We start from the raw sequence: 72,089 nt of genomic DNA on the forward strand, positions 1-72,089 counted from the left end.
AAGGGGACCCTCTTACACTGTGTGGGAATGCAAGCTGGTCACACTCTTAAACAGTATGGAGGCCCTCAAGACAGCGTCCATGAGCCAACAATGCACTACTAGGTATTCATCTCTAAGATACAAATGTACTGATCCAAAGGGGCACCTGCACCCCAATGTCCGCAATAGCCAAACTGTGGAAGGAGCTGAGATGCCCTTCAACAGATGAATGGATAAAGAAGATGTGGTTCATATACACAATGGAATATTACTCAGCCATCAGAAAGGATGAATGCCTACCATTTGCATCAACATGGATGGAACTGGAAGGGATTATTCTAAATGAAATAAGTCAATCAGAGAAAGACAATTATCATATTGTTTCACTCATATGTGAAATATAAGGAATAGCGCAGAGGACAATAGGGGTATGGGGGGCACTGAATGGGAAGAAATCAGAGAGGGAGACAAACCATAGAGACTCTGGGAAACGAACTGAGAGTGAGGAAAGGGAGGTGGGGGAAGGGGTAACTGGGTGATGGGCATTAAAGAGGGCACATGATATGACTAACGGTGGGTATTATACTGAACTAATGAATCACTGAACATTATATCAAAAGCCAATGATGTACTATACCTCGGCTAAAAATAAAATAAAATAAAATTAAATTAAATTAAATTAAATTAAATTAAAATGGATGTTTCTCAAAAGATGGCCAATAAGACAGGAAAGGGTGCTCAACAGTATTATTTTCAGGAACATCCAGGACCTTTCTAAAACAAAAACATACACACAAACCAGTATTCCCTAGATGGATGACATCCTTATTTCTGAGGACAACTTGGAGAACAGACGAGATCCAAGTAAAGTGATGGAATTCCTGACACTCAGAGGATGGACAATTGACCTAAGCTAGGGCTGAGGATCTCAAACTACAGTACAGTTTGTAGTCATCATTCGGTCCTCTAAAGGCAGACAACTACCACACCCCTTTCTACACCACACAGGTTGTTTCCCAACCCCTACCATAAAGGAAGAAGATCAGAAACAGATAGGACTGGTAGGAAAGAGCAAAAATCACATGTGGAAATTATCCTGAAACACACTGATCACATAACTAGTGTAAGGAAGTGTAGGGAACTGACATGGATGCAGACCCAAGAGGTACTTCTTTGGGAAATGCTGTCTGAAATCGTCACATGCTGGTACCAGCTAATGAGGGCTCTGAGCATACCCTAGAATGCCTATACTCACAAGGGTTTGCGACATGGTCTCTGAGGACTGAAACTCTTCAAGACCTCAAAGTTTACCAGATTGACCGCTTGACTAAGAGATTCCCATGTTCTGAGAACAGATACCAACTAATTGGAGGCTCACCTGGGCTCTCTCAGAGGCCCTACAAAAGGCTGGACCATTCACTGAAAATCAATAGAAGGAAGGAAGGAAGGAAGGAAGGAAGGAAAGAAAGAAAGAAAGAAAGAAAGAAAGAAAGAAAGAAAGAAAGAAAGAAGAAAGAAAGAAAGAAAGAAAGAAAGAAAGAAAGAAAGAAAGAGAGAAAGAAGAAAAGAGAAGAAAGAAAAGACATCAATGATACAAAAACTCCAAAGGCTATTCTGGAGTGGGAAAAGCAGATTCCGGATGAACAAAGCAGAACCACTCCTTACCTTAAGTCCTACTACAGAAATGATACTTTTCTGAGTAGGACAGAGAGACAGAGAGTCAGTCCTACGCATCCAATGAGGGTCAGCACAATATGCAAAACAAATAGCTAGAAAACTGGTGATTGCTGAATCTGTTCAAGAAAACCAGAATGAGGTGTATCTATTCTCAGACTCATGGCAGTAACTAGTGACACAAAACTGTGGTTGGAAATAGGTCAGAAAAATGACTGCCCAGTAGAAAATAAGAACATAGGAGTTAAGAACATATGGCAAAAATTAGCGCTGGCTGGGGCGCCTGGGTGGCTCAGTCGTTAAGCGTCTGCCTTCGGCTCAGGACATGATCCCAGAGTTCTGGGATTGAGCCGCTGATGGGCTCCCCTCCTCTGCTGAGCCTGCTTCTTCCTCTCCCACTCCCCCCTGCTTGTGTTTCCTCTCTCGCTGGCTGTCTCTCTTTCTGTCAAATAAATAAAATCTTTAAAAAAAATTAGCCCTGGCTGACATTTCCATCTTCGTCCATGCATGTTTCTGTACATCAGAAGAATAACTCTAAATAACCAAATTAAACACCAGGCAGAGAACCTCATTAGGAAAATAGTGAGGCCAAATACCTAAAAACTCATTTAAAAACCAATGATTTTTGGCAGAAGAGGAAAACAATCAAAATGGAACATCCATGAAATGAAGGATAGGAATATGAAACCGAACACATAGATATGGCAATCAATACATCATTGCATGGGCACATCACCAAGAGGTCATGCTGGCATAACAGAGAACATAGAGGAAGCAAAATGTATACTGTTACCAAATGACTCACTGAGAGAGAGAGAATGCCATATTGCCAAAGTTAAAACCAAGAGATCTTAATGAATACCCACATAAAGTCAAAGCTGACAGACTTCTTCCAAAATATACAAACTGAATATAACCAACCCTTGTCTGTATCAAAGAATAAACTATACCCATGTACCATTGTAAACACATGGTCAAAAATAGTGTTCTCCTATTCTTGCCAGAAAAATGCTTTAAACACTATTATCCAAGCATTAGAAATCTGATTCATTGTATGGTATCCAATCATTATAAATCAGATCAGGCACCCGCTTCACAGGAAAGCAAAACAACAGTAGGCTAAGGAACGAAGGCATAATGTGGAACTTCCACTCTACTCTACAACCCAACTACCACTGGGTCAATTGAAAGGTCGAGTAGCTTGAGAAATCAAGGAATCAATCCCATTGAGGTCATGTCCTATGCTGTCTGCTGTGGCCACAGGGCCTTCTTGCTGCTCCTGCATACACCTGGTATGGTCTCGCCCCGGGGCCTTTGCACATGCTTCCCCTTCTATTTAGAGGGCTCTTGATGTGATATCACTGACCTTCTTTAGATCTTGTCTCAAGTATCACTCTCCTAGTGAAGTACCACCTGGCCCCTATGTGAATAGCAAACACCACCCCCACCTCCCCTTCAGCATCCCCAGCCCTGTCTCCTGCTTTATATTTCCATAGCACTTATTATAGTCTCCACTCCATCTCAGCAGGGAAGAAACTGAGGCATAAACTGATGGCTTCACCACCAACTCCCCCCAATTTCCTGGTCCAAATCCCCAGGGGAAAAGGTGGCCCGGGGGCTCCTGCACAGCTGGGATGCCCAGGACAAGGGGTCCACCCACCTCTTGCACCCTGAACACCATCAGGAAAGGGAGCCATACGAGGAATCCACCTGCACATGAAACCTGAAACCAGGGAGCTTCCTCGATGACAGGTGAGCACACATGCTTCCTCCCCTTCCCTGAGGTGCTCACCCAAGAAAGCTGAGCAGAGATGCTTCCCAGGGTCCAAATCTCCCTCTGGCCAAGGTGCTGGGAAACAGACATCTGATCCGGCCACCCTGCCAGGCTCGGACCCTCTCAGTGAGTCCTAAGACCCAAGGACTTCTTTGCACTCCAGCTCAATCCCTGTCACAGAGAAGAAAACTCCAGCCTCACAAACGTGCTCATCATTAGCTCTGGAATTCCCTGGGTTGTGTCTACACTGGCCCACACAGGGGTCCCGTGCAGACCACACCGCAAATGCCCTAGGGTTGCAAGCCACTTTCAAGCTGCCCTTAGAAAGGAAGAAACTGGCCCAATTAGGCAGACCAGCCAAGTGACTCGATGTGCTGCAAACTCAGACAACATCCTCCCTGAACACCAAGGCTTCCGAGTCCAAGCATCCAACCTTCGCTCACTGGGCACTGAGCACCATGTCAGCATGAACACTGCTCTTTGATTCACTGGCCTCCCAGTCCTTCCAATCAGAAACCCAGCTCCAGACATCACTCTATTTTCCCTTCAGAGAGAGAAGTCAACTGATGGAATAAAACACTCCCTGTGCACAGCACACTTCTATCCACATAGAATTCCTTGGTCTTTCTCATCCGGGCAGCCCTACAAAACCCACACCAGTGAGAGACACCACAAGTTCAATCATCACGTATATATTTGACCTTGTGTTGTTCCTTTCAGTATTTTTACCTCGAAGTCAATGTCTCTATTGCTTTGTTAAAATAATAATAATAAATAATAATGATGATGATAATAAATAATAATAATGATAATGATGATGACATGGTCACCTAAGGGTCTGGATCTCCATAGCCAGACAACATGGCTCTGGTCTAGATAAGGATAAAGACACAACCTCAGCCCATGAAGCAAACCCCACATCCTCAGGGATGCCAACATGCCTCATGGGTGAAGAGTTCCTTTGCTACATGGAATTGTCTGAGTCCAAAGGATACAGGCAACTGCCAGCATTCATTTTCTTCATCAGTTCCCCAGCTCAAGTCGCAAGTGACTCACCAGGTCAAGCTTCCAGAGCCCAGGATGGGCCTCCAGGTAAGGGCCCCTCCCCTTGGGAAAGCTAACAGGAGGCTCCATTTCCTTTGGGAGCACAATGTGGCACTCCCTGAGATCCTAGAGAACCTACACTCCTTCTCCCTTTCTCCCTCTCACAAAGGCCACCAAACCCTGTGACAGCTCTGAGGCTGTTTAACAAATAATTTCTCATATCGGAATGTGGCTCGCAGAAGAGAAAAACATGAACACCCACAAAGGATTCCTTTAATATTTCAGAAGACTTTTCCCATTGTTCAATTAAACCAGAAAATAAAAACGCACAGACATCCACTAGCAGGTCTGATTCACTTCACTGATGGAAAGTAGAGCAGGAAATAAAAGAGTGACAGATGTTCTGAGGACCCACCATGTCCATCACCTCAGGTTTGAAACTTCTCACGCATGCAAGGAAGGAAGCAGCACCAAACATCTCAGCCTGGCAACTCTGACAGTCTGAATTGGAGTGACAGGGACAGACGATGAAGCTGTGTGTGTTTGGTGAGGCTGGTTGCCCTGAAGAAGGGGCTCGGCCAGCTCTCCACCTGTGCCTCACCTGTCCTCAGCCAGGAACCTGCTAACAGCCCTCACCTGTCACAACAGTCACACGGGAGACTCACAGCCACCGCTGGAACCCGTCCTGCCCACACCCTGCTACAGAATGCACTCAGCTCTCCTCTGGGACCCCTGTCACCTCTACCCAGACCTGGAACTCCCATCTGCTGCAAAGCTCCAGGATTCCCCTCTTCTTCCAAAATTACACTGGCCCAAGGCTTTCCTGAGAAAGGGAGAAGGCTACCTAATGAATGGTTCACACCTTCTTTCCCTTTCTTTCATATTTATCTCCACTTACCTTCCTACCTGTGCAAACTGTTAAGTGATGTATACATGGAACATGAACGTGTTCTGAGATCTCAATCTTTCATTGCAGCCTTCTCAGGCCTCCTTATGCAATAAAATGCCATATCCCTAGGACAGGGAGTTTTAAATTATTATTACAGAATTTTACACCCCAAATCACCTCGTTTTTAGTTGTTCTTCACTAGGCAGAACAGTTTCTGTGTAAAAAGACTTTCCATAGATACGACCTTCCATCAATTTTTTTTCTTTTTTTAAAATTTTTTATTATGTTATGTTAGTCACCATACACTACATCCTTAGTTTTTGATGTAGTGTTCCATGATTCATTGTTTGTGTAGAACACCCAAGGCTCCATGCAATACATGCCCTCCTTAATACCCATCACCGGCCTATCCCAATCCCCCACCCCTCCCCTCTGAAGCCCTCAGTTTGTTTCCCAGAGTCCATAGTCTTTTGTGGTTCATTACCCCTTCTGTTTACCCCACCCTTCATTCTTCCCTTCCTTCTCCTACTGATCTCCCTGCTATTTCTTATGTTCCATAAATGAGTGAAACTGTATGATCATTGCCTTTCTCTGCTTGACTTATGTCACCTTCCAGTAATCTCATAAGGAGGAAACAGAAACTCTGTGGGATAACCTGACTCACCCAGCGTCGGGCAAGCAGTTCCAGAACTCAGCCCAGGGCTCCTGTCGCCAAGCTCCTTGAAGCCACCAGCATGCCTCTATCCAGAGGAATTCCCAGAGACTCTCCTTCTGACTCCACCACCAAAGAAACGACAGAGAGAATATGGCACCTCAAAATATCGAGAGGATACATCTAGTAAAGCTAGATAGTCAAGCTTAACTTTTAAACAGGAAAAGGCTGCTTTGAATAATTTTGAATTTTCCCTCGACCCTCATTGTAATTCTTGGGATGAAAAGACTAATCAGTAATGAAACATCACCTTTGACAAATGACAAGACATCATCCATATCTGTATCTGACGACAAAAAGCCATCTAACCCTAAATGGTGGCCACTCACCCATATCGTAGGCCCAACTGAATAAACACTGTTAGATGTATATCTTAAAAATACACAAAGAGTAAATCTAACCTTCCCTTTCTAATGAAAGAGTGTTTCTAGGAAACAGCTGTTCAAAATACATTCATAAGCAGTCAATGAACAGAGAAAATGGGATCCCCTGCAAAGTGCTCCAAGCTCAGAAACTAAGTACCTCCTTCACCAAATCCAGAACGCTGACAACTATTACTTAAGAATTTCTTCATGCCTCAACTAGACAAAAGAGAAAAGCCCAGGAGATAGTGGGTTAATGAGAGGTGTTACCTCCAGTCCTGACGTGGATATGACATTTCTCCAAATGGACCTGCCGCTTTCTCTGAATGCTGGTGTCCTGTGTCAAGCTGCCTCACTGACTCAGATGCAGACGTTCAAAACCTTGACGGGGAACTGCTCAAGGTCCATTACCTGCACTGTGTCGGGGGACAGGGGCACCGCACTGAAGTTGGGGACCGTGCAGTCCTTACTCTCGCTCTTGCTGGGGAACACGGGAAACCCTGGAATATCTGCGACCCATCCCACAAAAGCTCTGCTGAGCGGGTGCCCTGGAGTTCCTGGGTCTGGGGCTTATGGCCAGTTGACGGAGACTAGGCAGAAGAGACTTTCAAGGGAAAAAGTAAACTCACCTGAGTTTCCACAATGAACTCCCTCCACATGCCCTTCCAGAACCCCACCTCTCACAAGGGGTGCCCCTCCTCCCAGACCCCCCCCCAATACGGGCACATAGCATGCACTCACTCAGCCAGGAACTCCACAGGTCCACTCTCTCAGAGCTCTCCTTCCTTAGCTCCCGGTCTGTGTCCTAGGGCTGCTCCGGGTCCACCCACAGAGACGTAGCTCCACCCCCATGGGGTGATTGGTTGGGGAGTATGGTGCTTCCAACTCCTTGAATGCCAGGCAACCGGCCCCATGACTCACAACTCTGGGAGTGCAGGGGGTCCAGGAGGCGCCTCCTTGGCTCAGCGCTCTGCGCAGGCATTACTGGGATTACGAGCAGGGCCCCAAACACATACACACACACACACACATACACGGCCCCTTCTGCGGACCCCTCTAGGTGCAGACCACCCTCAGAGCCCTGCCCCTTCCCTTCTGCACCATCCCTCCCTGCAGGGGTTTGCCTGGTTCCTGGCAAGGTCAGCTGCTCTCAGACTGTTCCAGCATTGGGCTTTAGGAAACGCAATGCTTTCATGCATGTCCAAGGCAATTTTAAGCCCCAAAAGGAATGCCCCAAGCGGGAATAGCTTCACTTTCTTGTCTCACCCATGGAATGGATAGTGCTTCTCAGACCTTCAAAGCATCCTTCTAGGATGAGCCCATTTGTGCTGGAATCAATATACACATGCTTGGTTCTGCAGGGAAGGGGCCAGGAGGAACAGCCGGCCTTCTGTGCTGTCGCGGTTGTGAACCAGGAATTTATTTTTCACTTGAAAAGAAAATATAGTGTTATTGTCGACACTAAATGAAGGAACGTTTTAAAACATTTTAGAGAGAAAGGAAGAGAGTTTTATTCAAACCCTAGTCAGGACAGCAGCCTGGGAGACACAATCTTCACAAAGAAGGGATTGCTTCAGGTAAGGAACATTTAGGGCAGGGTTATATATTCATTCTGTTTTGTGTTACATACAGTTACACATCATGATGAGGAAGAAGACTCCAGAAAGTGACAGACTTTTTCTTATGTTTTCAGTATGTACAAGTCAGTGTGACTTTAATCTTATGGGAGCCAGAGAGGTTCTTTTGTGTTCTCATCTTGATGTTGGCAAAGGCATTTTTTGGTTCTCTTTTTCTTTTTGAAGCAGATGGACAATATGTGAAGGGGGCAGAAATAGGGCCCATGCTTTGAGGGTTTGCCCGGTCATTTGGAGCTGGGTAAAATGTTAAAGGAGAGCTTCCCTGGGAGGCCAAGATCAGGCCTCACAGATGGTATGACATAAAAATTACTCTTATCCTTATCATCACTACCAAATGGAGGAACTTGAGATGAAAGCACCTTTCCCATAGTACAGAGACATCAAAGGACCCCTACAGAAGGTTACCTGCTCCATGGTCAACACAGGTAACAGAGGCGTTCATGGTCTCTGGACTCCTCCCCTTGTCCTGCCCAAATCTCTGAAGCATAGAGATCATTTACAGTCAGAATTTTAGACATCTTAGAGATGTCTGGCACCATTCCCTTGGACTACAGAATACAACAGAATAGCTCACTGTCACAACACGAAAGTGCCCCTGGATACACTAAGTTCTTTCTCTGCAACTTTGGCCTCATGGAAATCATAATCCTAACATAGAAACACTATGATGGTTGGGAAGTAAATAATCAGAGGTAAGGGAATATTTTAGCAATCTTTAGAGGCATTGTCTCACTCTGTAGAAGAGGCTAACTGCTTTGTGCTATTTCGACCTTACAGGACCTCTACAGAGCAGAGCCTCCATCAATTAAAAAAGGATAGTTCTTTCAGTCACTTTAATATCAGAAAAATAGTATAGTATCTCTATTCCTAGGGATCTTTAAGGCTCTTACTCAAAGGTCCTCCACTGAGATAATTATCTTCATGATCATGGTGGACAGAGGTGAAAAGGGCAGCTGAATTCGTTCCAGTTGGCCACACAACAAGAAAATCCTAATACTTCCTAGGTTTCCAGATTGACAAGATGAGAGGGAAGAGCGAAATGGTACACTGTATGGAAGAACAAGGGATTTGGAGTCGGTTTGGAGATCCCACTTAGGTTTCTGACACTAAAATCCTCTGTAATTCATACCATCTCTGAGTCCTTGTCTATCCATCTAGAAAATGGGACTCATTCTATCTACACCCTAGTTTAGAAGTTTAAGAGGGAGAATGCTACACAGAGCCAGTATGGAGTCTCCCAAAAGCAAGTGCTCAGGAAGCCTTAATTACCATTGGGTCTATTTCTTTTCCAGAGAAAAGAACACATGTTGAAACCATTTTTTGAAAAGATGACTCACAAGATGATTTTCAAACCTTAAGGAAGGTCAAGAAGCTGCTATTGTGTCGTAATTCTCTCAGAAATCATGTTGTTAGACTGGTGGGGACAATCACCATCATCTCACAGTGGGGAGCTTCCCATCTCCATATGGCTATGTTGACTCGCCACCAGAAAGGACAGCTGAGGGGGACCACAGGCCAAGGCTGCCAGGTGTGGCTGGGACATGCAGAACTCTGATAGGAGGCTTAACTCCTGTCTACGTTAGGATAGGCAGTGCCCTTCAGAGACAAAGGGCCATTGTGTGTGAGCCCTGATGTAGAAAAGGTGGCAAATATCCATTACGAGTCCCTCTTTGACCCTTAGGATATGCAGCAAAGTTACATTGAATTTTTAAATATGGAGGGACTTCCTAGGTCTTCTTTTCATGAGGACTAGGGCTCTATTCCTTGGTACCCTAAGAATAGAATCTATTTAATTTCAGGATTTTAAAATGTAGACATGATTTATGGCCCAACATATCATCTGTTTGGGTAAATAGTCTGTGACCACTGGAAAATAATGTATTCTGCGCTTATTATGGAATGTTCCATAGATGTCAATTAGGTCACGTTTGTTACCAATGTTTTGTCTGCTTTTTCTATCAGATATTGAGAAAGGCACATTAAAATTTCCAAACAGTGAGACCCTATTCAGCATTGCATTGGAGAATCTACCCAGTGTTATACGGCAAGAGAAACCAAAAGTGTAAGAATGGAGGGGATAATTGTGACTACTCGCAGATAGGATTGTGTACATAGAAAATCCAAAAGAGTCTATAAATACCCTCTTAGAATGAAACATGGAATTGAGAAATTTGAGATGGATTGTAGCTTCACATTCGACAGTTTCTGGAAGAAAATGTAGAACATGTCGATCTTAGGGTAGGCCACAGATTGTACTAACCACTTAAAAGAATTCAGTGGGGGGTGCCTGGATGGCTCAGCTGTTAAGCATCTGCCTTTGGCTCTGGTCATGATCCCAGGGTCCTGCGATGGAGCCCTGCATTGGGCTTCCTGCTCAGTGGGAAGCCTGCTTCTCCCTCTCACACTCCCCTTAAATATGTGACATCTCTCCCTATCTTTTGACCACTAGGAAAATGAAAAGGTGAGCCATAGACTGGGAGGTAAAGATTTGCAATACACACACTGACAAAGACTTATCAATAAATAATTGCTACTCATGAACCATAAAAAGACCATCTAATTAAAAACGAGTATTTCACAAAAGATTTACTGATGGCCAGAAAGCACAGGAAAGGGTGCTCCACAGTATGATTTTCAGGAACCTCCAGGCCTTTCCTAAAACAAAAACATGCATAAGCCAATTTTCCCTAGATGGATGACATCCTTATTTCTGAAGACAACATGGAGAACAGACGAGCATCCAAGTCAAGTGATGGAATTCCTGACGCTCAAAGGATGGATAATTGACCTAAGTTAGGGCCGAGGATCTCAAACTACAGTACAATTTCTAGGCATCATTAGGTCCTCTGAAGGCAGACAACTACCACACCCCTTCCTACACCACACAGGTTGCTTCCCAACCCCTACCATAAAGGAAGAAGATCAGAAATAGATAGGACTGGTAGGAAAGAACAGAAATCACATGTGGGGATTATCCTGAAACCCACTGATCACATAACTAGTGTAAGGAAGTGTAGGGAACTGACATGGACACAGACCCAAGAGGTACTTCTTAGAGAAATGCTGTCTGAAATCATCACATGCTGGCACCAGCTAATGAGGGCTCTGAGCATACCCTAGAATGCCTATACTCACAAGGGTTTGTGACATGGTCTCCGAGGACTGAAACTCTTCAAGACCTCAAAGTTTACCAGATTGATTGTTGGATTAAGAGATTCCTGAGTTCTGAGAACAGATACCAACTACTTGAAAGGCTCACCTGGGTTCTCTCAGAGGCCCTACAAAAAGCTGAACCATTACCTGAAAATCAATCTCACACACACACGCACACACAACCTGTCGTTGGTCTAATTCATCAATTACTTAAACATTCAGGACTCTTCCTACCTTTTCTTTTTCTAATTGATATTTGTACTAACAAATATCAACTACACAGCCTGCTGCTGGAATAAAACCAAAGCCTATAATAACTACCCAGGGTTCACGGTGGTAAAAATAACTTATTACATAGACTTTTTTTTTTGTAATGAGTAGAAAACAATGCACAAGAATTCCAAATGCTTGATGTAGACACTCAGCACCCACCACAGAGGTGGAGCTAAATGCACAAAACATCTGACATTTCCTCCTCAACACTGTCAAGGTCACTGAAACAAGGCACATCTCAGAAACTGTCAGAGCCAAGAATAGCCTGAAGAAACGTGATGACCACCTGTCATGTGCTGCCCCACATGGGACCCTGGAGCAGCAAAGGCAGAACACAGGGAAACCGACACAATCTGAACTTCAGTTAGTAATAAGTTATCAGTCTTGGTTCATTAACTGTGATGGTTCTGGAAAAAATAGAAACAGAATAGAGATTCAAAGTCCAATAAGAGTGGGGCGCCTGGGTGGCTCAACAGGTTAAGCCTCGGACTCTTGATCTCAGCTAAGGCCTTGATCTGAGGGCCCTGAGTTTAAGCCCTGCGTTGCCAATTTTACTTCAAATAACATTTTTAAAAATTCTAAAAATCAAATAAGAGAACACTGGAAGCCTAGAGGAAATGGGTAATTTCTAATTAGTAAACAAAATGGACCCTGATAGAAGGAAAATAGAAACAGACCAAGGAGCATGAAGAGGTCACGGTAAGGCTTAGAAATGCCCCATTGGAAAACTCCCCAGAAACAGATGGGCTCATAGTAAACACCTGAGTGTTCTGATGATCCTATCAAAGGCTGATGTATTTACAGAGCTCATCGAATGGAGGATTCCAGTGAAATGTGCTGCCAATTCAACCATGACTTTCTGAACAAAAGAAAAAAAATGGTTGATGAGTTTCCTTCCATTCCAAAAAGAAAAGTTAATTTTTAAACAATTCAGGTTTGGTGTAAATAATCTAATGAAACATAAATCACGTTGCCGTTTTTAACACACCTACTTCTCCATGTGCATCCAACTGTCAACATGGAATGGAGAGGACCTCGCATTGGGCCCAGGGTGGCCAGGCCACCAGCCCCATGCGCACCTGCTCCAGCCCCATGCACACTTACAGCCAGATGTTCTCGGTGCTTCTCCTCTCCGAGGAGCAGAATCTGTGAAAAGCACTATGACGTGCCATCTTATGAAGGGCCAAAGCCCCGATGAAGGGACACTTGTGTAAGATACGTCCTGCTGAAATGCTACAGGAGAAAGCAAAAATAAACCTGTGAGAAAGTCGGACACCTAGGGTTCTATGCTCACCTCGGATGACACATCTCTGGGGAACCTGACATGGATCTCCCTCCTGCAGCCTGAGGACTGTCTCTCTACTTTGTTCGCACAACCCCAAATGGTCTGGAAGCCGCGGGCATCCCCACCACCCACCCACAGTTTAGCTATGGCCAGTTCACCCACTCAGGAAAGGTCTGGGGAATCTCTGAAATTTAGAGCTCTGCATACCTAGTGTCATCATTTGGAAATTCCAACTGAAATGCAGCCCACCACTCCTGTCCCTTGGCAGGAAAAGGGAAAGATGACAAAAAGCAAACTAGAAGGTAAATGTACACAAGTCAGTGGATATCAGGACGATGCTGTGAAAGTTTTTGTTCCCCCCAAATTCATGTGTTAGAATCCTCATGAAAATGGGATGGTGTTAGAACGGGTGATTGGGTTATAAGGGTGAGGTCTCCTTGTAAATGAGACCCCAGTGCCTTCCCTCCAAGTGAGGATGAAACAAGCAGTCTGCCACCAGAGTCTCCCTCATCTCAGACGTGCACCCTCCAGAACTGTGAGAAATAGATTTCTATTGTTTATAAGCCACCAAGTCTGTGATATTTTGATAGCAGCCTCGGTGGACTGAAGTGATCAGCAATTATGTATAGGACAATTGGGATGTGAAATGAAAAAAAAATCACAGTACAAAAATGAAGGTTCTTAAGTATAAATCTTATACATAAAATATTCACAAAACCTGAAAACACAGAGGAGAGAAATCAAACAACAGATAAATAAATGTGCCTTTTGCCTCTGTGCATCCGAGAGAGCAGGGTGGGTCACCAGGAGCTCGGAGCCATGTGAGGAAATTTGGCCAGGGTTCCCTTCTTCTGCCTCTGCTCCAACCCACACAGTCTAATCTGGAAATACCTCAAAAGGTGCTGCCCATGTTTCCGTCGGTCCTCAAAGAGTACTGGCTTCAGTAAGTTGGATTAAGTGAACCTCCTTGACTACGTCATCCAGGATACCTGCCTCAACTGAAGACATCTGAGATACCCACTTAATGTCAACTCACTGTACATAAAATAAAAATACTTCCATTAAGAAAAAAACCATAGATAAATGCAAAGACACTCCTTGTCCAGGAGCAATGCACTCAATATTGTTAAGATGGCAATTCTTTCTAACTTGATCTACAGATTCAATGGAATCCCAGTCAAATTCCCTCAAAAATATCAACAAACTATTTCTAAACCAAGACTAACCAATATAAGACTCAAGGCCTCGTATGTGGATCCAAAGACTTAGCATAGGGCACCTGGGTGGCTCTGTTGGTTCAGTGGCTGCCTTCGGCTCAGGTCATGACCCTGGGGTCCTGGGATCGAGTCCCACATCAGGCTCCCTGTTCAAGGCAAGTCTGCTTCTCCCTCTGCCCCCCTAACCCCGCTCATGCTCTTTTGAGTCCGCTCTCTCTCTCTCTCTCTCACAAAAATAAATAAATAAAATCTTTGAAAGAACCAAAGACAGCATAAATGTGAGGTAGTGAAGAGAATGTGGTCATGGTGAAGAGACAGATGAAAGGAACAGCACAGACGGCACAGAAATAGAGCCGTGCCAACAGAGTCACTTCATTCGTCAAAGGGACAAGGCACCTTCATAAGGAAAGGAAAGTCTGTTCCACAGAAGGTGATAGAACAATGAGAAAACACATGGGGAAAAAAGGGATGTGAACACAGACTTTACAAATTACACAAAAATTTACTCAAAATGGTCCACACACATAAATTTTTGAACGCAAAGGTGTGAAAAGTATAGCTCTACATGACCTTGGGAGGTGAGCTTGGGCGGCTCAGTCTGTTAAGTGCCCGACTCTTGATCACAGCTCAGGTCTTGATCTCAGGCTTGAGAGTTCAAGCCTCTTGCTGGGCACAAAAAGAAAATAAGATAAAAAATAAAACATGCTTGATCTTGGATTCGGATATGAGTTTTAAAATACCAAAGCAAGAGGCTTGAGATAAGATGGCGGAGGAGTAGGGGACCCCTTTTTCAGCTGATCCCCTGAGTCGAGCTGAATAGGCACCAGGCCATCCTGAACATCCATGGAATCAGTCTGAGATGCAGGAAGATACATCTGGATCTCTACAAATGAACATCTCCAGCGCTGAGTATTGAGGTATGAAGCGGGGAGCCGTGAAACCGCACACAGATATTGGAAGATAAATGGAAGGGGGAGGGAGCTGCCGTGTTTGGGTACCAGGAAGCGGTAGCCACCTGCATGGGGGAGCAGGCGGACTTGCGGACCGGCACCCGTGAGAGAGCAAACTGAGACCCTGACCCGGGAAACGCACACCGCCAGACTGAAACGGAGCTCTGGTGTGCTCACTGGAACCAGACTGAGACCGGGAGCTTCGGGAGTGCACGGGGGTGGCTGGAGGCTGGCCGTATTAGAAACACAAAGGACAGAGAGGCACTGGCCCTGGAAGTGAGGGCTGGGATGCCGGGTGTGGGGAGCACATCCCCGGACACTGCAGGGTTGAAAAGCATGAACAGTAACGGAGTTAAAGTGGCCAGAACATAAGTGGAGAACGGTCCGCTATCCCTCTGTTCTGAGACAGAGGCTGAGCTTCGGCCACTGCTGCTCCGACTCTCAGAAGAGGCACAACAAACTGCCAGGGAAAGCCGCCAGAGAACAAAAGCCTGGAAATACCGGCTCACAGGGTGCCCATCCCCATGCCCCTCGCAGGGGGCATGGAGCCTCTACCCAAACAGGGTTGCCTGAGTATTGGTGCAGCAGGCCCCTCCCCCAGAAGGCAGGCTGAAAAATCAAGAAGCCCACATCCCTAAGATCCCTATAAAACAAGGGCGCACGGCCTAGGTCCAGGTCAATAATTTGGGCTCTGGACAACCCCGTAACCTCTCCTCATCAGAATGACAAGAAGGAGAAATCCCCCCCAGCAAAGAAAAGACAATGAGTCTGTGGTCTCTGCCACAGAACTAATGCATATGGATATAACCAAATTATCAGAAATGGAATTCAGAGTAACAAAGGTCATGATGATGTGTAGACTTGAAAAAACTATTAACAAAAATGTTAATGAGAATATAGAATCTCTAAGGGCGGAAATGAGAGTGAATCTGGCAGAAACTAAAAATTATTAGAGCCAAATGCAGTCAAAAGTAGATACTTTGACGGCCAGGGGGAATGAGGCAGAAGAACGTATCAGCGAATTGGAGGATGCATTAGTAGAAGAAAAAGCTAAAATAGAATCTGGACTCAAAAAAATCCATGCTCAAGAATGTAGGTTACAGGGAGGTACGAAGCGGGGAGCCATGAAAACGCGCATAGATATCTGAAGATAAATGGAAGGGGGAGGGAGCCGCCGTGTTCGGGCGCCGGGAAGCGGTAGCCACCTGCTCGGGGGAGCGGGCTGACTTGCGGACCGGCACCCTCGAGAGAGCAGACTGAGAACGTGAGCCGGGAGCGCGAGCTACCAGACTTCTCACGGAACTCCGGTGTGCTCACTGGAAGCAGACTGAGACCGGGCGCTCCGGAACGTGCGGGGGCTGCTGGCGGCTGGTGGCTGGCAGTGTTAGAAACACAAAGGACAGAGACACACTGGCCCTGGAAGTGAGGGCTGGGACACTGGGTGTGGGGTGCACATCCCAGGACGCTGCAGGGTTGAGCAGCACCAACAGTAACAGAGTTAAAGTGGCAAGAACATCAGTGGAGAACGGTCTGCGATCCCTCTGTTCTGAGACAGAGGCTGAGATTCAGCTGTGGCTGCTCTGACTCTCAGAAGAGGCACAACAAGCTGCCAGGGAAAGCCACCAGACAATAAAAGCCTGGAAATACCGGCTCACAGTGTGCCCAGCCCCATCCCCTCTCACAGGGGACATGAAGACTCTACTCAAACAGGGTTGCCTGAGTATCAGCACGGCAGGCCCCTCCCCCAGAAGGCAAGCTGAAAAATCAAGAAGCCCACATCCCAGGGCGCCTGGGTGGCGCAGTCATTATGCGTCCAATTTCGGCTCAGGGCGTGATCCCAGCATTCCGGAAAGGAGTCCCTCATCGGGCTCTTCCACTGGGAGCCTGCTTCTTCCTCTCCCACTCACCTGCTTGTGTTCCATCTCTCGCTGGTTGTCTCTCTGCCACATAAATAAATAAAATCTTTAAAGAAGAAGCCCACATTCCTAAGATCTCTATAAAACAAGGGTGCACGGCCTGGGTCCCGGTCAATAATTTGGGCTCTGGACAACCCCGCAACCTCTCCTCATCAGAATGACGAGAAGAAGAAGTCCCCCCCAGCAAAGAAAAGACAATGAGTCCATGGCCTCTGCCACAGAACTAATGCATATGGATGTAACCAAATTATCAGAAATGGAATTCAAACTAACAATGGTCAAGATAATGTGTAGACTTGAAAAAAGTATTAACGAAAATGTTAATGAGAATATAGATTATCTAAGGGTGGATGTGAGAGTGAATCTAGCAGAAATTAAAAATTCTATGAGCCAGAGAAAAAAATGAAAATAGAAGATGGTCTTAAAAAAATCCAACGCCAAGAATGTAGGTTACGGGAGATTACTGACTCAATGAAACGTTCCCATGTCAGGATCATTGGCATCCCCGAGGGGGTGGAGAAAAACAAAGGTCTAGAAGAGATTTTAAACAAATTGTAGCTGAACACTTCCCTAATCTAGCAAGGGAAACAAACTTTTGTGTCCAAGAGGCAGAGAGGACCCCTCCCAACCTCAACCACGACAAACCTACGCCATGTCACGTCATAGTGCATTTCGCAAATATTAGATCCAAGGATACAGTACTGAAAGCGGCCAGGGCAAAGAAATTTCTCACGTACCAAGGCAAAGACATCAGAATTACGTCAGACCTGTCTACACAGACCTGGAATGAGAGAAAGGGTTGGAGGAGCATTTTTAAAGCTCTTTCAGAGAAAAACATGCAGCCAAGGATCCTCTATACAGCAAGGCTGTCATTCAGAATTGATGGAGAAATAAAGACATTTCAGAATCGCCAGTCATTAACCAATTTCGTAACCATGAAACCAGCCCTACAGGAGATATTAAGGGGGGTTATATAAAGGTAAAAAGGCCCCAAGAGTGATACACAAAAGAAAGTCACAACCAATACAAACAAAGACTTTACTGGCAACATGGCATCATTAAAATCATATCTCTCAGTTCTTAGCGCTAATGTGAATGGTTTGAACGCTCCCATAAAACGACACAGGGTTGCAGATTGGATAAAAAGAAATGACCCATCCATTTGCTGTTCACAAGAGACTCATTTCAACCCAAAGATGCATTCAGACTGAGAGAAGGGATGGAGTACCATCTTTCAGCAAATGGACCTCAAAAGAAAGCTGGGGTAGCAATTCTCATATCAGATAGATTGGATTTTAAATTAAAGACTATAGTTAGAGACACAGAAGGGCACTATATTATTCTTAAAGGAAGTATTCAACAAGTGGATATGACAATTATAAATATATATGCCCCCAACAGGGGAGCAGCAAGATAACAGCCAACTCTTAACCAGAATAAAGAGACATATAGGTAAAAATACATTAATAGTAGGGGACCTCAACACCCACTATCAGAAATAGACAGAACACCCTGGAAAAACTAAGCAAAGAATCAAAGGCTTTGAATGCCATACTTGACTCGAGTTGGACCTCTTAGATATATATAGAACACTACACCCCAGACCAAAGAATACTCATTCTATTCTATGCCCATGGAACATTCTCAAGATAGACCATGTTCTGGGACACAAACGGGTCTCAAACGATACCAAAAGATTGAAATTATCCCTGTATATCCTCAGACCACAACGCCTGAAATTGGAACTCAACCACAAGGAAAATTTGGAAGAAACTCAAACACTTGGAGACTAAGAAATCTTTGCTCAGGAAGATTCGACAAACGAGGAAATCAAAATCACCAAATTAAACAATTATGGAGACACTGAGAATGAAAATACAACAGTCCAAAACCTATGGGATACTGCAAAGACAGTCCTAAGGGGGAAATACATAGCCATCCAAGCCTCACTCAAAAGAATAAAAAAATCTAAAATGCAGTTTTTCTATTCTCACCTCAAGAAGCTGGAACAGCACCAGAGGGACAGGCCTAATCCATGCACGAGGAAGCAGTTGACCAAGATGAGAGCAGAAATCAATGAATTAGAAACCAGGAGTACAGTAGAGCAGATCAACAGGACTAGAAGCTGGTTCTTTGAAAGAATCTATAAAATTGACAGATATCTAGCAGGACTTTTCCAAAAGAATAGAGAAAGGACCCAAATCAATAAAATTATGAATGAAAAAGGAGAGGTCATGACAAACACCAAGGAAATTGGAAGGAGTATTAGAAACTTTTATCAACAGCTCTATGCCAATAAATTAAGCAATATGGAAGAGATGGAGGCCTTCCTGGAAACCCATAAACTACCAAAACTGAAACAGGAAGAAACTGATTTTTTAAACAGGCCAATTAATTATGAAGAGATTGAGTCAGTGATAAACAATCTTCCAAAAAATAAATCTCCAGGCCCAGATGGTTTTCCTGGGGAATTCTACCAAACATTCAAAAAAGAAATATACCTCTTCTCCTAAAGCTATTTCAAAAAATAGAAACAGAAGGAAAGCTACCAAACTCATTCTATGAGGCCAATATTACCTTGATCCCCAAACCAGGCAAAGACCCCATCACAAAGGAAAATTACAAACCGATTTCCCTAATGAATACGGACGCCAAAATCCTCAACAAGATGCTGGCTAATAGAATCCAACAGTACATTAAAAGGATTATCCATCATGACCAAGTGGGATTCATCCCTGGGATGCAGGGGTGGTACAACATTCGCAAATATATCAGTGTCTTAGATTTCATTCAGAAACAAAATTTCAGAAATCATATGACACTCTCAATAGATGCAGAAAAATCATTTGACAAAACACAGCATCGTTTTCTGATTAAAACCCTTCAGAGTGTAGGAAGAGAGGATACATTTCTCAATCTCATAAAAACCATCTATGAAAAGCCTACAGCAAATATTATTCTCAACAGGGAAAAGCTGTAAGCCTTTCCCTTAAGATCAGGAACACGACAAGGATGCCCACTCTCACCACTATTATTCAACATAGTACTAGAAGTCCTTGCAACAGCAATCAGAAAACGAAAAGGGATAAAAGGTATCCAAATCGGCAAAGAAGAAGTCAAAATGTCTCTCTTCGCAGATGACATGATACTCTATATGGAAAACCCAAAAGAAGCCACTCCCAAACTATAAGAAGTGATAGAGCAATTCAGTAATGTGGCGGGATACAAAATTAATGCTCAGAAATCATTTGCATTTCTATACACGAATAATGAACGTGAAGAACGAGAAATTAGGGATTCCATACATTTAAAACCATAGGTTACCTTGGAATTAACTTAACCAGAGATGTAAAGGACCTATATTCTAGAAACTATAAATCACTCTTGAAAGACATTGAGGAAGACACAAAAACATGGAAAAATATTCCATGCTCATGGATCGGAAGAATTAACATAGTTAAAATGTCCATGCTACCCAGAGCAATCTACACTTTCAATGCTATCCTGGTCAAAATACCGATGACATTTTTCAAGGAACTGGAACAAAAAGTCCTTAAATTCGTATGGAACCAGAAAAGGCCCCGAATCGCCAAGGAACTGTTGAAAAGGAAAAACAAAGCTGGGGCATCACAATGCCAGATTTCGAACTGTACTACAAAGCTGTGATCACAAAGACAGCATGGTACTGGCACAAAAACAGACACATAGACCAATGAAACAGAATAGAGAACCCAGAAATGTACCCTCGGCTCTTCGGGCAACTAATCTTTGATAAAGCAGGAAAAAACATCCTGCGGAAAAAAGACAGTCTCTTCAATAAATGGTGCTGGGAAAATTGGACAGCTACATGCAAAAGAATGAAACTTGACCACTCTCTCACACCATACACAAAGATAAACTCCAAATGGATGAAAGACCTCGATGTGAGACAGGAATCCATCAGAATCCTAGAGGAGAACATAGGCAACGACCTCTACGACATCAGCCAAAGCAACCCTTTTCATGACACATCTCCAAAGGCAAGAGAAGCAAAAGATAAAATGAACTTGTGGGACTTCATCAAGATAAAAAACTTCTGCACAGCCAAGTAAACATCAAAAAAACTAAGAGGCAGCCCACGAATGGGAGAATATATTGGCAAATGATGCTACAGATAAAAGACTGGTATCCAAGATCTACAAAGAACTTCTCAAACTCAATATGCAAGAAACAAATAAACAAATCATAAAATGGGCAGAAGATATGAAGAGACACTTTTCCAATGAGGACATACAAATGGCCAACAGACACATAAAAAATGTTCAAAATCATCAGCCATCAGGGAAATTCAAATCAAAACCACACTAAGATACCACATTACGCCAGATAGAATGGCAAAAATTAACAAGGCAAGAAACAGCAATTGCTGGAGAGGATGTGGAGAAAGGGGATCCCTCCTACATTGTTGGTGGGAATGCAGGTTGATGCAGCCACTCTGGAAAACAGTGTGGACGTCCCTTAAAAAGTTAAAAATTGAGCTACCCTATGACCCAGCCATTGCAATACTGGGTATTTAACCCAAAGAAACAGACGTAGTGAAGAGAAGGGCCATATGCACCCCAATGTTCATAGCAAAATTATCCACAATAGCTAAATCGTGGAAGGAACCGAGATGCCCTTTAACAGATGACTGGATTAAGAAGCTGTGGTCCATATATACAATGGAATATTACTCAGCTATCAGAAAGAACGAGTTCTCAACATTTGCTACAACATGGACGGCACTGGAGGAGATAATGCTAAGTGAAATAAGTGAAGCAGAGAAAAACAATTATCATATGATTTCTCTCATCTATGGAACATAAGAACTAGGGAGATAGGTAAGAGAAGAAAGGGATAAAGAAAGGGGTGTAATCAGAAAGGGGAATGATGCATGGGAGACTATGGACTCTGAGAAACAATCAGAGGGCTTCAGAGGGGAGGAGGGTGAGGGAATGGGATAGACTGGTGATGGGTAGTAAGGAAGGCACATGTTGCATGGTGAACTGGGTGTTATACGCAACTAACAAATCATCGAACATTCCATCAGAAACCAGGGATGTACTGTATGGTGACTAACATAATGTAATAAAAAAACATTTAAAAAAATGTCCGTGCTACCCAGAGCAATCTACACTTTCAATGCTATCCCGATCAAAATACCAAGGACATTTTTCAAAGAACTGGAAGAAATAGTCCTTAAATTTATATGGAACCAGAAAATGCCCCGAATCGCCAAGGAACTGTTGAAAAGGAAAAACAAAGCTGGGGGCATCACAATGCCGGATTTCGAACTGTACTACAAAGCTGTGATCACAAAGACAGCATGGTACTGGCACAAAAACAGACACATAGACCAATGAAACAGAATAGAGAACCCAGAAATGGACCCTCTGCTCTTTGGGCCACTAATCTTTGATAAAGCAGGAAAAAACATCCTGCGGAAAAAAGACAGTCTCTTCAATAAATGGTGCTGGGAAAATTGGACAGCTACATGCAAAAGAATGAAACTTGACCACTCTCTCACACCATACACAAAGATAAACTCCAAATGGATGAAAGACCTCGATGTGAGACAGGAATCCATCAGAATCCTAGAGGAGAACATAGGCAGCAACCTCTACGACATTGGCCAAAGCAACCTTTTTCATGACACATCTCCAAAGGCAAGAGAAACAAAAGATAAAATGAACTTGTGGGACTTCATCAAGATAAAAAGCTTCTGCACAGCCAAGGAAACAGTCAAAAAAACTAAGAGGCAGCCCACGGAATGGGAGAATATGTTTGCAAATGACACTACAGATAAAGGACTGGTATCCAAGATCTACAAAGAACTTCTCAAACTCAATACGCGAGAAACAAATAAACAAATCATAAAATGGGCAGAAGACATGAACAGACACTTTTCCAATGAAGACATACAAATGGCTAACAGACATGAAAAACATGTTGAAAATCATTAGCCATCAGGGAAATTCAAATCAAAACCACACTGAGATACCACCTTACGCCAGTTAGAATGGCAAAAATAGACAAGGCAAGAAACAACAAATGTTGGGGAGGATGTGGAGAAAGGGGATCCCTCCTACATTGTTGGTGGGAATGCAAGTTGGTACAGCCACTCTGGAAAACAGTGTGGAGGTCCCTTAAAAAGTTAAAAATTGAGCTACCCTATGATCCAGCCATTGCAATACTGGGTATTTACCCCAAAGATACAGACGTAGTGAAGAGAAGGGCCATATGCACCCCAATGTTAATAGCAGCTTTGTCCACAATAGCTAAATCATGGAAGGAACAAAGATGCCCTTCAACAGATGACTTAATTAAGAAGTTGTGGTCCATATATACGGTGGAATATTACTCAGCTATCAAAAAGGACGATTTCTCAACATTTGCTGCAACATGGACGGCACTGGAGGAGATAATGCTAAGTGAAATAAGTCAGGCAGAGAAAGACAATTATATGATTTCTCTCATCTATGGAACATAAGAACTAGGAAGATCAGTAGGGGAAGAAAGGTATAAAGAAAGGGGTGTAATCAGAACAGGGAATGAAGCATGAGAGACTATGGACGCTGAGAAACAATCGGAGGGCTTCAGAGGGGAGGAGTTGGGGGAATGGGATCGGCTGGTGATGGGTATTGGGGGGGGCACATATTGCATGGTCCACTGGGTGTTATGCTCAAGTAATGAATCGTGGAACTTTACATAAAAAAATAGGGATGTAGTGTATGGAGACTAACATAATAAAAAATATTATTATAAAAAATATAAAGGAAAAAAATAAAAGAGGAAATTGACAGGCAAATAAATAAATAAATAAACAAACAAACCACAGAGCACCTCCAGAGGCAGGAGATGAGGATCTTGGGTGGCTCGGTCCCAGAGAAATTGGATCCCTCTGAGCCTCTTTGGGGCCCTACTGCCCCCAACACACCTGACAACTGGGGAACTCTCCACAGGTCCAGGGCAGAGGTTTCAAACCCCCCACCCATCCAGGACTAGATGCTAGGGAGGGACGGCGGGTTTGGCCCAGGATACCCCACCTACCACACACCCCCACACGCACACACGAACACATTCACACACAGGCACACGCACCCCTTGGCTACAGACCAGGTAGAAAACTTGAACACGAGGTAGGTAGGTAGGTCAGGCTGGTCAGCAGCAGAAAGACGGGCACAGCCACAAGGGTGCTGCTGTCGGGCCACCCCTGAGGTGAGATCAGGGAGCCTGTGGGCAGGAAGGGCCCAGGGTTGTGAGCCTCCCTGGCACCAGGACGTTCTTCCAAATCCACATGGCAAAGCCCCACAGGAGTGCCCCGGGCCACAGTGGAAATTTTCTCATAGGTCACAGGGTTGTGTCACACCTGCTAAATGAGTCACCCACCCCTGGGCCTCACCTCCTCCATCCGCAAGGTCTTAGGGGTCAGTCACCCTTCCTAGCAGGTCACAAGGGTCAGCCCAGACCTCCCCAGAGAGGTGAGACCGTGTCCGGGCTCCAGAGATGGAAGAAGAGGCCCGGCATGCCGCCTTCGGCCACACTCACTCCTAATGACAGACAATTACTACAGGTTCCAAGAAGCCCAACGCTTGGCAGGTGTTTGTTTCCTCCTCAAAAATCTCAGATCTCCAGGGGAGGGTGGTCAACTGGGGCACGACCGCCTCAGGGAGGGGGTTCCAGGAGGGTGAGGGGAGGGACGGTGTGACGCAGAGGGCTTCTCCTCGGGAGGGCTCTGGGGAGAGGGAAGCACGCAGACTGGCTCCATTCACTCCACTGGCCCTCACCGCGCAGCTCCTCCATCATGTCATCCTCCAGGGTGGCCTTCTGGACCCATAGTTGGGCCTCATAGCAGGAACAGGGGTCCAGTTTGACAGCTTTGAGGGTGAGCCAGGTACCCCCGACAATGTGATCCCCATGCCAGGCCTGCTATGGGGTCCCGCGGGTGAGACAGGGTCTGTTGGCCCTCCAGATCTCTCTCTCTCTCTCTCTCTCACACACACACACACACACACACACAACCATACCCACGCACGTGGGCACAGGTATCCATGCACGCCACAGGCCCATGAGCACACACTTACACTCCTCTGCCCCCCTGCACACTGATGCAGGTGCACACACAAACATGCTCGCTACAGTCACACACTCCTCTACGTGGGCATACCCTGTGCACACGCACATATACAAGCATACGTACTCATGCACCACCGGCACACTCGCATACAAACACATGTGGGCACAGTCACGCCCCTGGCTCTGAGCACGCCCCTCCTCGTTAGTCCAAGCTGACATCTTCCCCTGTGGGAGGACGGGTGGCCCTGAGCCACTGCTCCCAGGAGAGAGAGGCCCCTGGAGGAGTCAGCGCAGCATTCCCTCCCAGGCCTCTTCCTGCTTCTTGAAGGCCAGCTCATAGCTGAGGACGGAGGTCAGGGGCTCCAGGACAGGACTGACGCTCCAGGTCACGACACGACAGTCAGAGCTGACATTGCTCTGTAAGCCAGAGGGAGGGTCCAACATCAGGGAAACAGAGTGAGGCTACGTATGGTGTGTAGTCAGCATGCCCAGGACTGGGGGTCCAAAAGATGCTGGGGGGCAGGAGGGCATGGTCAAGGCACTCCCAGGAGGTCTCTGTCTCCTCCCTGGTGCCGTCTCCCAGGGAGGCCCCAGGTGGGACAAAATGACAATGAGTTCCTCCAGCCCCTGCAGCTAGACAGAGTGTTTCAAATGTCCCCTGCCTCTTCCTTCACAAGCTGCTGCTGGTAGCGCTTCCCAGTGTCTTACCAGAGTCCTTCGTGCGATGACTAACATGCATTTCAAGTGACTCAAGTTGTACCCTCGCCCCAACTTGAAGCCCTGAATCTTCACCTTCCTCCAAAACCGTACCTCTCCGGTAAGCAGTGGGCCCTCCCCTCCCAGGGGCCCAGCCTGCTTCTAGCCCCAGGTCTCTCTGAATCGGGACAGAGATCTTTCACGGGGCCATGGAGGTTAAGGGCAATGGGACCTTGCCCCCCAATCCCCATGAAGCCAGGATGTTCCCTGTCAAGGCACCCAGATCAGGCCTCACCATGTCTCCAGGGCAGGTAGTATAGGTCCCCCAGGCTGACCTGCTCCTTCCCACAGACAGACCGGTGGAAAGTGACGGTGAAGGTATCGGAAGGCACGAGCACCTCCTCGGGGGCAGAACGGCAGTGTGCTCACTGGTCCAGAAGACACGTCTGTGCTTGCTGCCCAGTGCGAGGTTGCTGGAAAGGGTGTGTGTCAGCACCAAGCGGCCACTGCGCCCGCTCAGCCATTGCTGCTGTCTCATGGGGACCCCACCCTCATGGCCTCGTGCAGCCTGGCCCTCCAGCTTCACCTGTTAAAGAGGAGCCAAGGACTGGGACCATGGCTCAGCTCTGGGGCAGGCCAGGGGCAGCCGAGCCTTAAGATGTTGTTACTGAGGCAGGTGAAAGATCCAGCCCCGGGCCGTGGGAACAGTGACGGTTTAGAGCCCACCGGGGCTGCTTCAGGGCAGGATTAGTGCACGTGACTCAATCGTGATGCCCACGTGGTGCTAATTAGGCTCATTACCTCTCCCGGCATTAGAGGAAAACAAAGAACAGGACAACAGAGTTTGCACCTGAGACTCTTACTCCTTATAGACGGGAGCTTACCTGAGAGCGTCAAACATCCTCATGAATGACAGATGTATTTCAACGCCCCACAGTGGAGCTTTTGGGGCAATGGTTGTGACCCTGTGGAGACCTGGTGAGCAGAGAAGAGGCAGGCTTTCAGCAGTTGCTGTGGATTTCAGGAATGTGTTGAGAATAAGCCACACATGCTTTGATTCCTACAACAGGTGGACCACAGAGGAAGAGAAAAAGAATGCAACCTTGTTATACAGTTTGCTGATGACACAGATTTCTCTGAGGTTCTCAGAAAAATACTTAAAAAGGCAGGACTGTGAAAAGTTATCTTTAGGGCCCCACCTCACACCCTGAATTTCTTAAAACAAAACTAAATTTCCGACCACCTTTCTGGAAAAGATGGGCACAAGCCAGAGGCACACCAATCCAGGGTTAAATAGGGATCTGACCTATTTAGAACTAGTCTTGGCTAGCCTGCAGTTTAGCACCAGTTGAGTTCCTGGCTTAGCTGAACACCTGTGAGCTTTCCCAGTGTCTGACAGTGAAAAGGGAGGAAGGGAGAGGAGAAGGCTGCACACGTCTCAGGTGAAGGAGGCTGGTGCTGAACTGGAGATAACAAAGTACTTTCTCAGACCAGATAGAACAGCTGGGGAGTTAGCCGCATACAGAACTCCAACTGGCACTTCGTGGGTCTGTGGGAAGCCAGGTGGGAGATCTTTCCTCAAGATCCCTGAGAGCAGGCTGCCAAGAAAAAGTGGCTCTGGATCCCTTTGTCTGCCGGCAGTGCAGGGACCCAGGGACATTTTAGGAGACACTGAGCTTCGCCTCCGAAGGAGGCAGAGTTATAGAGTCCAGGTCTTCTTGGCCTTGACTTTTAGTCCTCCTGCCGTTACAGTGTCTCAGAAGGTGAGGGTTTTGACACCGTCCTGGGCAATAGTAAGGAACTGAAGCAATAACTAGGAGTGATTAGAAAGTGTTCTGAGACTTACTATGCATCAAGTGCCAAAATAAATTCCAGGTAAATTAAAAAGTTAAAGGATAAATATCATAACAAAAGAATGAGAAGAAAGTTTAGCTGATCCTAAGGTGGTAAAGGCCTGTCAAAACACAGAAGCAAAAAAGGAAACAGCAAAAGGTTTGAAATATATGTATACAAAATTTAAAAATTCTCTATAGCTTTGAAATCACCAAAAATATTAATAGGATACAGTTAATAGGAAATAACAAGTTGGGAAAAATATTTACAGCATATGTGATTACCAGTTAATCGCCTTAATGTGAAAGAATACATAAGGGGGGGGGGGCGACTGGCTGGCTCATTCAGTAGAGCCTGTGACTCTTGATCTCAGGGTTGTGAATTCAAGCCCCACACTGGGTATGGAGCCAACTTAATTAAAAAAGGATACATAATGAAGAAATGGATGATCATATCAATAGAAATATGCTAGATGCCAATAAGCACAGGAAAAATATTAATTAAAATAAAAAATAACAGTGAAATATAATAAAATACTATATAGTTCTTCAGGATTGACAGACATAGGGAATGACACAATACCCACTATTGTCAAGGGTACAAAGAAAGGGGTATTCTCAAACATTTACGATTGGAATATAAATTGGTTTGAGTTTTCTGGAGGGTAATTTGGCAGTTTATATTATAAACCCTAAAATACGCATAACTTTTGACTCAGGAATTTCTCCTTTAAGAATTTGTCTTTTTTAAAAAGATTATTTATTTATTTGAGAGAGTGAGAGAGAGAGCATGCATGTGCTAGCACCAGCAGGGGAGAGGGGCAGAGGAAGAGGGAGAAGCAGAAGCAAGCTCCCCGCTGAGCAAGGAGCCTGATGCGGGGCTCAATCCCAGGATTCTGGGATCATGACCTGAGCCAAAGGCAGACATTTAACCGACTGAACCGTCCAGGCGCCCCTTCTAGGAATTTATCTTAAGGAAACAACCAAGCATGTGCTCAGAGACTTATCAACAAGAATATTTACTACAGCATTATTTTAAAAATGACAAATCCTGGAGAGGGGGTATTGAATGGTCAGACTAGACAGAGTTGGGGAGTGGCTACATGGGTTTTCATTATTGTATTTATTTCCTACTGTAACAAATTACCATAAAGTTAGCAGCTTAAAACAACATACACTTCTTATCTCACAGTTCTATAGGTCAAAGTCTGACCGGGGTCTCACTGGGTTACCGTTGAGGGGCTGACAGGACAGTGTTCCTTCAGGAGACTCCAGGTCAGAGCATTTTCTAGCTTCCAGAGGCTGCCCACACTGCTTGGCTCTGGCCCCCCTTCTTCCATCTTCATATCCAGCAACATAGCATCTCTCAGACCTTCCTTTCATCACTTCATCTCTTTCTCTGACTCTTCTTTTTCTGTCTTCCTCTTCCACTTTTAAGGACCCTTGTGATCACTTTGGGCTACCCCGATAATACTCCTAGTTAGCTAATTAGTTGCCATGTAACTAGGTCCTGGGGATTAGGGCATTGAAGTCTTTGGGGCTCATTATTCTGCTACACTATTGTATTATTCCATATACTTATCTTTATGAAATATTTAATATTTTGTCATATTTAAAGTACTAAATATTAAAAAACTCAAACCCAATGACCACTTTGAAAGGACGATATATGGTCATAGGATGACTGCTATGTGCACATTAAAAGTCATAATGTAGGAAAACATGTAGTAACATGGAACAATGTTCATTACAGGTAGTGGGGGGGAATCAAGTCTACAAAAGAATACGCACAAGATGATACCAATTACATAAAACCCATACCCCCAACAAACCTAAATGCAAGTAAATAAAAAATGTTTGGAAGGTTATAGGTCAAATTGTCAATAACATCTTTTTTAATTTTTTTTAAAGATTTTATTTATTTATGTGACAGAGAGACAGCCAGCGAGAGAGGGAACACAAGCAGGGGGAGTGGGAGAGGAAGAAGCAGGCTCCCAGCGGAGGAGCCTGATGCAGGGCTCGATCCCATAACGCCGGGATCATGCTCTGAGCCAAAGGCAAACGCTCAACGACTGGCTACCCAGGCGCCCCCAAATTGTCAATATTTATCTCTGGATAGTAATTTTAATTTTTTTCAACTTTTCTGCATTTCCCAAAATGTGTGAAATAAAAGGTGATGGAGAATGTCATCTAGGACATTTTCCTGGTCAAGCATTTCCCTGGCTTCCTAGTGCTTTTTAAAAAAATTAACATATAACGTATTGTTTCAGGGGTACAGGTCTGTGATTCATCAGTCTTACACAATACACAGTCCAGCACCCCATCCCTCCCACCCTCCTCCACTCCAGCAGCCCTCCGTTTGTTTCCTGAGATTGAGTCTCTTATGGTTTGTCTGAAGGTTTTATTTATTTGTCAGAGAGAGCCTGGTTTCCTAGCTTTTGATCATACTCACACCCATCCCTCAATTCGTCCTCGACAGAAATATTTCAAGTCTGGCTCTCGAGGCTGCTTTTTCAGGCCCTAGCTGTGCGTTCTGGAAAGTGTAACTCTCAGAGGCGGGAAGGAGCCTGCGGGGAACTAAGCTCCGCAGCGAACCGGTGCTTCTCAGAAACTTTTCGGAGTGAAGCACACCCAAGGCAGAGCCGCAACCCGGAGAACTTCACCAGTCCCTTGAAAGCTGGATGCACGAGTATACGAAACTTTCATCATTTCGCGGACACGGGTTCACAGTTTTCATTAATGCTACTGGCTTTAATAAACGGGCCGACCCCTGCGGCACCGCAGAACCGCCGCAGAGCGGGGAAGGGGCGGCCCCCAGCGCCCGCCGGTTCGGCTACGCCACGGGGCTGGGGCGGCCTAAGTCCCAGGCGGTTTCCTCGCCGGGCCACACCACCCAAGCCTGGGCCCGGGCACCACCTGTCCGAGGCGGAGCCCTAGGGCCGGCGACCCTGGCCCAGGAGTCCCCCAGGCTCGCGCCGTCCGGGCCTTCGGAACGAGGGGCACTCAGAACCCGCCGCGGCCGGCGACCCCACCACCGAGAGGAGCGCCTAGAGCTGCCGGCCGCCCGCTGGCCCCGCCGCTCCGCCCCGCCCAGCCTCCTCTATCCCGGAAGTTGACGCCGCCGGCCCGATCGCGTGCTGCTCGCTCGGGGTGTCGCCTTAGAGATCGGGACCGGCTGGGATTGCGAAAGGGTCAACATGCCTGTGAGTTGTTTACTTTCTGGCTTTCCGTTTGTTTCGGGCTTCTCTGTCGGGGGGTCCCGGGGGCGGGTTTGCCGACTCCTCGGCGGCCCGGGGAGGGGTCCCTGTCGCGCGTGGCGGACTTGTCGGGACTTGCCCGGGCAGCGCGGCGCGTCGGGCCCTGTTCTGGCCGTGGGGCGGGGAGGACCCGGGGCCGCGCTGGGCTCAGGTCTGGAGTCAGTGGCTAGGAGGGGACAGCTCCCCGGGTTAGGGTGACACTCAGCCTTCTTGGGTTTTGGTGGGCGCCCGTGAGACTGTAATCCTTCCAGTCTTTTTGCTTTTCTTGCGTTGGTTGGTTCTCGCCCCCTCTCGGAAGCGATTTTCTGTTGGTTTCCTTTTTAAAAACTGTTTTCGCAGTTGCGTTACATGTTAACTCCGTCAAGGACAGTCACGCTTCAGCCGCTCGGAGTTTTGTCGGATCAGATGTTGAACCCCAGGGGCAGGGGACAGAAATCTCCCCAGCGCTGGCGCTCTCCGGTCCACCTCAGCGGTTTCTACTCCCAGCGCCTGCAGGGTTGGGTCAAGTTCTCACCTAGCTCCACAGTGTTGTTTTTATTGGAGACTAGTACTCAGTTGAGTAAAGAACAACGGGATTAACCGTACCATATGCTTCTCGATCGTCATAGTTTCTTTACCCGGACTTGGGGAACACAAGCATTATAAGAAGTATTGATTAAAGTTACTTAACAGGCTAAATAAATAACATCTGGCGTGTTGCCTCTGCTGAGTATGACTTATTCCTTATTTTGCATGTATATTTCACATATGGTTAAATCTGCCAGCATTGTGGATTCCTTCTAGCAATAATAGTATGCTTTTTTATTCAGTTGGCTAGAGATTTACTACACCCGTCCTTGGAAGAGGAAAAGAAAAAGCATAAAAAGAAACGGCTAGTTCAGAGCCCAAATTCCTATTTTATGGATGTAAAATGTCCAGGTAAAATTTCAAATCTTAATTCCTCTCCCAAGGAAAATTTCTGAAGGGATTGCTAGTGTGGTGTGTATGTTTAGATAGATACGTTAGGACCTTTTGTTGAGTAGAAGTGGGGTCAAAGAATTGGAAATGCCAAAAGGGACGTTTTCCTAATAAACTATTCAAACCATTGTAGAAAGATTGGGGGGGGGGTTGACGATGGGGATATGACATTTGATTTACTAAGTCGTTAAGCTGTTCAGATGATTAATTTTCTTTTTCATGATGCAGTGAAAGTGTGTTGATTCTTTCGTGTTAATCTGTGCTACCCAGTTTGGTGGCCATTAGCCATATGTAACTACTGAGCACTTGAAATGTGGTTTGTCAAAGTGGAAAATACTCTTTTAAGTGTAAAATATACACTGGAGTTTTAAGATGTAGCACACACATATAAAAACCATATTGATTAACATGTTGAAGTGGTAATACTAATTTGGAAATGCCAAGTTCAATAAAAAATATTATTAATTTCACCTGTTGGCTTTTTAAAACATTTTCTATGTGCCTGGAAGAGTTTAAGTTAAATATGTGGCTTGCTATTTACACAGCACTAAAGTTCTTCATCTTTTACAAGGTCTTTACTAGAAATAGGTGAACAATAGGCTTTATTTTCTTCTGCTTTTCACTTTTAACATTGCCCTTTTTCTAGGTTGCTACAAGATTACCACGGTTTTCAGCCATGCTCAGACGGTGGTTCTTTGTGTAGGCTGTTCAACAGTGTTGTGCCAGCCAACAGGAGGAAAGGCCAGACTCACAGAGGGTATTCATTTAGCATTTTCTAACCCACTGATGAGGTTTTATGGTTATAAATGTCTACCGTTATTAAAAACCAGTTTAAAAGAAATCTTAAATTCATTATTACCAAAAAAATTTGATCTTTCGTTGTATGCTCTTTTAGTAAAGAGTGCCCTTCTCAAAACCAGTTTAAAAGAAATCTTAAATTCATTATTACCAAAAAAATTTGATCTTTCGTTGTATGCTCTTTCAGTAAAGAGTGCCCTTCTCAAATAAGTTTATACCTTTGGTTTTGCAAAGAACTCATTTAACTATTGTTTTTCTTAGTTTGGAACACGTACTTCTCTGTAGTTATTTAGTTTGCTTAATTTGGAATATTAAACATAAATCAGAATGGAGCAAAAGAATAAGTACATACAATAGGACATAATGGATTTTTAAAACCGCAGAATTTTAAAAATTCTCTTGTAAATATTTTGTTTCATATGTATTTGACACATTTTACTGAAGACAGTTTTTATCATTGCTAGCTAGGCAACAGATAACTAAGGTATAAATTAAAATGCCAGGAGTTTAATTTTGCAGAGCACCTACTTAATGGCTAAATAAAAATCCCATCTTATTTATTTAGTTTTTTAAAGATTTTATTTTTAAGTAATTTCTACACCCAACGTGAGGCTCAAACCTAAAACCCCGAGATCGAGAGTCACCTGCTCTACCAACTGAGCTAGTCAGGTGCCTGTAAAAAACCCCATTTTAATTCCTCTTTCACTTTTGTGCAGTAAGAAAAAAAGTAATTATGTATATTGTTTTCCATAGTGGTTCTTATAGATTCATAATTCCATAATGATATTTGAAATTTGTTTGTGATATTTTGGGGGTGTTGTGAATTCCATGTTGTTCTCACCGGAAGAGTTGTAAGTAGATTGGCAACGAATCCAAGATCTATTTTGTGTGACCTGGTGAGATCTAAGTACAAAGTCAGCATATGATGTTTAAGTGCAGTATTGCTCTCAAAAGTATACTTGTAAGATTTTTTAAACCTTTATATCATGTCATGATCTTGGAGTTTTGTGCCAATGGATGCTTAATAGGGTATTCGAGTTTTCCTAATAGATTTGAAGAGAATTCTAATCAAAATCAGTTTCTTAGGAAAGTAATTTAGAATAATTCCTAAAAATTAAGATTGCATTTTTCTGACAGGTTGGATTAAAGTTTTAACTGTTGGATTTAGATTCTTATGTGATCTCCAATATAGCATTTGAGAAACAGAAATAACAGTTATAGTCACATCACGATAAATTCAAATATACAAGAATTATTATAGTAAATTTCTGGCATAAAAGGATAAATAACCTATATGTGAATATTATTCTGGTATTCCTAAAACTTAGTTTTTTTTACTGAAACAGTACTTCTTGTCATTAAAACTATAGCAGAGATAGTGTACAGTTGTGTTTAACATGCTCTTGTCATTCCTTTGCAGGGTGTTCGTTTAGAAGAAAGCAGCACTGACGATGCACACAACCTCTTGAGTCTGTGTTATATCGCAGAAAGCCTTATCAGTTCAGTAATTCCAGTTAATCTACCAAGATAATGGAATTATGTTTAATTTTGTAAGGTTTACAACAGTGATCTCCTATTTTGGTGTCAGTTTTTCAATAAAGTTTTGATTATGGGCAAATTCCCCTTCTTTTTTTTTAGTGTGTGTGAATATGCTGTTTATGTATACCATGTGTGAGTTTGGTATAAACATTTAAAAAAGTGTATTCTGATTAGTTTGTCTCATTTCAGGACTAGAAACCGTAAATATTTGATCATCAGTCCTTTTCCAAATTACTGTGAGTGGGCTAAATAATTAAAAAATGGAAAGAAGTCCATTATTTGTTAATTCTAGATACAGTTTTGCCATTGTAACTATGGAAACACATGTATAGAAGTACATATTTAATGCAGTAACAATCAGTATAATTACACAGTAATTACAGTGTAATGCCGTGGATTTATGTGGCCCTAACATATTGCATAATTTAGTAGATAACTGCAGCTGGGGTCTGAATTGTAGGAAGCACTTTCTGGGGTAGGAAATTTGAGAGGAGGCATCAGGAGTAGCATGATTACCCCCAGATGTCTCGGCTGAGAATGGTAGATGACGTGGAATTCTCTGGTCCAGACAATGAGTGTTCCTGACTACAGATGTGTGCTGAGTGGCTCTGGTGTACTTGCCTTTTTTTTTTTTTTTTTTAAGATTCTATTTATTTATTTATTTGACACACAGAGCTAGTAAGAGAGAGCACAAGCAGGGGGAGCAGCAGGCAGAGGCAGAGGGAGAAATAGGCTCCCTGCTGATCAAGGAGCCAGATGCGGGGTTTGATCCCAGGACTCTGGGATCATGACCTGAGCCGAAGGCAGATACTTAACCGACTGAGCCACCCAGGCACCCCTGGTGTACTTGCTTTTTAATCACAGCAATGGCTCTAAACCCAGCTTCACAAAGATAGGACATCATCAAAAGGAATGTTGTGCCATATAATGTAACTGAACTAGCTGGAACTAGAATTAGGCATGATATCCCAAAGGTATCAAGTATCAATGTTTTTCCTAATGGTGCTCCAACTCACCTTAGCTTGCATAGTTTAGGAATCTTGGCCCCAAGGAGACCCAGTGGATATGACAGGCTATTGATATGGAAAGGAGCAAAACCTATGATAATTAACTTAGAGGGCAAATCCCTGAAAATTTCCTTGGAAGTATCACTGAAAGAGGCTTGTACTTGGAAGAACATATCCAAGGATTAAGTTATGGAGATACTTGGCACTGGGAAGTGAATGGTGTATTGAGTTTTATCTCATTATTAATCTAAACAGTCTTGCTGGGCTTGAAAAATACTACTACACTAGGACTTACAAACTTCAAAGTCTGCCACATACTTTGTTATTTACTGATTGTTTTTCTTTAATACTATTATTTATATTGACTTTGTTTTTTTAATGTAAACATTTTTTTTTTTTTTAAGATTTTACTTTTAAGTAATCTATGCCCAATGTGGGGCTTGAACTTAAAACCCTTAGATCAAGAGTCACATGCTCCACCAACCAAGCCAGCCAGGTGCCCAGACATAAACATATTTTTAAAGGAAAACTTAAATTTCTCCTGTAAATAGAAAATCCAGTTACATAAAGATAAGTAAATAAAATGGAATTCTTGGCTTCCGACCTGTTCAGATGACTAATGGTTTCTTACCTGGTGTTCCTGGAAATCATCAGAAAAGGTTCTTCTTGTTCTTGGTCTTGGTCTTGTTCTTATTCCTCTTCTTCTTCTTCATATTATGTAGATACCATAAAATTCAACCTTTTGCAATGTAAAATGCAGTGGTTTTTAGTATATTCACAGGTTGTACAAACTGTCACCACTGGCTAATCCCGTAAGGAAACTCCATATTCATTAGCATTCCCCCCCCTTCCTCCCCCCAGCTCCTGGCAACCACTAATATGCTTTCTATCTCCATCAAATGGCCTATTCTGGACACTATGTAAATGGGCTCATTTAATATGTGTCCTTGTGTGTCTGGTTTCTTTGACTTAGCACAATGTTTAAGATGGCCATCACACTAGCATGTATCACTACTTCATTCCTTTTTATGACTGAATAATACTCTGTTGTAAGAATATATATTTTGTTTATCCATTCATCAGTTGATGGACATTGAGTTGTTTTCATTTTTTGGCTACTTTGAACATGTATGTACACTTTTTTATGTAGACGTCTTTTAAATTCTCTTGGGTTATATACCTAGAAGTAGAATTGCCAGGTTATAGTAATTCTGTGTTTAGATTTTTGAGGAATTGCCTATTATCCAAACAGGCTGCACCATCTTACATTCCAGCAAGTCATACACAAGGGTTATAATTTCTCCACATCCTCACCAACACTTGTTTTTGATCGTAGCCACCTTAGTATGTGTGAAGAGCTATCTCGATTTGCATTTCCCTGATGATTAATTATGTTGACCATCTTTTTATGTGCTTACTGGCTATTCATATATCTTCTTTGGAGAAATGTCTATTCAGATCCTTTGCCCATTTTTAATTGGGTTGGGTTTTATTGCTGAGTTGTAGGAATTCTCACATATTCTAGATACAACACATATATACGATTTTCTCCCATTCTGTGAGTTGTCTTCATCTTTGTCTTCAGAAAAACAAGCATCTTTAATTTTAATGAAGTCTAATTTATCTATTTTTGTTGTTTCTTTTTTTTTAATGTTTTTTTATTATGTTAGTCACCATACAGTACATCCCTGGTTTTTGATGTAAAGTTCGATGATTCATTAGTTGGCGTATAACACTCAGTGCACCATGCAATACGTGCCCTCCTTACTACCCATCACCAGCCTATCCCATTCCCCCACCCCCTCCCCTCTAAAGCCCTCAGTTTGTTTCTCAGAGTCCATAGTCTCTCATGCTTCATTCCCCCTCTGATTACCCCCCTTTCTTTATCCCTTTCTTCTCCTACCGATCTTCCTACTTCTTATGTTCCATACATGAGTGAAGCCATATGATAATTGTCTTTCTCTGCTTGACTTATTTCACTTAGCACTATCTCCTCCAGTGCCGTCCATGTTGCAGCAAATGTTGAGAACTCGTTCTTTCTGATAGCTGAGTAATATTCCATTGCATATATGGACCACAACTTCTTAATCCAGTCATCTGTTGAAGGGCATCTCAGCTCCTTCCACAATTTAGCTATTGTGGACAATGCTGCTATGAGTATTGGGGTGCATATGGCCCTTCTCTTCACTACGTCTGTATCTTTGGGGTAAATACCCAGTAGTGCAATGGCTGGGTCATAGGGTAGCTCAATTTTTAACTTTTTAAGGGACCTCCACACTGTTTTCCAGAGTGGCTGTACCAACTTGCATTCCCACCAACAATGTAGGAGGGATCCCCTTTCTCCATATCCTCTCCAACAATTGTTGTTTTTTAAAGATTTTATTTATTTGACAGAGAGAGAGACAGCCAGCAAGAGAGGAAACACAAGCAGGGGGAGTGGGAGAGGAAGAAGCAGGCTCCCAGCGGAGCAGGGAGCTCGATGTGGGGCTCAATCCCAGGACCCTGGGATCACTCCCTGAGCCAAAGGCAGACGCTTAACGACTGAGCCACCCAGGTGCCCCGCATTTGCTTTTTTATAACAAAATATTCTCCATATTAGAAGTATGGCTAAATATAGTTGGAATATAGTTTCCTGTTGCTGCTGTAACAGAACAGCATAAACTTAAAGAATCATCTCTCTCTCTAAAAACAAAAAATACAAAAAACAAACTTATTATCTTACAGTTTTGGAGGTCAGAAGACCAAAATGGCTAAAATCAAGGTATCAGTGTGGCCATGTTCCTTCTGGGGGCTCTAGGAGGAGATCTGTTTCCTTGTCTTTTCCAGCTTCTAGAAGCTGCCTGCATTCCTTGGTCTATGACCCCACATCCTCCTACCTCTACTTATGTCTTCACGTCTCAACCTTCCTTTTACTATTTTTTTAAACATTTATTTGAGAGAGAGAGAGAGAGAGATTGTGCATGTGAGCAGGGGCAGGGCCAGAGGGAGAGGGAGAGAAAACTTTGAGCAGACTCCCCACTGAGCACAGAGCCTGACCTGGGGCTCAATCCCAGGACCCTGAGATCATGACCTGAGCCCAAATCAAGAGTCAGATGCCCAACCAAATGATCCACCCAGGCTCCCCTATTCTCCTCTTATAAGGACACTTGTGATTACACTGGGCTCACCCAGAAAATCCAGGACAATCTCCCTATCCAGGATCCTTAATTTAATTATATTTGCAATGTCCCTTTTGCTAAGTAAGGTAACCTATTCACAGGTGCTGGGATTAGGACATCAGTAGGGGGCCACCATTCGCCTATCACAGAATACCAAATTTTAAAATGCTGTCCCAGATTTGAAACCGTCAAAAAAACTAAGAGGCAGCCCATGGAATGGGAGAATATGTTTGCAAATGATGCTACAGATAAAAGACTGGTATCCAAGATCTACAAAGAACTTCTCAAACTCAATACACAAGAAACAAATAAACAAATCATAAAATGGCCAGATTTGAGAACAGATTCTGAAAGGATGAGGTTATTCATCCCCTAATCCATTCCAGTGGCTAATGGTTGCGTGACCTCCGGCAAAATAAGAATAATTTCTACCTAATAGGGTTTTTTGAAGATAAAATGAGGTAATATACAAAGTGCTTAGCACAATGCCTAACACATAATAAGCACATTGTTAATAATATTTTTAAATAAAAATGGATACTATTAAAAATCAAGTACTTTCAAGTTCTATTTCTTTCCCAAATTATTTACCCATTTCATTACCACATTAGAGCAAAGTTAACTATTTTTTCTTAAAAGAAAGCAAGCTCTACATCACGTGGGGCTCGAATTCACAGCCCTTAGACCAAGAGTCACATGCTGCACCGAGCCAGCCAGACACCGGTGAGCACAGCTACGTTAACTATCGCTGCAAAGCAAACCACCCCCAAATTTAACGACTTAAATTAATGGTGATTTATTTTTTCTCATGATTCTGTGGGTTGGTCTCACCTGGGCTCACTCATGCACTTGCCTTCAGCTAGAGGCTCTCCTGGACTGGAAGGTCTAAACGTTTGGCTTTAGTCACAGGCCTGGCGGCGGTGCTGGTTGTCAGCTAGGGCATCTCGGTTCTCCTTTGTGTGGCCTCCCATGCTCCAGTAAACCAATCCCCCTTCTTTACATGGCTGTTTGGGGGCAGTATTTTCAGAGGGGAAGCTGGAAGGGCTCTTAAAGCCTATGTTCTGGAACTTCTGCAACACCATTTCCACCACATTCTATAGGTCAAAGCAAGTCACAAGGCCAGCCTAGATTCAAGAGAGTGGAGAAACAGACTCCACCTTTGGCTGGGAAGAAAGGTAAAACCAACAACACAAAGGAGTACGCACAATGGAACGAGAGGAATTTATGGCCATTAAAAAAATACCCCACTTTGGGAGAACTTTGAGGTTACTCATTTCCTAATCCACAAACATGTCCACAATAAATTCTTAAAGAAATGCTTAATCATTTCCCCTATTCTGGATGAGCACAGACTATAGGTGGGAAATTTACATTAGAGAAAATCAAAATGGCTAATGAGCATATGAAAATATGTCTAATTTCACCAACAATAGGTAAATGCAAGTAAAAACAATCAGATACCATTTCCCATTCACTGTATGGTCCAAAATTAAAAGTTACTGTTGGCATACAAACAACAGAATTAAGTTCAACCATAAAGAATTGTCCCTACTCAAATATTTTTGACCTACAAAAACAATTTCATATGGTTCAACCAAGAAAAGGATGTTCCTTACAGCATTGCCTATTTAAAAAAAAAATCTGCCAATAAGAAAACAGTATGTGAGATAGTCATACAATGTAGTATTTTATAGCAATTAAAATAGACTGACCAGATCACAAAACAATGTTAAATTTAAAAAGGGAATGTAGAAAACATGTATACTATGATGCTATTTGTATAACTGTAACTAATACAAATGAACACTAAGATTAGGTATGGACACACACATGGCTGTGAGAGAACTAAACAAGGGATTGGAAGGGACACCCCAACTCCTGATAGCTGTTGCCTGTAAGGGAATATGGGCGGGAACTTTGGGTGGCAGTTAAAGGGGTCTTCAGTTTATATAGCTCTTATGTTTTATCTATTATTTTTTAATAAAGAAGATGTAACTAAATGTTAACATTTTAGGGTATTGAGACCATACCGAGTATCTGCCATGTGAATCTTTTGGGCTTTCTGGTATTTTCTTTTCAATTTCACAAAATAAAAGACCAGTTTGATACAGGAAGGTAAAGCAAATCATTTGTAGCTAACGATTGCCCTGACAACTTATAAATTACAGAAAACAAACAAACACCCAAACACAAGAAACTTGTGCCAAGTTCTTTCACCCAATATTAAGGATCAGCCACTCCAGAGATACCACTTTGGGAGATAAATAAATTTATCAATACCATTTCTAACAATATTAAGTGAGAAAAGAAGTTATCATGGCAAAAATACCTGAAACGGGAATTCTTAATCTAGGGTCAGTAAATCCCTGACATTTGCGTATCACCTCATTTTCTGAGAAAGTTCCCAGGTCTTCTCAGAGCTTCAAGAATCCTAAAAAAGATGAACAATAACGAAAGCAATTGCCTTGCTCATAATACACATTCACTGAACTCATGGGGCTCTTCATGCTCTGTGGGTCCTCCCGCACCTGTCGTTCAGTCACGGTGCACTTCTCCCTGACACCCAGACAATGCTCTTGCCTCATCCTTTTCCCCCAATTTAAATGTCCCCTCTTTGGAGCCTCCAAGCAGTTCACTCTGTGGTCTGTGCAAAGTTCAAAGCTTAAATTGATATCAAATTAGAAACATGGCTCTTTCAATATCAGAAACATTTTCAAAATTATAATTCCATTTGCCTTTAGTCAGAATATATTTTAAAATTTAAACGATAAATTTAATCTAATAAATTAAAGGAAGGAATGACCTTTTTGTTTCTCAAAAACAGCACCGATGGAAAACTTCAACAAATACAAATATAAGACATAGAGATCAGAAGCCAGAAAGACATCAGGAAATGAAACGCATCTGTTTTAGGGAGCTGCTTTCTCTATACGTCAACCAACTAAGAATTATCCATCTATTTACATTTATAGATCAAAATGGAAAAGTGAAGAAATAGGCTTAGGGCTCAGAAATACAGAAAACCCCTCCTTTAGTAGAGTGTAGAAAAACTTTGATTTCTTCTTGAATTTTCCTGAATTCAGTGTAATCCCAATATATTCATCTATGGCTGCTACAACAAAATTCCCTAAGATGTCAACACTAACAAGCCATCTGTGGAGCCAGTCTCCCACACTGAGTCAGGGTGGGTCTGTGTGATCACTATAATTTGGTATAAGCAATGGTGTATGTCTTCCAAGGCTAGATAATAGAAGACATTGTCGTATTTGCCTTGTTCTCTCTTCAATTACTCAATTTGGGGGAAGTTACAGGACAGTCAAACAGATCTATGGAGAGATCCATGTGGTGAGAAACTGAGATCTCTTGCCTTAAGCCAGCAAGCAGTGGAGGCCTCTTGCCTATAGCCCATGGGCGAACCATACTAAAATAAGGTCCTTTAGCCCTGAGCAAGCCTTCAGAGGACTGAAGCTCTTGCTGATATCTTGTCTGCAATCGTAGGATACACCCTGAGCTAGAACTATTCAGCTGCTTCCAAACTTACGAAACACAGAAATTGTGAGACAGGATAATTTGTTACATAATAGATTCCTGATGCACATTATACTAAATGAAAGAAGCCAGACACAAAAGACCACATATTTGTAGGATTCTATTGATATGAAATGTCCATAATAGGCAAATCCAAAGAGACAGAAAGTAGGTTGGTGGTTTCCAGGGTCTCGAAAGGGAAAGGACTAGGGAGCAAATGCTAATGGGTAGGAGACTGCTTTTTTTGGGTGAAGATGTTCCAGAACTGAATGGATATACACCTTGTGAATATACTAAAAACCACTGAATCATACACGTTAAAGTATGTGAATTTTGAATTATATCTGAAATATGTATTTTTTAAGTTATAGATTTGTTACCTGGAAGTAGAGTGAGGCTGTAACAAAAACCTAAAACATGGGAGTGGATTTGGAACAGAGTAGTGGTTGGAAGATGGAGTGAAGTCTTTTGAAGAGAGCACCAGTGAAAGCCCCAGGAGTCTTGAAGAAACTGTTTAGAAGTACGATGGCCTTTGCAGAGGCTGCAGGTGCGGACTTAAAGGAGAGTAAGGAAAATCTTATTGGAAATCGGAGGAAAAGGAATTCTAATTTTGTAGTGGTGGCAAGTTTAGCAACACTGTTGCCTGCAGGGACACGGAAAGTAGATGTGCCCAATGAACTGGGTGAGCCACCTGAGATGTCCAGTGTTGAATGTGTCTCCTGGCTTCTTCCTGCTGCTTATACTGAAATGCATGAGACATTAGCTAACGAAGGACTACTAGACAAAAAGAATCAATAATGGATGGTTTGGAAAATTCCCAGACTCTCCAGATGGCGAATGAAGCTCAAACGACGTCAAGACAAGATAAAATTTAGGGCACTTCCAGCATAACAAGGTTTAAAATGAAGCTGAAGGGGCACCTGGGTGGCTCAGTTGGTTAAGCAACTGACTCTTGGTTTCGGCTCAGGTCGTGATCTCAGGATGGTGAGATCGGCCCCACGTCAGGCTCTGGGCTCAGTGAGGAGTCTGCTTAAGTTCCTCTCTCCCTCTGCCTCTCCTTGCACTCACGCATGCTCTCTCTCCCTGTAAAATAAATAAATCTTAAAAAAATAAAATAAAATGAAGCTGAAGCTCTGACTAAAATCCTTTGACTGCTGAAAGAACCAAGATGGTGCCTCTGAGAGCTATATAAACAATAGGGTTTATTAGAAACAAGTGTTTTCTCCAATTGTATCTGCAGAATCCCAAGTTACAGAAGGGCTTTCTTTGGAGAGATGTGGTGGTATGCTTTTTGTTTACTAACACAAACCCCAAAGAAATTTGTAGGAGACTCACAAAGTTTAAACAAATGGTATTGGCAGAAACACTACTTAAACTGAAAGGAGAGATAGAGTACAAAAGAGGCCTTTGACCCTCCAAACTTACGCAAGCAGAAAGCAGGCTGAGAAAACCACTCAGCTACAAACACATGTTACCTTTCATGAAAAAATAATAAGCCAGAGGGCAGAACCAAGGGTCTGGAGAACATAGCCCAAGAGCCAAAAATTATCCCCAGGCCTGGAGTACTAATCAAGGAGCTGCCACCCTGTGTCTGGTTGGATTTCAGAACTGCTAGGACTGATGGACGTCTTCCAGTTCCCCACTTTCTAAAAGAGGAGGGTCCATAGCAATGACTGCATATGTTGTGCCATTGTACGTTGCACATGTGGGGAGCAGATAACTTGTCTTTATGTCACAGGACTTCAGATAAAGAGGCACTATACTTAAGGAGGCTCATCCACACCTAGACCTGATTCACATGGTAGTCTTGAGCTGACACCATAATGGAATGAAATCTCTGGAAAACTTGGGAAGAGGTAGGAAGGACATTAATCATTGGGGACCAGAGGTCAGACTGTGGTAGATGACCCCCAATGATCCCCACCTTGAGACATTCATACCCTGTGTAATCCCTCCAAGACTGTTATCAGGGTTGGTCTGTGAGATCTAAATTCTATAGCAAATGTGATGGTATGTGGTCTCTGAGGCTAGGTTATAAAAGACTTTGGCTTCTGCCTGGCTCATGGCTCTCTCTCCTGCCCTCCCCCTCTCTCTATGTCTCGAATCACTTCTCCGGGAAAAGCCAATTAACATGACATGAAGATACACAAGTAGTCCTATATAGAGGCCCACACGGAGGGAAACAGACCTCTTGCTACTCACAAGCCAGAGGACTGATACTTGCCACCAGTCAAGTGAGTGAGCCATTTTAGAAGCATTTCCTGAAGCCCCCGAGAAGCCTTTGGATGACCACAACATCTTGTCTGCAACCTCATTACAGACCGGACTCAGATGCATCCAGCCAAGTGACTGAATTCCTAAGCCTTGGAAACCATGAGATGATTCTTTGTTCTTTTAAGCTGCAATAGATAACATACAATTTCTCATAAACTTGTTTCCTGTCATATTAAAATAACAATATTTGAAGTTTCCTGTTGAATGAGATTTTCTTTATATTACACATTCAAAAACTATATTTTATCAGAATATTTTATTTCAAGAATTAACACTTTTTTCCAAAAAAATAATATAGTTACTTCCCTGAGTATAAAGATCTAATCCTACAATAAAAGACAATTACAAAATTAAGCAATTAGAGGTACATAATTCTCTGCATTCAATTATACTCTATTACAAATCTATTTTTAAAAATCTCATGTATTTTGGGACTTTAATGTTCCAAACAACAGCAACAAGAAAACAGCTCATTTTGCACCGTGATGTTAAGACACGTCAGCTCTGTCTTTATCAAATTCCAGAGCAATCTTTAAAGCAGTGCTGTTGAGGCCAACAGATTGCATGTTACATATGATAGAAACGACTACTCCCCTCGGGGGAACCTTGTTGTTCATAGCTTCCGCATCCAGTTCTTCGGGAAGGACCAGCAGGACACTGCTGGCACCCACCGCACCTCCGGTGTGTGAGGCATAATGCCGCTGCTTTCTACAAGAACCGTACAGTTGCTTCTTTTCCACAACACCCCACGCCATTGCGTATTTACCCTCCTTATCCCAAGACATCTCTGTGTTGGGGACTGGTGTCCAAATCATAACCATTGTTTCTGGCTTGAGATATCCGGGTAAAAGATTTTCATGTGAGTTCTTAAAGAGCCCAACTTGGTAACCATACAGCATTGCGTTCCCAAATTTCAGAAGGTCACCCACTGTAGACAGAAATCCACCACCAGCCCATTTATAGGAGTTATCCACGTATGGTGTGTTGACAAGACGTCTCTTTTTATTATAAACATAAAATCTAAAATGAAATAAGAATGGTCATTAAAAACTTCATAGTCTATTATGGACTTTACATATGATAACGAATAGGAAAATATGCACATAAGACAGGCTGTTGCAATGTAGTGATTATACATTCTGAGAAACCATTAATTTTCAGTATGATTCAGATGCTAAAAAAAACACAAATAATTGAGTAATTAAAGCACAGAAAGTGTTTTTTGCTTTTTTTCCTACTGGCATGACTCGCCCATTTTGGGTGTATCAAAGTTTTAATACCTGTAAAAATGAAATGATTAATATTACACACGATACATTTGCCTGGTGCATATGCAGAAACACTTATTGTTTGACAGATATTCCCAGTCCTTGGGCTCAGTGAATCATGTGCCACGTGTGAATTTTATAACTAAGAGAGTATACATTGAGATGTTTAAGATTGATATTTGTAAGGAGACTACATCTCCTGGCTAAAAATGCCAACAGGAATACTATGTGTAATAATGTGACGTGGGACTTTCTTGGTGTAGTGAGGGAAGCTGGAGCTCGCAAACCCACTGGAATCCCAACTCACCCTTACTAGCTAGTAAAATATGCTTCTTTTATTTAACACTTACACAGTTCTTACTACGTGCCAGGCATTGTTCTAAGAACCATGTCAGGATGAACTAATTTATTCTTGTAACAAGGTTCAGAGGTAGGTAGCACGACAATTTCTATTTCACAGATAGAAAACGGAGGCAGAGATTAGAAATAACTTGTCCCAGGTCATACAGCTTGTAAGTGGCAGGTGTCTGTTGCCTCTCTGCTTCAGCACCCTAATTTGTGAAGTGGTGACAAAAATATCTACTTTGTAGAGTTAGGAATATGTGTATCAATCACTTTATATTTTCTTTCTTTTTTTTTAAGATTTCACTTATTTATTTGACAGAGAGAGAGACAGCCAGCGAGAGAGGGAACACAAGCAGGGGAGTGGGAGAGGAAGAAGCAGGCTCCCAGCGGAGCAGGGAGCCCGATGCGGGGCTCAATCCCAGGACCCTGGGATCACGCCCTGAGCCGAAGGCAGATGCTTAACGACTGAGCCACCCAGGCGCCCCCACTTTACATATTTCTGGTAGCTACTGAATAAATGATAGCTGTTATTCACTCATGCATTAAACAGTTATTGATGGAGCACTCATTATGTGGGAGGCACTGCCTGAAATGCTGAAATAAAGGTTCAACAAAAGAGACAAAGTGCCTGACTTCATGAGGTTTCTAATATGAGGTAACTGAAATGAAATCACAAAATAATTAAACCAAACACGAAACGCGGCTCATGAGAATCCTTTCTTTCAAGATGCATAATAAAATGTGTTCTTAGGTTTCCAGTGTGCTGTCCCACCTGTAACAATCTTCATCTTCGTCCCATCTTGGCTGTTCGTAAGCACTGTCAGACTGAGTCTCACCACCGCTTTCAATCACTTCGTGGGTAAGGTCTCAAACTCAGACATCTCTCCCTAGGACTAGGATTTCCAATCCTGCCAACTCTCCAACTGAACCTGCTCTCTGCCCTCATTGTGACCTCCATCTATTCTCCTTGACTCTTCCCAATTTCCCAGGTCTTCTAGTTCCTGATTTCACCCAAGTGAACTAGCTCTAGCCTGAACTGTTTCAGCTGTGGGTTCCTCACTCTTCTGACCCGACAGTACACCAATCTGCCAATCCTGAATAAATCTAGGTATCTCTTTCTTTGGTTCCTTATCTGGAGAAAAGCTGCAGATATTCACATAACAAAGCTGACTGGTATCAATTCATACTTTTGCTAAGGGTCTTCACTGCTGCTACTAAATCTCAGTCTTTTCCTGGTTATTCCCTGGTATATTCTTCCCAATAGCTATTGCCAATCTCCCCCAGTCCTCCACCCCACCTCTGGCCAGCGGGCAGACAACTACATCCCTTGTTTTACTGAGAAGATTCCAGCGTACTTTAGATGCTTTAGATGGCCTCAAACTCCCATCTCTATCTTAAAATGTATTTACATTATCATGCATTCTTTTTTCCTTCTCTCAAGTCACTTAAGAAAATTTCCTATTGTTTTTATGACTAATTCTACCACCTGCATCCCTGACGGCCTTTTTGCCTCTACAACCTTGTTCCACCACTTACACTTCCTAGATCATTTTATCTCCTTGCTGTCCATTCTCCATGCTGAAGCCTGAGATTGTGTCTTAACCTTCTTCCATCTATTTGAAACCTTCCAATGGTTACCACCATTGAGGACAAAACTCAAATTTCTTACGATGGCCTACAACACAATCAATGGTCTTCAACAAAGGCAGTACCAACTCCCTAAGGGAAATTTTTGGAGACATTTTTTTATGTGTCACAAAACTAGAGAGCTCTTACTGACATTTAGTGGTCGGGGGCTCAAGGGTCCTAAACGTCCTAGGATGTGTGGAAAAGTCCCACACAGTAGTGTATTCTCCCTTACCGTGGAAGACCTTCAACTATCCTACCGGGTACTCATGTAAGTAAAATATCTGTTTATAATGAGCTGAGACTAGAACCCTCTCCATTTTACACACAAGCACAAAGCACTTTTTGGACATTTTTATTCTACAATAACTTTTTCTTGAAAGTAACCATCGTGAAAACTGAAGAAAGACTGCATTTTATTTTGCTCACAGCTAGAGGCGGCCACCAAGGCATGGGTAGAAGCACCGATACGATACACCTGCATTTGTCTGCATTTATAGTTGTTACGTTTGTGATACTTTAAGTCTTAAGTTGCATCTGATTTTATCATGTCTTCTAATGTTGTGAGTAAACTTTAACATACCAAAATATCTATAATTTATTATAAATTATATTTCTTTTATTTAAAAAAATTTTTTTTAAAGATTTTTATTTTACAGAGAAAGTGAGAGAGCATGAGCAGGAGCAGAAGCAGGACGCAGGAGAAGCAGCAGCAGACTCCACGCTGAGTAGGGAGGCTGGTGCGGGACTCCATCCCAAGACCCTGGGATCATGACCTGAGCCGAAGGCAGACACTTAACCAACAGAGCCACCCAGGTGCCCCTTATATTTTATTTTAGTTAAGAGTAGTGAGTATAGATCATATAACCATATAGAGCATTTCAAGAAACTAAAGGATGTATAAAATATTTGTTAAATTAAGGGGCAGGGGATCTAATGGCATTGAGATTCACTGTCCAGTGCAATTTAGCCCCTACCTCTCTGATCTCATCACTTACAGCATCTTGCCTTCTTTTCCTGCCAGACGTATTTCTGTACTTGCAACAAGGCAATTTGGCTCCTCATCAGTCACGTCTACTTGAACGCTTACATTCTCTCCCCGTTACTCTATATAACATTGCTTTGTTTTATTTTCTTCATATCAGTATCTGAACTTCTTAGTTTACATGTTTGTCTCCTCCCATAGAATGTTAAGTGTCATAGGGCAGGAACCTGACCGATCTTGCTCCTTGACGACTCCCCAGCCTAGAACAGTACCTGCTGTCCATCAAGTGCTCATTAAACATGTTTAGGGGTGCCTGGGTTAAGCGTCCGACTTTGGCTCAGGTCATGCTCTCAGGATGCTGGGATCAAGCCCCACGGCAGGCTCTGCACTCAGCGGGGAGTCTGCTTCTCCTCTCCCTTTGCCCCTCCCCCAGCTCATGCTCTCCATCTCTCTCAAATAAATAAATTTTTTTAAAAAATTAAAAAATGTTCAAACATGAAAGCATCACTTGTCGGCCAAATATTTAATGGAGACACCTTGCAAGGCACTGGAGGGACTAGTTAAACCATACACTGTAGCTGCTTTCTAGGCGCTAACAGTCTGGTCAGACAGTTCTAAATTGCAAAGCACTATATAAACCACCTGGAGATTGTGTTAAAGTGCAGATTCAGCTTCATTAGGTCCGGGAAGGGGGCATGTAATTCTGCAATTCTAACAAGATCCCAGGTGATGTCAATACCGCTGGACCCTGGACCCTTGTTCAGATGGCTGGTTACAGAGGCCAAGCTGGGGAGCGAAGTAGTTCCGTTTGGCTATAGGTTGAGGGGATAAGAGGTAGAAGGTGATGCTGGAGGAATGGACAGGAGACCGGCCACGAAGAACTTTCTGTGCCATGCTAGAAGATTTGACTCCTTTACCTCAGTTAACAAAATGCTCTATGTTTTCTGTATCCTAAGGAAAACAACAACTTTTTACCCTTGTTATAGCTTCCAGCTGCCCGTCCTTTCTCCCTCCTCATTTACTGCCAAACTACACAGAACAGCCCACACCTTGTTTCCAGGCACTCACCCTCTCTAGTCATTCAACTCCTTAAAATCTGGCTTCCCCATCACTAAACAGCCCTCTTGTGGGTTTTCAAGGCTCTTCCAATTCCCTTGTATAGTCGATACCCTATCTGCCTCCTGCAGCACTGTTAACCAACACTTCCTTGATACCCAACCTTGGGCCAGTCTGCTGCCCTGAGCTCTCACTTCTAATATCAATCCTATGATTTCCTACATCCCTCCAATCACTGCAGCCCCCCTCCCCAGGTCTTCTCTTCTGCAGAGAAAACTACAGATCTGCATCAGTACCACAACCACTGTTCCAAATTATGATCAGATTTTCTACTAGCATTAATAATTCTCAAATCTGGTTTTGGAGAAGGGCAGGAAAGTTGTTTATCAGAATCACCTGTGGGCCTTCTCTCTCTCTCTCTCTCTCTCTCAAAACTGTACCCTTCCCTCAAAATTCATAACTTTGGAGGGCTGTGGGCATATATAATTTGAAAAATCACTTTCTTCCTTCAAGAATCTTATATGTCCCCTAAAAGTCCAAGTCATAATACTGAGTGAAGAGTGGCCAAAGGTATGTGCTTTGAGGATTTAAAAATAAAAAAAAAGCCCACTGAGAATCGTAATAGGTTCTTATGAGAACCAATGACTGGATATGTGTGTGCTCTTCTCATTTCTCAAAATAAACTTGCCTTTTTTTTTTTTTTTTTTAGGCTCCATCCCCAGCATAGAGCCCCACTCAGGGCTTGAACTCATGACCCCAAAATCAAGACCTGAGCCGGGACTGAGTTGGACGCCCAACTGACTGAGCCACCTAGGTGCCCCTCAAAATGAACAGGTCTAAAACTAATCTCTTTCAAACATTCTTCTCATATTTCTCCTCTCCATTAAAACCGTGGTTGACTCTCTTGCCCTCAAATCTCACATCCATCAAGATGCTAAATCCTATTTTTCAACCTTTGCTTCGTGACTTACCTTTTTCCCTTCCTTCATTCCTATGGCCTCTCCCATATTTTAGGTCCTCGCTACTTTCTGTCTGAACTCTTATTACACATGTTGTTTTTTTTTAGAGGGAGGGAGAGCAGGGGACAGACAAAGGGAGAGAGATAATCTTAAGCAGGCTATATGCCCAGTGCGGAGCCCTACCATGGGCTCAATCTCACAACCGTGAGATCATGACCTGAGCCAAAATCAAGAGTCGGAAGCTTAGCTGACTGAGCCATGCAGGTGCCCCATTCTGATTACACTTCCAAGTCCAGCCAATCAAATCTAAAAGAAACCTCATTCTAAAAATAATTTTCTTGCGACAAATATATTTCTTACAGTGAACTCCAAGTTTGTAAACCAGGAGAGAACTACCAGTATATTTTGGCTGATAATCAGCTTTGTGTAACTTTCTTTTAACAGTAAAGCATTCCAAACCGCTTATATCAAGGCTGGAAATTAGGACTCTTCATTCTTCCTTTAAAGTATAAAAATGTGGAGAATTCTGGACCTCAATCTAGAATTTTAAACTTTAAATAAACAAATTCTAGGCTTTAATCTCTTGATTCCTTTTCACAGAGGACAAGTTAATGGCTTTTCATGAAAATAATTTTGTTCAGCTCAAAGATAAGTTTACTATTTCAAATTCTTAAGGAATTTCTGCTCTAAAAATAATGCAATATAGACACGAGTTCTTGAGTAAGTTACTGAGACATCTCTGTAACTGAATAACTGATGGAACGATGTCAGATGACAAAGAGCCTCTTATTTAAGAATCTCTAGATTCTGCACAAAAACGCTATATAACTACAGAAATCTACAACTACAAACTTAGAAATTCAAAATACTTTTATTTTTACAATGCTTCTTAAATGCCTTTAGACATAATTATGTACTAGTTTGTGTTTTATTGTTATGAGAAGTTTAAAAACCCACAGAATTTAAAATGCATATAATAAAAACCAATCCCACTTTAACATTTAGCATTAACATTTGGATTGGACCTATTACTAGAGAGTCTATCAGCTAATGGCATAGAAAAGAGCTTCATAAAGAACAATGCTTAGGCCGCCTGGGTGGCTCAGGTGGTTAAGCATCTGCCTTCGGCTTGGGTCATGATTCAAGGGTCCTGAGATCAAGCCCCACGTCAGGCTCCCTGCTCAGTGGGGAGCCTGCTTGTCCCCCTCCCACTCTCCCTGCTTTTGCACTCTCTCTCTGTCAAATAAATAAAATCTTAAAAAAAAAATGCTGAATTTTAGAAGACACTTTAGCAAATAAAAATAAATAATAATCACAAAGATAATAATAGAATGTAAAGACCGTATCTATACTGTCAAAACACAACAAACACTTCAGAAAACATCCACTGTATTTGCTTTTGGTCCCATCCAATTATAAAAGAGATTTTTGTTGCAAGTATTGTGCCAAACATAGGAAATATGAACAAAGTCTAAAAATAAGCTAATGCATTGACTAGGGATTCCCCTATCAACAGTGTCCTTCAGGGCAAGAAAAATCCACTCCCCCATGGGTATTTGCTTTAAGGGTTATTTCAGTTTATTTGCCTATACAGAATATACTTGTTATACAGAATCAATATATCTATTTGTATACACTAAGTCAATATTCCTAGTCTTCCATTTAAGAAAGTCCCAGTTTTATTCAGGACAACAATGTACCCAGCTAAAAACTAATTTCTCTGAATCTCTTACATCTAAGTGTGGCCTGCTGCTAAAATTCCGGCCAAAGAAATGTAAGTAGTATTTTGGGGTAGGATTCTAGAGAAATACCTTAAAAAGGTGACAGACACTGGGATGTATCGTTTTAAACACACACACACACACACACACACACACACACACACACACACACACAGAAGCAAAACGATGATAAGTATTTACTCTTGGGTTACAATAACTCTAAAAACCCTAGGTTAGGATAATATAAATACACTTAATTTATGATTATTATGAAGGAGTACACTAACAAAGCTGCAAACGATTGCTGGAAATTTTATTTCCTGCAGAATGATAAGCATAAACTAACAGAAACATACACATTTACTAAGTTTCACTTTAAGTTTTTTTTTTTTAAATATATATCTTTGAGGTTTCCCTTTACTCTCTGAACTCCCTTAAAAAGCTGGTGCCTTTAAGTTCTTTTAAAATAATTATTAACAAAAAAAAAAAAAAGAATCAGAGTTGAGTTTTAGAGGCCCAAGTAGATATTGCATCAAGTAAAATAAAGATGAAGCAAGTGGACAGACCATTTTCACAGATGACATTCTTTCTTTTTTTAGTGCCCTTTTTCAGCAGTCCATATAATATAACTAAAATGAATCAACTACCCCTTTAGCACCAGTGGGTACTTTCAAATCAATCAAACTCAGAGCTGATAGGAACCTTTAACAGAAGAAATGGGAACCCACTGCCTTTTTATTTCTTCAAAGAATGGGAAATAAGATGAAATTAACTCACCATCATATGCCACATTTTGATTTTTGTAAAATTACTCATTAAGAAAAGAGCAAACTGCCTTGAAGTTCTGTATATTCAAAGAGTCTTAATTTTCAGTTGAGAAAAGCAGCTCAGTGATTATATGTCATGTTCTCTCCCTTACATATAAGTATAGGCATTCATTATCAAACACCTAGGTCTAAATCAAAATAAGGTCATGCATCCATGCCATCATTACTAGAGAATCTTTTTTAGATTCAATTGGCAACCTCTGGTATTTGTCAATTTTTCTTATGCTTTCCAGTGGAACGTAATGTTGGACCTAAAAATAATAAACACTAATTGAAGTGGTTGAGAACTACAGGCCATTTTAAAATTAAAATTCATTGCTTGCTACTAACCTAATTTCTTTTAGGTCCAAAAAAACTCAGGCTGATTTGCAATGCATATTTAATCCTTTTAAATAAACTGGTAATTTAAAAATGGTAATTTAACTAAATATAACAGAAGACTGAACAAAACTAATACAGGGATAAGAAGATAAAGCTAAAATAATCCCACAATTTCATCTATTTCAAATACCATTTAGCCATTTGCAAAGCATGTACTAAGAAAAATATGCAAAGTAAAAGTAACAGTTGATTTGTTAAATGCCTTACCTTTCTAATGAACCAAATTTATTATTTGGTAAAATGGAAAACATAACCATAGAACTCATAATAGTCATTAGTCTCAAAATTCTCTCCCAACGCCCTTTTTACAAATCACTAGAAAAAATTATGATAAAATTTTAGTTTGATACATTTCAATGAAATGACTCAAACTTTTACAGGTGGTAAACCTAGCAGGTACCACTGCTACAAAACCATTAAATCACCACCACCAATAATGGGATAAACCGGCTTCATGTGACCTCTGAGAGACGTGACAACTAAATGTAATGTATGATCCTGGACTAGATCTTGAACCAGATTTTTGTTTTCCTTTTCTTTTGCTATGAAGGACATTATTGGAAGAACTGGCAAAATTTGAACATGGTCTATAGATTTGATATAAGTACTGTGCTGATATTAGTTTCCTGAATGTCCTTATTTTTAAAAAACACAAATTACTTATGGGTAAAGGGGTACCGTGTCTGCAACTTATTTCCAAACGGTTGAGAAAAAAATAACAGATAAAGCAAATGTGGTAAAAGGATAACATTTGGGGAATCTGGGTGAAGGGTATATGGGAATTCTTTGTATTTAGTCTTATAATTTAAGAATTAAATCATTTCAAAAATTTAAAAAAACTTTTAAAAATAATAAATATAAAGTATTAGCTACAACATTAAAAAAGGGATGATGGAAGAACAAATTATAGATACCCATGATAGGAACAATTTTGGTTTAATTGTGCATGAGTTTAAATTATTATTGCTGTCTTTCATCCAAGGATGAAAGGATCCTGGAGTACTTTGCAAATACATTCAATTCCCTCACGGAAAAACAGACATGTAGGAAAGCTCTCCAAATGTGGCGAGTGTGATTTTGGAATGGAGACAAGGAAAGTTTGACTTTCAATAAACAACACAGTGTTATGTAATATAGCAAGACACACCAAAGGTATCATTTACCTTGCTCTATTATAAATCACTGGCTCATTTTCCTCCTGCACAGTCGTCAGCATGTCCAAGTCATGGAATATTTTCTGCATATAATCCAAATATTTATATCCTGAAGCTCTTTCTACTATGGCTGCCAGTAGGGTATAGCCAAAAGTTGAATACAAAAACTGACTACCTTGAGACATCAGTGCAAAGGGGGGAAAGAAAAGAAAACGCTTCATTATTATTTAAAAACATGTAAAATACTTCCCACTGAAAACTGACAGACTCTCACCTTTTTACTTCAGCATTTAGAAACAGATCATGGATGACGTATTAATAAACTTAGTCAACTTGGCAAGGGCCCTGCTTATTCCATGATTTAATGATAATCAGCATATGAATCTACTCCTTTCCATGATAATGAAATAAGCAAATAAATACTATCTCAAAACTAAACTAAAACCCTTCAAACTGGTACCAAAATAGGAAGGGAAAGAAAAGCAAATCTGATTTCTTGAGTTAATGGGCTTATTCTTAATACAGCCAAAACTCATTGTTTAAGGCATAAATTAGTTGTGCACATGCCCATTTTAATAAAGTATATGTAGGTATAAAAACTCTGTTTCAAATATATATTAAAATACAAATACATATTCAAATATAGATACTACTTCAAATACATACCGTTATATCATTCGGGATTCTGGAAACACAGAGTGTGTGATCTGTACTAATAACTGGAACCTTATATTTTAAGACAAAATCCATAAATATATTCCTTTGCCCTTATTAATTACACCTATATCTATTCATAGTAAAAACTTTTAAAATGAAAATGGAATACAAGTACATAAACCTATGGTAAATTGAAAGATACTAAAGTGGTTTTGGTGGGCATCATACCAAAAAATATGTTAAAAAATATTTTTATAGATCAGCTTTTAGGAAATAAAATTAAGTTGATAAAAACCAACTTCTTTAAGGAATGAAGGCACACAATAAATTGAGCAATTTAAATACTAAATTAAACACTAAATACTGACATAATAGCAATATTTTATCATGCCCTCCTTAGTCCAGATTTTATTTGAAAAACACTTATTACAACATTTCTCCATAATTTTCCACAAACAGCTTGATCTGGAAAACCCACTAAATGAACGCTGAGGCTAAATCTAAACAACTGGCTACCTGGACGCTTGGCTTCGTCAAGAACTGCAGACAAGGCACACATTGGACTGACAGCAAAACCCACGCCACAAGCGTCAACCACACCCAATGCCCTCGGGATGGGATCATTTCAGATTTTCTGAAAATTAATACTTTAATAATGATGACTTTGTTAAGAGAAGGAATTAACACTCACCAGGTTTAAAGAACAATGGGTCATTTTTAAATAATCTTAGTGATTCAATTGAATTCTCAAACTTTTCTTTCAAATACAACTCGCCTTGTTCAAAATCATTCTTTTTCTTGCCAGGTTTTAAGTTCCGGCCTTTGGCATCAGTATCTTGCTCTATCTTAGTTTTAACAAAGTCACTCTTTTCATTACTTTTGCCTCCTTTTTCTTTGAACTCTTTTTCTTGGTCAGATTCCATGGTCCCTTTCATCATCTTCAAGGCTTTGTAAGCTTTCTCTTCTTTCACCTTTTTCATGTCCTTTTCATAATGACGAATTCCACTTAAATGGGAAATCAGTAATCTTGTTGTGACAGAAACCTAATTGTAAAAATATGGAATTTCAATTAATAAAAAGTTATAGGGGCACCTGGGTGGCCCAGTCAGTTAAGCATCTGCCTTTAGTCTCAGGTCATGGTCCTCAAGTCCCGCAGGAATTGAGCCCCATGTGGGATCTGCCCCATGTCAGACTCCCTGCTCAGCAAGGAGTCTGCTTCTCCCTCTCCCTCTGCCCCTCCCTCCCCGCTTGTGTTCTCTCTCTCTCTCGCTCACTCTCTCTCTCAAATTAATAAAATCTTAAAAAAAAAAAAAGTTAGTGGCCTTGGAATCATGCCTCAGTAATATTTTCCATTTTAAACTGCTGCTGGAAAAATGTGTCCCATACACATCTTCAGCTTTAAGTTTCAGAGAAATACCCAATCGATTATCACCTGAATTAAAAAAAACCCTTTAACCCATTAACAATAGTTAAAAACAAACCAAAGAATCTTATGAAGCCTTTTAAACCATTTAAGATGTCGTCAGTAAAATGAACTGTGAGTTTTATTACCTTTTCACCTTCATATTCTTTTTCTGGGAATTCAGGAACATAATGTTGTACTGGAATGTCAAGATCCAGTTTCCCGGCTTCCCACAGTTTGGCAAGAGCAACCATGGTAAGGCTTTTGCTGATACTGGCAATTCTCATAACGGTCTCTGGCTTGCATGGTACACGGTTCTCAACATCAGCATAACCTAAGCCTTTAGAAAAAGAAAAGCAAAAAGTCACTAATAACAGGCTTCATGGTCAAAGGAGTCTTCAAAAACTGAGATAATACTATCTTAGAACATCTCATGTATTTATCTAAAGGAATATCTTTTGGAAAAGAAATTCCACTTTTATAAGCTAATTAAGAGTGAATGAGAGTCTTAGTAATTCTGACAACAGTAAGCCTAACAACGTAATTTTATAACTAAATCGAAATTGCACTCTGTGCACAATAGTAATTTTCTATCTGGTTCAGATACTATTTTTTCTTAGTTTATCTAGACAATTAGTTATCCCACATTTTACATTAAGTTATTCTATGTTCTTTAAAGAAAACATCATTGTTCTTCAGATTATATTTACTTTTGAATTTCCACTGGATTGCTTAAAATAACCACCCAATAAAAGTTAATGTGAAAAGGTGTCCTGGAAACCCAATCTAGATAACCAATCTAGGTTACCTCAGATGCAAACCAGAAGAAGAAGGACTATTAATTCAAAGCTCCTAGAGAATTTTTTAAAAGTCTGGTTTCATCTCCTGAAGGCTGAGAGTGTGAAAATCTAAGTGATAAGACCTGAGATCTAAAAAGAACGAAAAGGTATACAATGATTGTTTTTAAACTGTAAATAAAGATTATGCTGAAAAATATTTGCAGAAAAACAAAGCCCTCACCCATAAAGCCGACATTTATGTAATTTTTGATTACAGTATTTTTCATAAATTGGGTATGCTGACTAGGCTATACTTATACTTGGGGGAAGAATCGTTTTTCTTTAAATTCAAAACCTTATTGCTCCTATCAACTTCTTTTAAAAGTACTAATTCCTTTAAATGATGTCTGAAACATGTTCTAAAAGTAGGGTTCCTATAAACCTGGGACCCTATTTGTGTGCAATGGGTAAGTAAATCAAATTATAAAATATGTTTTGATAAAATTATCATAAAATGATTAGAAATCTCTTTCCCAAAGCTTCTACCTTTTGGTTTGAAAAAAACAGCTGACACTGCCCGGTAAAAAAAAAAAAAAAGTAATAAAGGAGATCGTACACTCATTAAGGACAAGGAATCATGAATGGCCCTAGTTCTTGGTACAGGGCATTTTACAGAATAGGGGACGCAATAAGTTGTTAATTAAATTGTTGATTAAACAAGAAAACAAACTTCTGACATTTGACCTAGCGGTAAGGGTCATCTACAAACACGCAGGTAACAGACTGTTCAATATACAACTTTCAGAACAATAAATCCAGTCCTTAGAAACGAGCCATCTTTAAGACTCCAAGGGTCACATTTCAATCTTGCTGTTTACAGAAAGCCCGATTCTTTATTCTGTTAGACATGTTTTCTCTATAGTATGTATGGCTTTACGAAACCTGAACATTTCACGCCACCCACTCCTAGCAGTAAAACATCAAAATTTCATTCATCGACTGGGACAAAACAAGCCAGTAAATAACACTTTTCTGAGCCCACCTTCTGACCAGACTTCTTTTCCATCTACAGAGACTCCGACCACTATGCCGGGGGCGCCCACCTCATCCTACGAGCGAAGGGGAAAGGACAGACAGTTCAAGGACCAGCAAAAAAGCTTCGCACAACTCCCCGCCCAGCTCCCGGGCCTTCCCGGGGCCCCGCCCCTCCCTCCGCCCGGGCCCCGCCCCTCCCTCCGCCCGGGCCCCGCCCCTCCCTCCGCCAGGGCCCCGCCCACCTCGGCCCCGCCAGGCCCGGCACTAACGATGAGAGGCGTGCCTGGTCTGCACTGAGGGCGAAGGGGAGGTTCCCGAGGCGGGCGGTGTGACCTCCGCCCCGACTTGGGCAACCCGCAGGAGGTTTTGACCGTGGCCGGGCGGTCGGGGAACGGGAAGTCCTTCTCGGAAGCCGGCCGCGGGCATGCCACCGCCAGAGGTGGGGTCCGCTCGGGCCCGGGAGATGACCACCGAAGGGCCCCGTTCCGAGCGGACGCGGGCGGTTCGGCGCTGGCCTGCCGCCTACGCCCGCGTCTCCGCACCTTGATCCGGTGCAGCAGGTCGCGGCTGCTGTCGATGGCTCTGGCGAAGCGCCGGGAGGGGGGCGGCATCGGGGTCTGGGCGGACCACGGAGCGAGGGGCTGCTCCTGCGGCAGCAGCGGTTCGGCCTGGGGCGACGCCTCGGGGTCGGGGGCTGCTGGGGGCTGCGCGGGGGCCGCGCCCCTCAGCCCGCCCGCCAGCTTCACCCCGAGTGCCAGCCCCAGCCCCAGCCCGAGACCCCCAACCCAGCCGGGGCCGAGCGGCGGCAGCCCGGAGCGCTGGTGTGCCCCGCGCCGCCCGCGGCCCCAGGCCCAGCCCCCGGGGGTCGCAGGCCGGGCCGTCACGGCTGACAGGAGCCGGTACATGGCGTCTGCCGCGAGCCGGCAGCCTCAGAGCTCGTGCAGGACGGGCGGGCGGTGGAGGCGCGGGGAGGGGAGGAGACAGGGGAAGGCAGGGGGTGGGGACCGCGCGCAGACCTTAGCAGTCGACGCCGGATGCCGGAGCGTCGATCGCATCGAGCCCTTCCTCTTTTCCCTTCCTCTCCTTGCCTTATCGCGTTCTTGATGTTTCTTCATCTTACTCTACACTACTTTTCTCCCCTCTGCCTCTGCTCCGATCAAGTGTCACCTCCTCAGAGAAGCCTTCCCAGTTGCCATCCCAATGGGAGTACTCGCCACACCTTTTTGACCAGCCAGCGCGCACACCTCCTTAATAACACTACACTTCTTCGTTTCATTTAACTTAACTGATTCCTTACGAGAAGGTGCCCTCCTTAAGGGAGCCGGGACTTTTACTTTGGGATTCTCAGCTCTTGGAGCAGCGCTGGCACACAGCAGCCGCTGAGCAGGCATCTCCTTTTCCCCTAGAACTCTCTCTCTTGCCATCTCCTTTCTTTATGCCTCATTGGAGCTCCTTCCATTTCCCTAAAGCCCTTTTAAAATCTCTTACTTCTGGAGGTCCAGTGCCACACCACATCAAATATTAAGTTATATGCGGACTATATTAAAAACAATTTCTTTTTGCTGTAAACATTTTAAAATTTTAATCCAAAAGTAATTAATATAATTTATAATTAGCTATGATTTCCGATATCTGTAGATGATCAGAGATTCTCGTGCCAGATTGGCTCTAAGAACTAGACAGACACAGTGCTTGAGGGGGCACCAGGAAAGTGAGCCCATCACCTCCCCTCCTCTGGACAGTTAGATTTCTACCAGTTAGATTTTTACCAGTTACCAGATTTTTCACAACATTGGTTCATAATGAATATGTGGTCAGCAATCAAGTTTTTTTTTCTTTTTACACAGACTAGTCAAACCCAGCTTCCCTTCCATATCATGTATTTGCAACGATGTTTTGGCTTTCTCTTTCTGTTTTGGCTTAGTATTTCCATTGGTATTATTGTTGTTGTTATTTTAGAGAGAGAGTGATATTTTAGAGAGTGCAGGTGCATGGGGGAGGAGCAGAGAAAAAGGATGAGAGAGAACACAGCAGGCTCCATGTGCCCAGCGTGGAGCCCAACATGAGGCTCAATCTCACAACCCTGAGATCATGACCTGAGCTGAAATCAAGAGTTGGACACTTAACTGACTGAGCCACCCAGCCACCTCTTCATTGGTATTATTTTTAACCTGAATTCTGACACAGTCTATACTGTAAACCTTTTGACTTTCATATCACCTGCAAACAAGTCTTGTTTGCATATGTCTTGTTCAAATATTGTATATGTCTTGTCTTGTTCAAATATTGAATATGACTGGATCTCCTATAGAACCTATAATACGCCAATAGAAACTTTTCTCCAGGGGATCAGAGATCTAGTAGCCAGTCCTCTTGATATGGTTGTTCAAACAGGAACCCATCATTGCCATCTGTGACACGCTAGTGTGTGATGTCCTGAAAGTACTTCTGTTTCCTCCCTATTTTCCTCTTCAGAATGTTTCCCATTGCACTTTTAGTCTCAGGTTCAGACAAAGTTGGTGCTGACATTACAATGCTTACTCAAAAAAGACACATGCCCAGCTCTCCTAGGGATTAGCAGGCTGGAGGGTAATATATTCATGAATCCTATAAACACATAAGTAAATGTAAAATTCCAACTGTAATATGTGCTATGAAGGAGAGATGCATTGTGTGTTGAGAAGTTATGACGGTGAGATTTGATCTAGTCTGGAAGATTAGGGAAGGTTTTTCTATTGAGGTCAAATTAGATCTGAGACCTTAAGGATAAATGGGAATTAACTTGGTCAGCGTACAAACAGACAGAGGAAGTGTTCCATACAGAGGAATCAGCAAGAACAAAGACCCCGCAGTAGGAGGGAGGAGGTTTCATTCAAAGAATTAGAGGAGGCCATGGTGGCTGCCACGGAGAACAAAGGGGAATGGAGTGAGAGATGAGGCTGAGAACTGACATTCAAGACCCTATCTCCCTCTCCCTATTTCTTCGGAAGAAAGAATACCCTTCTAGAGCTACTTCTTGCCACAAGTCCTGTTCTATGGTATCTCAGTATAGTATAAACTATACATACCTAGTATTACTCTTTGTTTTTTTGGGAGAATCTCAAAATTACTTCATCATTCATACTCTGTGCTTTGGTGTGGAGGTATCAGAGGTCATAAATATTACTGTTACTCAGCTTCCTGCCCCGCCTTCCAACCACAAGAATTCAGAGCACTTCCTCTTTCGTGTTGCTACTTTCTTTGTTACATTTGTTGCTCCGTACTTTTAATGTTTTCTTTGGGTGGTATATTCTTTTATCCCTTAAAATTTAGTTGAGGGTACACTGACTTTGGATGGCAGCTTGGGATTGTCTATTAATTGTTAAAGAAATGCTTATAATGTGTGGCCCAGCAATACCATTTTTAGGTAATATACTCTAGAACTGTGATTTTCAAAGTATGGCACTTGGACCACCATCATTTGCATCACCGGAGTGCTTGTTAGAAATGCAAATGTTCAGGTTTCACCCAGGTCTACTAAATCAGACACTCTAGGAGGGGTGCCGAGCCATCTGTGATTTTTTTTTTTTTTTTTTTTTAGAGAGAGAGAGAGGGAGGAAGGGAGAGAGTGAGAGAGAGCCCTCAGTGGGGAGTCTGCTCAATATTCTCTCTCTTCTTCTCCCTCTGCCTCTACCCAGCTGCTCGCTCACTCGTGCACACGTTCTCTCTCAAATAAATGAATAAATTCTAAAATAGGGGGGCAATATGAGAAATCCCTATGGTGATGGAACTTTTCTCTATCTTGACTGTATCACTTGTCAGCATCCTGATGTGGTATTATACTATAGTTTTGCAAGATGTTACCATGGGGAAACTGGAAAAAAGGTACACAAGATCCTTCTTATTTCTTGGAACTGGGTATGAATCTAAAATTATCTCAAAATTCAAAAAAGCTTATTTAAAAATAAAAGATGCAGTATGAACCAGGACACATATTCTGAAACTGAAATACAGTCGTGTGTATTCCCTACTTAAATGCTTTAAAGCTCCCTTTCCCAATAGGAGAAAGTCCAGACTCCTGTGGTTCGTCATGTGGTAGAATAACCTATTGAGAAAAACTTTCTTTCATTCTTTTTTTTTTTTTCCTTTTCGGAATTGGATTCACCACAAAGGAATGAACCGCATTTCCTTTCTTGCCAAGAGGGCAGCCAGGCCTCTGAGTCCTGAAGGTCTGGGCTTTCCATACCGCCCAGGGGGTAGTTAACAACTGCCCCTGGTTGTCCAACAGGTCTCAACCCACCCAAATATACACAGAAGGTTTTTTCTTTCCCAGCTATCTATCTACTTTGCTGAGCCAAATCCCTTTCCAGCTGGGTAACTTCATAAATAAAGGAACTTTAAAGACATCTCTGTCTGGTCCAAAACCTTTTCAGCCACATCTCACTATGAAAGTAGCATATCAAGGGAATATTCCGTTGCTCTAGGTACTATTTCCTTTGCTGAGTGTGGTTCAACAACCTCTCTCCAGGAGCTGGGCAGGCTGCGTCTTGCATGGAGGCCCTGGCAGGGGTTGAATGGGGGCTTCTGCTTGCTTGCTTTCATCTCCTTTTTTCTTCCTTCCAGTCCCTCGCCCTCACGCTCACCACCAGGAGCAGTTGGGGGACAGGGAGCCCACAGGAGAACAGTGGTTGGTGCAAGTTCCAAGTATGGCCCTGGGTCTGGGCCATGCAGCCCGCAGAGCCTTAGAGAGCCTGCCCCTTGAAGGCATGGTTCCCTGTGTACATGGAGTGAGAGCCTCCCAAACCCATGGCTTTGCAAAGCTCAGGGAAGACCTCCAGACTATGTTGGATGCTGATAGGGCTAAGTATCCCACCTGCAAGCAGCCTCCACAGACCTGGGGACCCACACAGAGCACCACAGCAGCAACAGCTATAGACAGAGGGCCATCGACATGGCCCCACGACTTTCTGGGGCTCTTGTTTAATACTAAGGAAGTATACGGAGTTCCTCCCCCACAAAGAAGGTCAATATAGTGCTTTTTACCAATCTTGATGGGTGGAGCTTCCACTAAACTTGACTTGATTTATGTAAATGAAAAGATAAGGCATTATCTGTATCTTCAGCCCCATGGACACTGCCAACTTTTAAAAAATATTTTATTTCTTTGTTTACTTGAGAGAGAGAGAGAGAGAGAATGAGCAGGAGGAGGGGCAGAGGGAGAGGGGGAAGCAGACTCCACGCTGAGCAGGGATTCAGACGCAGGGGCTCGATCCCAGGACCCCGAGATCATGACCTGAGCCAAAGGCAGACACTTAACCAACTGAGCCGCCCAGGCTCTCCAGACACTGACATTTTTATTGAATAAAGAAATGAGTGGAATAATTCATTTTGTTACATTTTTCAGCACTGAATCAAGGAGTAGTGGACATTTGTCATTCCTTTGGGCCCCTTCAAAACACTTCCTTTCTTTGAGACAATTTCTTATCTTACGAATGCTGCCTCCCTAAGGGATAACGATAATAATCACACAATCTTACGTAGTGCTATCCTGTGCCAGGCACAGGTCTAAGCTCTTTCCACACCATTTCATGTCAACATCACGCCAACTGTCGAGGCGGCTAGTGTTCTTATCCTTGCCATCTTATACAGGAGGAAATAGAGGTACAGGGAAGTGACCTAATTTGCCCAAAGCCTCACAGCCAGTAGGTGATGGTGTCCTCGTATTCATTTTCCTAGTTTCCCTTCACTTGGTAGCAGGTGTGTGAAGTAGGCTCCGCCAATCAGAGGTGCCCATTTCTGGAAGCTGGTAATGCCATCAAGGGCACTTCCTGGGCAGCAGTGATGGGGATTCTCGTCCGGTGTCTAGCGCCCAGCTGGACACTACAGGCCTGGGCGGTGCTCTCGATTTCCCAGCCTCAGGCAGCACCCTCCTGTTAACAACTCCCTGGGTGTCTCCTGCACACATTATCCTGTCAGGCATAATTAAAAATTGCGCCCTTTCCCTCTTAAACGGGGCAAGAAAATATACAGTCATCCCACCCAGTATGTTTCAGTAAATTCCTTTCCTGCTTGAACGGGCTATAGTGGTCTTGGTAATTGGCAGTTAACAATATGCCCCCTCCTTTCCTACCTCCCTCACCTCCCACTTCTCACCACAGCTCTGGTCTCAGTTCTCTGAAAACAGGGTGCTGGATGCCTCTAGGCCTTTGCACAGATTTTTCTTTCTTCCTGATATGGTCTCATCTCCAGTGTTCGCAGGGCAAACCCTGCTCTGGAGGGTGTCGCCCATTACCTTCCTGCCTCCATCTTGCCCTATATTCCCTTCTGGTGGCACTTAGCCCTGTGGTACAACTTGACCTAACTTTTTGGATCTGCCAGTGATCTGTGAGTTCCTTCAGGGTACAGACTGTTTCGTCTGGGTTTAACCCTAGTGCCTGGCACATGGTAAGCTTTCAACAGTATGTATTGAAAGCTTTATATGAATGAGTGTAAAATTGTCCTTTTTATAGAAAAATAGCTGCAGTCTGCTACTACAGTTTCGTTTTCTAAAGGTTTTCATTTGTCGGCCTTGATTTTGAGCTTGAGAGAACCCTATTGGCGCACTGGAAAATGGAATTCATACTGGGAGAAGACCTTAAAAGCACCGGGCTATCTCACCCCCTTAGGGAGGAGAGCTCACCATTATTAGACTTTATCATGTGCTGGCTACTTTATACACATTTGTTCATTTAATAGTGGGCATTATCTCCCAGACAAGAAAACTGAGGCTAAGAGAGGCTAAGTTGCTTACAGAAATAAAGTCAAATGGAAGAACTGGAATTAGGGTTTGCTCCGGGGTCCACCCATTTCCTTGCTTTGCTCCCTGGGAATTTGTACAAAGTGATTCAGGCAAGGGAGTATGCATTTGACGGGAAGACTTACAGGGGAGGAAGGGCCACAACCTCCTACATCCTCCATTCCCTGTCCAACATTTCTGCATACTGTCTTTTCAGCCTGTTTCTTTGGCTCTATCTTCCAATGGAGACAAAACGGCTTGTGGTATTACTGTAGGACTGCAAAGCTCAAAGGTGTATTAGACATTATCTAGTGTGGTGGTTTTCATGGGATGGGGCATTTGGAAAGGCACTGAGCTATTTTTTTTTTTTTCTTATCCTAATTGGAGGAAAGGGAAAGGGACCCATGATGTTCAGTAGAAGGGGACCCAGGATGATTTTGAAAGCACTTACATCTGTGGGAGAGTTGTGCTGGCAAAGATTCCCTCCCTGACCAAACTCTGGCCGGCCTCCTTTGAGCCCTCTTCTTGACTCAGCCTCAACCTTGGCTGTAAAAAACGTGAACCGACATTAACAGTTTCTAAGGTGCCTGCCTGACAAAACTCAAGGCTGCCAAAAGCATTTACGGTTTGTTTCAATCAACACCTGAAAATAGGCCATTTGTCTCCTAGTTTCTGTGGGTGGGTAGGAAGCTAACTTCAGTAAGTAGTAGTTAACAAACCCAGATGGTTTTCACACAGAAAAACAGGCTCACCCAGGTTTTAGTAATTTTCCCTTCCCTGATTCTGTTCATTCTGTCCCCTCGCTGCTCCCTCCATCTTCCTTTAAAACCCTCCCATCACCTCTGCACAAGTCAGAATGACGCTCAGCTCTTTCCTCCACTGTCAGTCGTTCTTGAAGAAAATCTGTTTTCACCACTCTGACTGACGCCCTGCTGCGTTTATCTTTGACAGTGCACAGTGGATTGTTCAACCCCAAATACTACCCCTCAAAAACAGAGGTCCTTGTTTTCAAAGCAAGGTCTTACGGGTGTGTTCACTTTGCGATAATTCATTGAGATGTATACTCCTAATTTGTGCACGTTTCTGCTTGTATTTTCTATTTTAATGTAAAAGTTCACGTATTAAAAAAATAAGAACCTGAAAAAAATGATAATGAAGGGTAAGTTAAGAAATAATCATTGAAATAGTCTTAAGTGGAGAAAGTAAAACATTCTGATTTTCAGAGGCAAAAACACAAACATGTATAAAGACATGAGAACATGGAAGAAGAGGAATTTGTATGATTATAGGGGTTTTTAGAATTATGCTCTTTAAAGGTGTACTTACAGAACACGTCGTTGAGATATAATTGAAATATAATAAACTATATGTATTTAAAGTATACACTTTGATAAGTTTTGACATACGTATGCACCTGTGAAACCATGACCACAATCAAGATCATGAACATACCCTTCATCCTTTTTATAACCCTTTTCTCCCTTCCTACTTATTCCCCTATCCACTCCCCAAAAATTATTGATCTGTTTTCTGTCACTATAGATTAGTTTGCATTTTTTAGAATTATATATATATGAAATAATACAGTATGTATATGCTCTTTTTTGGGACTTATCTTCTTTTACTCAGTATAATTATTTTGAAATTAATACAGGCTAATTCATGTATTAATAGCATCTTCCCTTTTACTGAGAGGTGGCATTGCATCATATGGGCCCACCACAATTTGTTTATGTACTTATCGGTTCATAGACCTTGGAGTGGTTTCCAGTTTTTGATTACTATGGTAAAGCTGCTACGAACCTTCATATGCAAATTTTTGTGTGAACATAGGTTTTCATTTCTCTGGGGCATAAACCTAGGAGTGGAATTGCTAGGTCATATGATCACTGTATATTTAATCTTTTGAGAATCTGCCAGATTGTTTCTCAAGCAGCTGCATCATTTCACTCTCCCAATTTCTCCATATCCCTGCCAACACTGTCTTTGTGATAATAGCCATCCTTGCAGGTGGGAAGTGATATCTGATATGGCTCTGCTTTGCACTTCTCTGATGGCTGATGATGTTGCGGTTTCTGGTCATTTGTACATATTATTTGCAGAAATATCTATTCAGATCCTTTACCCATTTATATAATATTCTTGAAATGACAAAATTAGGGAATGAGAAGTTATGGACTGGGGCAAGAGGAGGAGAGAGGGGAGATGGGTGTGTATATGAAAAGGCAACTTGAAGGATATTGGTGATGATGGAATTGTTCTTGATCTTGACTGTGGTGGATACATGAACCTACACGTGGGATTACAGTACATGGAGCTAACTACACACACACACACACACACACACACGACTATAAGTAAAACCGGGGAACCTGCTTTGAATCAGTGGATTGCAGTTGTATCAATATCCTGGTTGTGATATTACACTATAATTTTGCAAGATCTTACCATTGGGGGAAACTGGATAAAGGGTACATGGGATTTCTCTATATTATTTATCAGTGCATGTGAATCTACAATTATTTCAGAAAAGAAAAAGTTTAGTTTAAAAACACACAATTAAAAAGAACCCTATGGTCAACTCTTCAACAAAACCTAATAATTCTTAATGGGTATGTACCTGACAACAAAGACTGAAACGATGTGAGGCAAACCTGAGAGAACTGCAAGGAGAAACAGACGAATCCACTGTCATAGTTAGACACTTCAAGGTCCCCTCCGTCAGAAATGGACAGGCCCTGCAGGCAGAAAATCATTAAAGACACAGTTGAACTCAATAACACCATCAATAAGCTGGATATAATGGACATCTATAGTCCATTTCATCCGATAAGAGCAGAATACATATTCTTCTCAAGCTCACATGGAACATTCACCAAGGTAGACCACTTTCTGGGCCATAAAACACACAAACACCCCTTAACAAGTTTAAAAGAATAAAAATCATACAACTGCTCTCAGACTCCAATGGAATTAAAATAGAAATTAGTAACAGAACAAAAATTTTAAAAATTTCAAAAAATAAGTAATTAATAACAGAATAGCTAGAAAAATCCCCAAATACTTGGAAACTAAACAACACACATTTTTTGAAAAAGATTTTATTTATTTGAGAAAGAGAGAAAGCAAGCATGAGTGGGAGTTGGGCAGAGGGAGAGGGAGAAGCAGACTCCCCACTGAGCAAGGAGCCCAATGAGGGGCTCTACCCCAGGACCCTGAGATCATGACCTGAGCCGAAGGCAGATGCTTAACCAACTGAGCCACCCAGGCGCTCCCACACTTTTTTTTCTTGGTAAATAATTACCGAATTATCTTACAGAATCTATATATCATTTAATCCTTTCAAAAGTAGGAATATATTTTACATGGTCTGGAATGAGCTTGTATTCAGATTCTGAATTCACTTATTCAGCAAATATATATTAGCCCTATTATAGCCAGGTCCTATGACAGATGCAGGGAATACTAAGATAAATAAGATATTGGCTTACCTTCAAAGTATTTATATTTTATGGAGTATAAAAATATATGGAAATAAAAGAGAAAAATCCAAAATGTAAGAGACACTGGAGAGGCAGACACATTGAAGATTCATCCTGGAGACAACCACTTCTGTAAATACATGTTACACCATCTCTGCAGTCTAAACAACACACTTCTTAATAACACATAGAACAAAGAAGACACCTCAGGGAGATTAAGTTAAAAAATTGAACTAAGGGCACCTGGGTAGCTCAGTCAGTTAGGTGTCTGACTCTTGATTTCAGCTCAGGTAATGATCTCAGGGTCTTGAGATTGAGCCACACAACTGGCTCTGTGCTGGACATGGAGTCTGCTTGGGATTATCTCTCTCTAAAAAAAATATTGAAGTAAATGAAAATGAAAACATAGCTTATCAAAATTTGTGGAATGCAACAAAAGCAATGCTTATAGGGAAATTTAAACTACTGAATGTATATTGAAAATAGAAAATCAATGGGAAAAGCAATGAAATTGCTGAGACTCTGTCTAGGATAACTGACGAAAAGAAGAGGAGAGGAGAAAGGAGGAGAGGAGAGAACAGAAGAAGGGGGGAGGGAAGGGAAGGGAGGGAAGAGACAAGAAGAGAAGAGATAAATTACTAATATCAGAAATGAAAGGGGAACATGACCATAAATCCCACAGACATTAGAAGAATAATCAAGCAGAAATTAAACCATTTCTCTACAATCTCTTTCAGAGAGTAGAAGCAGAGAGAATACTGCCTAACTCATTCTATAAGGCCAGAATGACTCTAAAGCCAAAATCAGACAAAGATATTACAAGAAAAGAAACTATACACAATACCTCTCATTTGCAAAGACGCAAAACTCTTCAGCAAAATATTAGCAAATTGAATCCAACAATGTATAGAATGAATTATATACATGGCCAAGTGGAATTTAACCCAGGTACGCAAAGATGGTTCAACATTCAAATATCAATTAATGTAATCCATCACATCAGCAGGCTAAAGAAGAAAAATCACATGATCATATTAGATGCAGAAAAGCATTTGACAAAATTAACACCCATTCATGATTTTAAAAAATCTCTCAGTTAACTAGGAATAGAGAATTTCCTCGGCTTGATAAAGAATATCTACAAAACCCCCTACATCTAACATCATACTTAATGGTGAGAAACTTTCCCATTAAAATCAGGAACAAAGCAAAGATGTCCCCTCTCAGCACTGCTTTTCCACATTGTACTGGAAATCCTAACTAATGGAATAAGACAAGAAAGGATATAAAAGTTTTCTGTATTAGAAATGAAAAAACAAAACTTTTGTCTGTTGATGAAATGATCATCTATGTAGAAAATCCATAAGAATTGACAAAAAGCTCCTGGAACTAATGAGCCATTACAGCAAGGTTTCAGGATACAAGGTTAATATAGAAAAGCTAATTGCTTCCCTAATATACTAACAATGCTCAAGTGGAATTTGAAATTAAAAACAATACCATTTACATTAGCACCCCCCAAATGAAATACTTAGGTATAATCTAACAAAATATGTGCAAGATCTGTATGAGGAAAACTACAAAACTCTGATGAATAAAATCAAAGAACTAACTAAGTGGAGAGATAGTCCATGTTCATGGATAGGAGGACTCAACATTGTCAAGATGTCAGTTCTTTACAACTTGATTCATTGCAATTCCAGTTAAAATCCCAGCAAGTTATTTTGTGGATACCAATACACTGATTCTAAAATTTATATGGATAAGCAAGAGTCCATAATAGCCAACACAATACTGAAGGAGAAGAATAAAGTTGGAGTATTGACATTACTCAACTTCAAGACTCCCTTTAAAGCTACATTAATTAAGTACTGGCAAAATAATAGACAAATAGGTCAGTGGAACAGAATAGAGAGTCCAAAAATAGACCCACATGATTATAGTCAACTGGTCTTTTTTTTTAAAGATGTATTTATTTATTTTAGAGGGAGATAGCGAGAGTGAGAGAGAGAGCACATACGTGAGTTGCGGGGGACAGAGGGAGAAGGAGACCCCTGCTCAGTGGGGAGCCCAATGCAAGGCTCTATCCCAGGACCCTGAGATCCTGACCTGAGCTGAAATCAAGAGTCAGATGCTTAACTGACTGAGCCACCCAGGCGCCCCTATAGTCAACTGGTCTTTCACAAAGGAGCAAATGCAATACAATGGAGAAAAATAAGACTTTCAACAAATGGTGCTGGAACAACTGGACATTCACATGCCAAAAAAATCCAAAACAAAACAAAACAAAAGATACTAGGTACAGATCTTATGCTTGTCACAAAAATTAACTTAAAATGGTCACAGACCTAAATTAAAAATGCAAAACTATATTAACTCCTGAAGGATAATATAGGGGAAAATCTAGATGACTTTGGGTTTATCCATGACTTTATAAATACCACACCAAAGACATGCATGATTCATGAAAAAAAAGTGATAAAAAAATTTCTGCTCTGCAAAAGATACTATCAAGAGAATGAGAAGACAAACCACAAACTAGGAGAAATACTTGCAAAATATATTATTTGATAAAAAAAACTGTTGGGGTGGGGTGCCTGGGTGGCTCAGTCGGTTAAGCATCTGCGTTTGGCTCAGGTCATGATTCCTGGGTCCTGGGATCGAGCCCCATGTCAGGCTCCCTGTTTGGTGGGGAGTTTGCTTCTCCCTCTCCCTCTGTTGCTCCCCCTGCTTGTGCTTTCCCTCTCTCTCTCTGCCAAATAAATAAATAAAATCTTTAAAAAAAAACTGTTGGGGTGCCTGGTGGCTCAGTTGGTTAAGGGTGTCCCTCTCTTGATTTTGGCCCAGGTCATGATCTCAGGGCTGTGAGATCAAGCCCCTTATCAGGCTCTGTTGGGCATGTAGGCTGCTTAAGATTCTCTCTCTCCCTCTGCCCCCTCCCTGCACACTCCCTCCCCTGCCATGCTTGTGCGCAGGCACATGCTCTCCTCTCAAAACAAAATGAAAAGCTGTTATCCAAAAATATACAAAAAACTCTTAAAACTCAACAATAAGAAAACAAACAACTGAATTAAAAATGTGCCAAAGACCTTAGCAGACACCTCACCAAAGAAAATACACAGATGGCAAACAAGCATATGAAAGAGTGCTCCATATCATATTTTCCTGATGATTTTCAGGAAAATTCAAGTTAAAGCAGCAGTGAGATACCACACACCTGTTAGAATGGTCAAAATCCATACCCCTACAATGCCACATGTTGACAAGGGTATGGAGCAACAGGAATTTCACTCACTGCTGGGTATGCAGAAAGGTACAGCCATTTTGGAAAGACAGTTTAGCAATTTCTTATGAAGGTAAACCTATTTTACCACACAATCCAGCATCTCTCTCCTTGGTATCTAGCCAAAGGAGTTGAAAACATGCGCACACAAAAACCTGCACACGGATATTTATAGAGCTTTATTCATAATTGTCAAAACTAAAAGCAATTAAGATGTTCTTCAGTAGGTGAATGGATAAACGGTGGCCCATCCAGACAACGGAATATTGCTCAGCAGTAAAAGAAATAAATGAGCTCTTAAGCCATGAAAAGACGTGGAGGAGACTTACATGCATATTACTAAGTAAAAGAAGCCGCTTTGAAAAGGCTA

The 72,089-nt window shown here is 42.3% G+C and overlaps 4 protein-coding genes across 11 annotated transcripts in view; 1 reads left to right on the plus strand and 3 right to left on the minus strand.

The window, feature by feature from the left end:
* Positions 1-6,794: 6,794 nt before the first annotated feature.
* Positions 6,795-28,845, minus strand: LOC103676865 (interleukin-9 receptor-like). The gene is given in 7 exon segments (XM_040620415.1): positions 6,795-6,915; positions 24,637-24,814; positions 25,262-25,376; positions 25,951-26,079; positions 26,205-26,389; positions 26,899-26,902; positions 28,720-28,845. Coding segments are annotated over 7 exon segments (858 nt in total).
* A 1,687-nt stretch (positions 28,846-30,532) lies between these two features.
* Positions 30,533-34,117, plus strand: RPS27L (ribosomal protein S27 like). The gene is made up of 4 exons (XM_040620541.1): positions 30,533-30,690; positions 31,554-31,662; positions 32,348-32,458; positions 33,920-34,117. The coding sequence occupies exons 1-4, from the start codon at positions 30,685-30,687 to the stop codon at positions 33,946-33,948; spliced, it is 255 nt and encodes an 84-aa protein (XP_040476475.1). The 5' UTR covers positions 30,533-30,684; the 3' UTR covers positions 33,949-34,117.
* Positions 34,118-44,244: 10,127 nt separating this feature from the next.
* Positions 44,245-59,120, minus strand: LACTB (lactamase beta). Of its 2 annotated transcripts, none has more exons than XM_040620542.1 (6): positions 58,743-59,120; positions 58,208-58,274; positions 56,536-56,726; positions 55,676-56,027; positions 54,337-54,502; positions 44,245-45,025 (listed from the first exon to the last, which is right to left on the minus strand). In XM_040620542.1, exons 1-6 carry the CDS (start codon positions 59,103-59,105, stop codon positions 44,494-44,496), a joined length of 1,671 nt encoding a protein of 556 aa, XP_040476476.1. In that variant the 5' UTR covers positions 59,106-59,120; the 3' UTR covers positions 44,245-44,493. The 2 variants fall into 2 exon arrangements, 1 of the variants encoding a protein (XP_040476476.1); XR_005831953.1 differs by having other exon boundaries at positions 44,888-45,025; positions 54,337-54,498.
* Positions 59,121-67,244: 8,124 nt separating this feature from the next.
* Positions 67,245-72,089, minus strand: part of TPM1 (tropomyosin 1) — a 66,007-nt gene continuing 61,162 nt past the window's right edge. The window contains exons 10-11 of one of the 7 annotated variants that reach the window (XR_005831956.1): positions 69,281-69,443; positions 67,245-67,692 (exon numbers count right to left, since the gene is read on the minus strand). Coding sequence is in view for 1 of the 7 variants with exons in the window: in XM_040620551.1 (XP_040476485.1) it covers positions 67,676-67,692 (17 nt within the window). In the remaining 6 variants the exon portion in view is untranslated. The remainder of the gene's footprint in view (positions 67,693-69,280; positions 69,444-72,089) is intronic. The other 6 variants (XR_005831955.1, XR_005831954.1, XR_005831960.1 and 3 more) reach the window with 6 other exon arrangements.

This window comes from Ursus maritimus, unplaced genomic scaffold (genome assembly GCF_017311325.1).
Source record: "Ursus maritimus isolate PB19 unplaced genomic scaffold, ASM1731132v1 scaffold_35, whole genome shotgun sequence".
Classification (NCBI taxonomy): Eukaryota; Metazoa; Chordata; class Mammalia; order Carnivora; family Ursidae; genus Ursus; species Ursus maritimus.

Coding starts and splice junctions, on each gene's coding strand:
- LACTB (XM_040620542.1), bottom strand. CDS start 59,105: ATGTACCGGCTCCTGTCAGCCGTGACGGCCCGGCCTGCGACCCCCGGG. Junction 58,275..58,742: donor ACCTGCTGCACCGGATCAAG/GTGCGGAGACGC, acceptor CTTCGCTCGTAG/GATGAGGTGGGCGCCCCCGG. Junction 56,727..58,207: donor AAAAGAAGTCTGGTCAGAAG/GTGGGCTCAGAA, acceptor CTTTTTCTAAAG/GCTTAGGTTATGCTGATGTT.
- RPS27L (XM_040620541.1), top strand. Junction 31,663..32,347: donor TATGGATGTAAAATGTCCAG/GTAAAATTTCAA, acceptor CCCTTTTTCTAG/GTTGCTACAAGATTACCACG. Junction 32,459..33,919: donor AAAGGCCAGACTCACAGAGG/GTATTCATTTAG, acceptor ATTCCTTTGCAG/GGTGTTCGTTTAGAAGAAAG.